The following is a 68,502-nucleotide window of genomic DNA, read 5'->3' as shown; positions in this document are numbered from 1 at the left end:
AATATATTCAAGTAGCAATTACAATATAAATACGCGGACCGGTTTCGTCTATGAAAGACTTCTTCAGCGCTTTTTCAAAAACGTATAACAAGAAAACTAGCACAGTGACAATCGTTTGAAATAAAATCGGATTCAGTTAGAAAATAATAAGCATTGCTGAGAAGGGCACCTACTACCTAAAAACACTCACAATCTATCATCATATTTCGGTGATTATGCTCCTACACCAAACATCAACGTTCGATACATCAGTAAATGCCTAAAAGTTTAACATGTTTGACGGTGTATAGAAATCTATTTCATTTCTTCTCTCTCTCTCTCTCTCCTCTCTCTCTCTCTCTCTCCTCTCTCTCTCTCTCTCTCTCTCTCTCTCTCTCTCTCTCTCTCTCTCTCTCTCTCTCTCTCTCTCTCTCTCTCTCTCTCTCTCTCTCTCTCTCTCTCTCTCTCTCTCTCTCTCTCTCTCTCTCTCTCTCTCTCTCTCTCTCTCTCTCTCTCTCTCTCTCTCTCTCTCTCTCTCTCTCTCTCTCTCTCTCTCTCTCTCTCTCTCTCTCTCTCTCTCTCTCTCTCTCTCTCTCTCTCTCTCTCTCTCTCTCTCTCTCTCTCTCTCTCTCTCTCTCTCTCTCTCTCTCTCTCTCTCTCTCTCTCTCTCTCTCTCTCTCTCTCTCTCTCTCTCTCTCTCCTCTCTCTCTCTCTCTCTCTCTCTCTCTCTCTCTCTCTCTCTCTCTCTCTCTCTCTCTCTCTCTCTCTCTCTCTCTCTCTCTCTCTCTCTCTCTCTCTCTCTCTCTCTCTCTCTCTCTCTCTCTCTCTCTCTCTCTCTCCTCTCTCTCTCTCTCTCTCTCTCTCTCTCTCTCTCTCTCTCTCTCTCTCTCTCTCTCTCTCTCTCTCTCTCTCTCTCTCTCTCTCTCTCTCTCTCTCTCTCTCTCTCTCTCTCTCTCTCTCTCTCTCTCTCTCTCTCTCTCTCTCTCTCTCATTTTTTTATGAACCCACCCTTCGTGTTAATCGTTTCGCTAGTGTCCCGTTTCGTCTGCATGGGCCACAAAGGCGCTATACTCTCGGTATTTGTAAAGATCTCTTTTGTGCTCTTTCAGTCTAGTATTTATCCCTCTCCCTGTCTCTCCTAGATATGCTTTCTCGCACATCCCGCATGGTACCCTATAAACTACGCTATTATCTGACTTGACTTCGTTTACCAGGATGTAGACCCCAGTCGGGCAGCGCTCCGGCGTCCGGCAGCCGCAGCTGGTCCAGCAGTGACAGCAGCCGGCCGGCGCTGCCCTCCGGCGCCGTCCGACAGGCGTTCACGGCCACCACCCTGACGGACAGACGTTACACGGTCAGCAAAGAGACGACACTCGGTCAGCGGACAGTGGCGTTGGGTCACCGGATGGCAGAGCATCGCCGCAGCACACAGACCAGACAGGACTGTGCCGACAATGCAACCCCGTTGGAGTAGCATGACCCTAATAAATGCACCGAAAATGCTCTGGTCTATCTCCATTATTTACAATACTAAAAAAATGAAAGAACAACTGAGATGAGGGAAAGGAGTGAGGCGTCTGTTAGGGTCCCCGTGCAATACGCCCGGTGCGGTGACTGACCTCTGCGCCGCTAGCTGGAGAGCTGGTTCACCCGGCTGACGACCTTCTGTACCTCCTCGGCGGAGAGCGGGTGGCCGTTGGTGGCCCGCCGCAGCCCGTCCCGGTAGCCGGCCGCCCCATTCGGCGACACGCCCTGGGGAGTCATAGCATAACACTCAGGCAGGTTCAGGTTTCAGTCCGACACACAGAACCGTCCGGCGACACGCCCTGGGGGCGACACATGGGCGCGCTCAAGGCTCAGGTACAGGTCTCGCGAGATTAAGCGGTAGGTTTTGCACTTTTACATTTCCGGTTATATCTCAGAAACTAATCGATCCACGATGAAGCCATTTTACACGATCATGGCCGGCTTATTACCCAACAAGTCGATCGCATCTTCAACACTTAAAAGCTTAAGACGACGAAGATATAACCTGAAGTACACTAAATTTTCTAGGTGCAAAACCTACCGCTAAAACCCGCGAGCCCTGTACCATGCACAAGGGCGCCGGGTGCAGTGTCTCAGGGCCTCGGCTAACATGTTAACTGGTGGGCCAAATGGCCCACCAGTGACCCGAAATGGCCCACCAGCCTCAAAGATTTGGCCCACCAGTAATTTTCCGAAAAATCGAAGTTTTCACATTTTTCACTTTTCAAATTTAAATAGCAGATCATTTCGTACATTTTCAGGCTGTAAAGTACCCATCGGTGAAACATATTCTTGTGAAAAAACTTCAACCTATTGTTTGCAATATCCTCTTGGGTGGACTATAGTACCCACAACTTAAAAAAAAAAATCCACCACCTACGTCTTTGCTGTATGATTTTTACTTCGATTTCCATGTGACGGCACAATACTTCCATGTCCGGTGGTGTCCGGTGTGCTCAACCGGACACCACCGGATATGGAACGGATATTAACGGATGACAAACGGACATCACCGGACGCTGACAGTTCTCGTCCGTTTCTCGTCCGTTGGTCCAATCCGGTGAAGTGTGACCGAGGCTTTAAATTTTATGCAATAATCGTGAAAGACGTCTGCCTCTGTCAATTACAGATAGTGTCGGCGGCTTCCAGCCGATCGAGGTCTGCGAAAGTTCTTGCAAGCTTTCCGATCGATCGAGTGGTTGCAGTCACATAAGCATCTGCTGCAGACAGTGGCGTAGCCAGAGATCAGCGAAAGGGGGGGCCATGGTGCTCGAGGGGGCGACTTTTTCCCTTGAGAGGGGCGCCATTGTCAGCTAGTGACAGGGGTGTCAGGCTAAAATGTAACGTCATGTTCATGCATGATTTACTATAGGTGTTGCAAAATACATAAGAACCAGCTTTCGCTGATTTTCATAAAGTCCAATTAATGCAATTTGCAGCCTGGTGTTTTTTTTTATCAAAAAACCTTGATCTAGATGAATTTTTAGCATGATATAGGAAACGAGCTCAGGCTACGGACATTTTATTCTCAAAATACGCATCCATGCGAATTCGAAACGGTAAAATAACTATACGTTGATCGATAGGCAGAATCTTTATTCTTTGCAAAAAAAAAGAAAAGAAAAATATACGGGCTCACTCACTGATCCGAAGTGACCTGTGGGCTGCAGCCTGTGGTCGACCGGGGTTGCCGTGTTTAGAATATCAGAGCGCACGTATGTAGGATACACGCTGCGACTTATTGCCTAAATTGGAATCAAGGAAAGACTTGAACAATTAAGACCACGAGATCCACCATGAGATCCCAACTCATTGTCATACCAGCAGCGACTGCAGTCAGAGGCGACCGAACGCTGACATACGTTCTGGATTTTTTCTCCACACATCCCCTTTACAATTCGATGTCTAGTGCGTGCAGCCCCTACTTCTGGACATGCATGACTGCCTCCAGTGACTGACTGCCACGCCTCCAGAGGGAAACAACTCCAAAAATAACAGTTTTTATTAAAATCGTTTTCTGCAATAGCTTTTGACTCAAGACAGTGACGACATTTATTTTGCCAGCATCGTATTCCTCTCGTCGAAACGCGTCGAATGAACTATACGTTGACCTTGAAACGTCATTTTGAAAATTTGACCTCAGGTCAAGATCATGACCTTGATGGACAGGGTCATGCTGCATATCACTCGATCCGTATCGTCGAGCTGAACACATCTGACGTGTTTTCACCGCTTTAGCAAGTCTCTATCAAAAGGTATAGCCAAAGAAATGCTGGTGACCGTTCATGACCTGAGATGACCTCAGGGGCACACAGAAGGGTCACAGGTGCATTTTATCGATTCAGTGTGTTATGTTTACCTATGTACCGATGTTTGAGAGGGTTTTGAACCACATTCGTCCAAAAGAGGCGCATTTTAATTTTCTCCAATTGACTTATACCTAATGGAGAAGTCGCAAAATTGACCTGACCTTAGGTCATGGATATCAAAAGTCCGAGATAAACATTTTATACATATTCTTAGTCTTATCAATCTCTGATAGTTTTAAAAGTGATCGTTCCGTCGGTGTGGCGTACGCTGGGGCGGCACCGCACTGCTAGGCGGGGGCGGCATCACAATAATGGGGGGGGCAATGCGCTGGGGGCAGCACTTGCATTGAGGGGTTTTTTCTCATTTGGGCTGAAGATGACACTCAAGAATAAGAATGGATAATTTTCCACTCTCACATTTTGGGTGGCTAGAATTTTCCACTCAGACACCAAAGAGAAATCTGAAGTTTGGGACACTGTTCACCAAAAGCGTACATAACTTAGTTTTTTAGAAAAATATTAGGGTTGCACAGTGCGCTTGGGCTTTTGAGTCAATTCTTTTCCATGCGACACCAATAGCCTTAATGATCATTTTCAGAGATGTTGGGGCTGCTGCTACAACCCCCTTTTGGGGTTCCCGCTGCAACCCACTTTACTAAAGCTGCAATCGTGCTGTTCACAATTCCTCCCGATCCACCCGACAACGCCCGATCCCGTCCGACCGCTTCCGAATCTCCGACTAGTCGGCGAGCGATCCACTCAGGGCTCGCTGATTTTGAACATCCGACCGACCGTAAGTTATTGTCCAAAGTTTTATCTGCGTCAATATTTTGTGCATACTTGTGCGATTTTATGTGCACCGCCGGAGTATCACCACTGAGAGGGTTGTGGGTCCCTACTCTCTAGGTACTCTCTCCTCTCTCTCTGAAGAGTCGGGGGAGGGGTCGAGGCCCGTTTTTTTACATTTTATATGCCATCCTGACGTTTTTTTTTTTGCAGAATAAAGTGGTCGAAATCTGGGGAGAAATCGAAAATTGGGGGGGGGGGGCTTTGGCTACGAAGGTCAGTCCATGTCGCTGCCCAAGTGGCCCACCAGTCAAAATTCCTTAGCCGAGGCCCTGCAGTGTCTGTGTGTCCCTGACTGACCTGCAGCGGTGACGCTGTCACAGAAAGCACCTGTTCATTGCCCAATGGATCCAGCCCAGTTCCGGCCGGCCGAGTGCCCGCACGTACGCAGCCAGTGTTACGGTCTGTGTTCGATCTATGTTACGGTCTGTGTTCAATCTATTTTACGCCCTGTGTAACGACCTGCGTTACGGCTTGTGTTACGGTCTGTGTTACATACCCTGTTCTGGGCGGTCTCCACCTTGACCCTCTTAGCGTCCCAGAGTCGGTACTGGTAGACGTGCGCGTTCTCTGCCGAGACGTCCCGCAGGTGAACGAGCAGGTTCTGTAGGCCGACCAGCGTCTCAGCTGGCACCTGAGAAGGTCAGGGGAGGGTAGGGGAGGTCAGTGGTGTACTGGTGTCTGACATAGACCAGCGGACAGGGGGAGGGGAGAGGGAGAGGAGTCTGGTGGCGCAGTAGGACCGTTCCGCGCTTGAAAGTGGACACATCTGAGGACCGTTCCGCGCGCGCTGACACTGCCTCTAGAACCGTTCTGCGAGCAGTCAGACATGCAGACCGGATTGATGTTTTGAAACTTTGACATAATAAACTTTAATTAATTCGACACAGGTAGCCTAACCGCATGTGTTTTTTATATCGCGGACAAAAAAGTGGGGATTGTTAGGGTTAAGCAGGGAGTCACCGATGTTAGATCCCTCTCTGGGTCCTTTCATAGGTCACGGTCCTGACCCGAGATAGCTGAGCTGTGTCGCAGCCCTGACCTCAGGGCTCAGACAGCTGAGCTGTGCACGCCGTCGGCTCGGCCGTCAGTCGCCACAGCCGCTGACGCCAGTGTCCAAACAGCTCCAAACAATATCCGGCCCTGTATAGCAGGATAAGCCATCAGAGGCGGGAGTGATCAATGGAGGGACGCGAAACACTAACGCCAAGGGGATGACAACTGCTGAGGAATAAAGAAACTACATGCAGGTACACTGGGAACACGTCATGCTGGAGTTGACGTGTTCCCAGCCCGTCCTGTACCATGCAGCCCGTTCCGGTGATCACTCCCGCAGGGCCGGATATTGTTGGGAGCTGTTTGGACACTGGCGTCAGCGGCTGTGGCGACTGACGGCCGAGCCGACGGCGTGCACAGCTCAGCTGTCTGAGGTCAGGGCTGCGACACAGCTCAGCTATCTCGGGTCAGGACCGTGACCCCCTATGAAAAGACCCAGAGAGGGATCTAACATCGGTGAGTCCCTGCTTAACCCTAACAATCCCTACTTTTTTCTCCGCGCTATAAAAAACACATGCGAGTTATAAAAAAACACATCCCTATCAACCAGTCCCAAACAGTGTACCAAATTTGAGCGCAATCGGCGTGGCAGTTCAGGGTTCAAGATATATGAGCAACCCAAAATCGCTACTGCAGCAGAATAACGAACACTCTTGGCCCTTCACGTCGCACGTGTCACGACGCTCACCATGATACATCAGTTGTAGTCAATAACTCACCAAGATACATCAGTTGTAGTCAATAACAAGATGGAAGGGAAAGGATTACGCAACAAAGAGTAACGCAGGTCAATCAGCCCAGCGGTTGCTGACTTACAAGCCTATTAAAAACGTTACAGGAATACGCTTCGCTAGCTCAATCGTAATAGACCTAGAAAAAGACCTAGGAGTTACTATTGACAAGAAACTATCATTCTCAAAACATGTCATGAACCAGGTTAACAAGGCCAATAGAATTCTCGAAGTCATCAAACATACCTTTGCAAACATTGACAGTGATGTCTTTCAAGCCTTGTATAAGAGCATCGTGAGACCCCATCTTGAGTATGCCGCTGTTATATGGAGCCCCAAATTTAAGAAGGATAAAGACGCACTGGAGCAGGTGCAACGGCGGGCAACGAGACTGGTGAAGGGGCTGTCTCACCTGTCATACTCCGATCGTCTCAGAAGCCTCAATTTGGCTACCCTTGAATTCCGAAGGCAAAGATCAGATATTATCGAGACATTCAAAATCCTAAAAGGCTTCGACACGGTGAACTACCAAAGAGAGTGCTCGTGTTGTCGCAACAGCATGTTCAAGAACTCTCTTAGCCGTACCACCCGAAGTCATGGTCAAAAGCAGCAGGTTCAGCATCAGTTGGGACCTAGGAAAGCCTTCTTCGCGGCACGAGTGACTCGGGCGTGGAACAAGCTGTCTAGGAATACTATTGAAGCACCAAATGTCGATGTTCAATGGAGGAGGGACGCGAAACACTAACGCCAAGGGGATGACAACTGCTGAGGAATAAAGAAACTACATGCAGGTACACTGGGAACACGTCATGCTGGAGTTGACGTGTTCCCAGCCCGTCCTGTACCATGCAGCCCGTCCCGGTGATCACTCCCGCCTCTAATGGCTTATCCTGCTATACAGGGCCAGATATTGTTTGGAGCTGTTTGGACACTGGCGTCAGCGGCTGTGGCGACTGACGGCCGAGCCGACGGCGTGCACAGCTCAGCTGTCTGAGGTCAGGGCTGCGACACAGCTCAGCTATCTCGGGTCAGGACCGTGACCTCCTATGAAAGGACCCAGAGAGGGATCTAACATCGGTGACTCCCTGCTTAACCCTAACAATCCCTATTTTTTCTCCGGGCTATAAAAAAACACATGCGCGCTATAAAAAAAAACATCCCTATCAACCAGTCCCAAACAGTGTACCTACCAAATTTGAGCGCAATCGGCATGGCAGTCCAGGGTTCAAGATATATGAGCAACCCAAAATCGCTACTGCAGCAGAATAACGAACACTCTTGGCCCTTCACGTCGCACGTGTCACGACGCTCACCATGATACATCAGTTGTAGTCAATAACTCACCAAGATACATCAGTTGTAGTCAATAACGAGATGGAAGGGATAGGATTACGCGCAACAAAGAGTAACGCAGGTCAATCAGCCCAGCGGTTGCTGACTTACAAGCCTATTAAAAACGTTACAGGAATACGCTTCGCTAGCTCAATCGTAATAGAGTAGAATCATTACATATATGCAATTGCTACTATTTCCTGGTTTTCTTTATAGGCCAAGGCTTGGTAACTGATAACTCTGCTGCCCTGTAATGGGTCCGGCCCGCTGTGGCGAGTGAAGACACTCACCCTGACTGACTGGACTGCCAGCCGAGACGCTGCTGACTCTGGTGGTGAATGGTGAGCGGAAGAGGAGAAAGCTTACGCCAAAGCTGAAGCAACTCTACATTGCTGTACAGCTACATAGGAGACATCTCTGTCCACTTTAATTTCACATATGTCCCTCTCAGTTTTCCAAACACTGCAGGTTTTGGAGAGGCAGCCATGTCCAGCCTCACCACAGTTGATGCATTTTGGAGAGCAAGTCCCTTCATGTTTCTTAGAGGCACAGTTCAGACATATACTCTCAGCCTTACACCTTTCCTGTGCATGTCCGTATTTCCCACAGTTGTGGCAAAGAAGTGGGTTTGGTATGTACTTCTTGACTGGGTACCTGACATAGTCAAATTGGAGCTGTGAGGGACATGTTGGGGTGTTGAAGGTAAGAAGAAGAGTGGGCGTGCGCTGAACTTCCTCCCCTACCTTCCTCGTGAATCATTTTACGCCAACCACACCAAACTCCTCCAACCAACCGCAGATCTCCAACTCTGACAAGTCAATCAGGTCAGGTGCATGTATGATGCCCTTGCTCTGATTCAGTCTCGCGTCCCTCTGTACGACACACTCCTCACCACCAAAAAGTTGGCCTTTAAGAGTTTGTCTGTCTGAGCCTCGTTTTTGGTCTTGACTAGCAAAGACCCGTCTGCCATGAAGTTAGCTTTGGCCACTTTTTCCTCCCTGCCAAGAATGCCTCGGACGCAGGTTTGAACCCATGGCCACCCTCTTTCCTTCACACTTTTCCCAGATGTAAGTTTGAGCTGCAGATAAACCCCCTGGGTTCCTTCATCTGCATCTCCCCAGAAACTCATTTCATCCACTCTTGTCCGTTTTAAGGCCCTTGGCCCCTCCATCACGTCCAATCCATATGCCTACTTACCGACCTCCGAATGCAACTATAAGTATTTTGTATTTATTCAGTTTATTGCCAACAGGACAGATTCCCAATGATAGGCAAGTACAAATGAAATGGCCTTGAATGAACTCAACAGCGAGAACCAGTTCAGCTGAGTTGGTGGAATATTCACCACCTTCCAGTTAATCGTCCTCCCTCAAAGACAATTAAATTAAAGAAAGGCAATAACCAAATAGCAACTTCTAGATCTTGACGCTTATGTCTCTCCTCTCCGGAAACGTCTTGACATCTCTCATCTGGGCGGTCACCAGTGAACCTCTTCGCAATTGTCTTTAGGTGTCTTGCAATTGTCGACAAACATGATTGTTTAAAGCTTCTCAAGAACCTTACTTTTACTAAATCTAGCAGAAATATTGTCGTGGTAGAAAATTGCTAGCTTGAAATACATATTTGCTCTGGGTAAAGAAAAATCATCTTTTGAAAAATATTAAAAAGGCTAGTTTTAATTTGAATAAAAAAATATCAATGTATTTGCCTGAATATATCAAGCAGAAAACAGCGCCGCCTCGTGATCCTAAGCTGTTGGTTGATAGCCTTGGGTGATTCCTCAGTTTTCAAATCTAGCTTTTGCATGTGAGTTGTGACCGATGTGCCTCCATCCAGCGGAATCCAGCTAGATTGCAAAGTGGTCGGTCGTACGGGTTGGACCGCGGCGGCATAACTCGGCTTCTATAAGTCCGATTGACAGAGGACAAGCACCGAGATCGATCGTCCACAAATTTGATGACCAATCACAATGAAGTGGTAAGTACGACATCTCACTCTTCGGCGTTTGGGTATGTAATTATGCGGTGGTGTCGTTTGTATACAAAAGTCGGTAGTGCCCCCCCCCCCTTAATTGAAGGTGTTCCGCCGCTACAGCAACAAACCCTATGTAAACGCGTCTTCAGTTGGGCAAACTAGACTTTTGGAATCAAAATATGGAGGCATCAATAATTTGATTCTGGTGGGAGGAGCCACCATGACCAAATATGGGCATGGAATCAATTTTTTGATTCATTTGGGTACACTTTTGACTTCAAATGTCTCGTTACGGCGTAAAAAAGGCCCATGACGGTGAGATTTTTCTTAAAAAAGGTAGAAAAATGTGGTAGGTTTGCAAAAAGTGTTACCTCCAAGCTAAGAAATTGTCCCTTCTTTGGCCTTGTGAATGGGAAAAAGACAGAACCACTGTCCATCACGTAAAAGCTGTTTTGAGGAAATCGCACTGTATGTTCTTTTGTATCATGAATCACATAGGTACTAAACAATCAGTATTTGTGTAAAATGGCAAAATGAAATTTTTAAACCCCTAATTATCATTGTTGTAGTGCTTTTATATTATTTATATGGTTTTTACCCGTTGCTTCAGTTTTTGTTTTCTTGACATTTAAAAATTGTTAATTGTTATCAAATGTAGTGAAGGTAAAGTACAACAGTGCTATAGGTATCCGTTGTGGTGCTGAGGATACCACTAAATGAGAATAATAGCAAGATAAATGCTGTATTCTTGCAAGTCATTGTTGCCTATTTGTTAACATTACCTGTGAATCAAAATAATGATTAGCCAGCTGATGGGGAATCAATATTATGATTATCTGTTTAAAGTGAATCAGTTCCTTGATTGCCTTTCACTACCTATTGAATTCAAATTGTTATGATAGGGGCAATATTATTTTGCTTAGGAGATAGTTCCAGCATTTCTGTTCAAGATCAGGCATGCTCCTTCTTGAAACACTCTCTTATTTTTATGTGATTGGTAGGTTAGAAATGGTCTGCATTTATGCCCAAATATGGTCATAAGGAATCAATCTTTTGATGCCTCCATATTTTGATTCCAAAGGTCTAATTTGCCCAACTGTCTTCTGTGTGCTGACCATCGCACGACCTTGGTCGTCGGCCAAGCCAATCGGCATTGAAGTTTCCATATCCCCCCTATGATGTCGGCTTATGATGACAAGGTCACTTGAGTGACCTCTCAGGTGGCCTTCGAGGAAAAATCCGAGATATACAAGTTGTGAGGCCTCTGGAGGACACGGTCCTGTCCGTTTTATTTCCCTGTGAAAGCTCTTCTGGCATTAGGTTCATTGCGGATTTGTGACATTCACAGTTTAGCACCGTGCAGAAGTTTACGTATGACGTCATAGGTCAGTGACCTGACCTGACCTGAAAACGCGGCATGGGTGGAGCTTTTCCAGGAAAGTTGGTGGGGCAAAAAGTTGTCAAACCTACAATGTCCGATTGTTAAGTTAGATAAAATTCAACAATGAATCAATTCTTTTCATTACAGAGTTAATATTTTGCATTACACAGACATTTCAAAGCTCCTCAATGCGAAAAACATAGGTTTGCTAAGCAGTAAAGTCCTGCAAATCGGCTTATGTTGGTGGGGCAAAACGCTTATTGGTGGGGCAAATTGGCAAGTTGGTGGGGCAGGCGCCCCACTAAGTGAATAGGAAGCTCCACCCCTGAAACGCGGTTGATGTCACATGATCTGGCTTGAATCAAAAGTTAATATGATAAATTTTAACTTTCTATCACAAGCGTGCTTTAAGCTATCACAAAAAAAAACTACGATGGTGGGCCCCGCCCCGCCCCTTTCCTCAGCCGGCGAGGGTTAACTTGTCAGCCTCGAATTTTCGCAAATACCTAATTGTGATTTTTGACCAATCACCATGAAAATACCGTACCTATCATTAAACACGACCAGAAGTGGCATGGTAAAATTTCTGACAAACGAAGCAAGATAAATATCGACTCAATCTCAAAACTTAAAAAAACTATGTGATCGAAAACTGTGTGAACGAAAACGAAGCATTTATATGTGTGTAGAACGGCTGCTGACTAGTTGGACAAGATTCCAAATTTCAATTTGGCTAGATGGTCATGAAATACTCGTCGGTATAAACTATAGGTATACACTTCGATTTGCCCTTGCATTACGTCTATCCCATGGCCTCGCTTTTCATTCTCGCTTTTTTTTTGTCCGGGATGATGTCGCCGCTAAACGAGTTGTTTGTTTTCTTTTGTTGAGAATTTGAGTGCAAGCAGTCTTGACGATTGCAGATTATTGTAGGACTATGACATAATAGGTAGCGGAATGGGGGAAGGAAGGGTGTGCACTGTGCAGGTGTTTGATTTAGATCATTAAGCATCATTTCCGCCATCATGCAGTGTCACATCTTCCCCTTCCCTTCACTGCGGCATCTCTGCGCCCCACACACGGGGTGAGACTAAATGCTTACTTCGAAATCTAAGCTGCTTTGCGGCATTGGCGGTTATGTGCGGCGTGTATACCGCATGATTAGTAAGCGGCGACCACTAAATTAAAAACTCAATAGCTTTGACCTGTTTTCAATGGAAAACACTGCATACCAAAAATGTCCATCGCTCTCGTCATAGGATATTTAGATTTAAATAACTAACTTATCTACATCATCGTTTTGAACCAAATTAATACTTTCAACTTGACCCTCGCCCGTATTGGTGTTTTTCCAGCCGCGAACGGCGAACGTATCACGGTCATAGAATACTAAGGTAACACGGAGCCGAAGCTTCAAGCCAGGGGACACGGGAGGCATGCCGTCAGCTGTCCTTTTATAAAAAATCAGTTTCTTTGACTTAGTTTCTAATGTTTTTCTGATGGTTTGCATCAATGAGGTACATCTAAAAATAAGTTTGATTTTTTATGAGGTGGGAAATATTTTTCTGTCCAAACCATTCCCGTTTAAAGAAAATAGACAAGGGGAGAGTTTACCCAGGACCCTATGGAGGTTGTTTACATGAGTTTACCCAGGGCCCTATGGGAGAGAATTAACACGTGCTTCTATGGGGCGAATTCGATGCAACAAATGGCGCAGTAGCGACATTACTTTTGTTCGATGTCTCTCGGACGACAAAGATTCTACGCCGTTTGGCCAATCACATTCCATAATCGCAGCCGAGCCCGTTGACCTAGAACGGGATTCGCCGGACGACGAACAATCTTCGTCGTCCAAGAGACATCGAACGAGGGGTACATCCAAGGCTATATAAACCGGTACATCGACTGAATATACCTACATTGCGATTCAATATTCAGTAGGTATTTTAAGACCGTGATTGCAATTTGCATTTGAGCTCAGCAGTCGAGTAAGTTGTGCCAAAAATACCAGAAGTGTTGCATGCCCTGGATGCAGAAAAACAAGATTGAGATGAGTGGATCAAGATGTATCTTTCGTGCAGATCAAGATGTATCAAGATGTAGGTACCTTTCACTTAAGATCCATGCAGGTGAGGTTCCAGTGAAATTTGAATTCGATAGGTAGCCATTTTTGCTTTGGCTTTGATACTTGTGGTAAGGAAACATGATTATTGTTGCATGAACCGCCCACTGCCCATTGCTGTCTTGTCTCGCGTTCGATATCCGATCACCATTCTTAAATAGCTCACCTTACCATATGGAAATCAGGTTTTAGGAGGCCACTAGGCCTGTGGGGCCTGGTCTCAATGAGCTCCCAGTGCTTAGGACAGTCAGGCTCATATGTTGGGTAAGGTCAGGTCAGGTTCAGGTAGGCCAGTATGCACTCTGCAAAGCATGGCAATTTCGACAAGATCTCGTCTGTGCTGGCTTGTCCGGCTGGTGAGGCTTTGGTGTGGCGTGGATTTAGCTTGGTGCAGTGCGGATTTTGTGTAGCGCGGTGCGGATTTGGCCTGGTGTGGTCAGGTGGTGGGGTATGTAGTGTAGTGCATTTCAAATGTGGCTTGGTGATGGACATGATGGACCCAACAAAATTGATGGCCAAAATTGAAAAAAGTATTAATGGAGCTTTAACATGCAATTTAATGTGCTCTCGGGCTGATAGGTGTGCGGTGGTCAGAACGGATTGTGCCAGTGCTGGTGCCTGGTGGTCCCACCAATCACTGGTGTCATCTCCTGTTGTGACCCAGGGGGTCTAGTCAAAACCTTACCTATTTCTGCTAACCTAAACCTATTTCTTACAAATTAGGCAAAAATGTGATGATGGTATAATGATAAAATGATTCAAAAGTCTTCATTTCACTCAAATATTAAACCTGGCCCTTTTTTCAGGCGCAAGCTCTGGATGAACTTCTGCGGTGACGTCGGCATTCTTACAGGAGAACCCAAGATTCGCTGTACCTGTATGCATTTCAAAACTGAATAATTGATAGCAGCAAGTAAATATTTGAAGTTGCAGCCAAATGCTGTGCCTTCTCTGCTGCAAGAACTACATGTCACCATTGAAGCAAGGTAAGTGTTTAAAGAAATTGTTCACCTTCTGTGAATAATTTGATGAATAAAATTTAAAAAGATGTGTTAAAAATGTGATGAATAAAATTTAAATGCATTCTGACTTGGAATTACACACTTCTTCTAAAAGGATTTCATTATTTTAATGACTAAAGTTATGAACACGAACAGTTGAACAACCTATCAGCTGCAAGGGATTCTGCTCCTGTAAGTGCTCTCATCGCTGATTGGCCACTGTGTGTTGAAGAGGTTTCTGCTAGCTGTAAATGAGCACTAGGTAGAATATGAATTTAAGCACCAATATTCACTGATAAAAGGTGAATATCTCAAACGGTTCAAATATAAGGCATACGCAAATCTGCTCTATCAGACTGCTATCTCAGTTTAAAATCCCATGTTAAAGGTGAACTATTTCCTCGACAGGACCAGCTCGACTCCTGCAGTAGGAGTCCAGCCTCGTCCAGTCGTCCCCGCTCGCCAAGACCAGCCGGACTCCTGCAATAGGGGTCCAGGCTGACCCGTTCGTCCAGTAACCGCCGCTCGTCAGCACCAGCTGGGCTCCTGTAGTAGGGGTCCAGCCTCGTCCAGTCGCCGCCGCTCGCCAAGACCAGCTGGGCTCCTGTAGTATGGGGCTAGGTTGGCCCGTTCATCAACCGGTCCCGAAGTCACATCGCTGTCAGCCAGCCGAACTCAGTACATAAGTCACCAACCCTGAATGTTGCCAGCCAAAGTCGGCAGTTTCCTTCGGACAGTCATCTCACCAGTGTTGTACAGTGTACAAGGTTAGTGACGCAGTTAAATGCGTCAATTAAATGCGAGGACGTGCGCTTGTATGCAGCGTTTTGTCATGTTGAGCTGCATGGGTGTCGATTTTCACCGAATTGAGGGTGCCCAGTGCCCACTGCCCGGGCGCAGCAAATCCGCCGCCGCCTTAGCGGTGACCTTGACCCGCACCGTCTGTTGGGGCTCCAAAGCCAAGCCAGCCGAGCCGGCGGGGAATTTAGACAGCTTGAGCACCCCCAACCCGGCGGAAATTGACACCTATGTTGAGCTGTATGGAATGGATGCGTTTTAGCCTTCCGCCGTGGTGGTAAATAGCAGCCTACATGCAGAATTAGCCAGGCTTATTGGCGGACTCATTATTGGATTCATTGTGTCACGTTTGTCGGCACGTGTAAGATGTGCTTAACTGCCATTGGCTCTCGGCCTGGCGACTTCTGGGGACCACGTAATGGGGATGACAATTGGGATCCTGTGCCTTAAGCCGGCCATTTACGTCCATGGCTATATACCCCCGTACTAGGGCCAGTTATGACGTATATAGGGATCCACGAGATCTTTTTTGATGAATGGGTTGTGCAGTGTTGAGATCCGCGTGTAACGCCACTGTTTGGCCAGTCTGCCCTCAAACGCGTCATCTTTACTCGTATTTTATTTACATGAACGCCTTGCATGGTCCAGTGGTTTATATAGACATCTTCCTTGCACTAGCTAGTTTTATGTGGCCAGGTTGATTGCCTGTCAGCGCGGTCACGCTGTCGTCTTTCGATTGTTGCGCTTAAATGCGGCGAGATGAATATAGGATTTCCTTTGATGCTATTTAGTACCTGCGCCCAGCTCAACTGGAGCCTTCGGACGGCGCACCTCTTGGCCGGCGTCGTTATCTGAAACTTATTTTCCCGGGCGTATGTTGCAACTTGTTGATTGCCAGCGTCGTTGTATTACGTTCGCGAAAGCAGTAGCGGCGGAACACCTTCAATTAAGGGGAAGGGGGGGCCGGGGGGGCACTGCCGACTTTTGGTCCCATTCTTTCCATGTAACCATAGAGCCCATGTTAAAATGCCAAAATCAAAGGGGGGCACGGTGCCCCGGTGCCCTCCCCGTTCCGCCGCCTATGCGCGAAAGTACCAACAGTTTCCAGTTGTTTGTGTCCCAATGTTTTTTATGAGTTGGACGATTGGGCTTTTCCCATCGCTCATAGGTTATGAAATTATTTTGTTAAGCGCTCTAAAATTGTTTCTCTACAAGTCATTAGAAACAACAAATCCAAATCCAACAAATAGATATTGATGGATACGATTTCAAGGGGGCCGATAAGAAGGAAGAGCGCGCGGCGCAATGATTGTGGAGCACAGCACACGATTAATGTGAGGCGCATTAAAGCGAGAAATAACTTAATTAAACAGAAATGAGCAGGGTACCAGCATTGAAACTGCACCAGTACCAGCATTGAAACTAAATATAACTTATAAGATATCTCAGAAGGTTGCGCTTTTGGAGTGAATTGTGGTGCTTTACGCCGTACATCATGCTTAATGAATGTGACCGTCGTGTTTGTGGGATCCCCGTCGGTACTAGTCAGCCCCACGAATCGTGGTAGATCATAAAATTGGCATTGATTTTAACCCGCGCCGTGCTGGGGGGGGGGCGTTTTTACGCCCCCCCCTCAGGTTTTTCGCGAATATCTCAAAAACGGCGGCGCGCAGCGCCGCCGTTTTTGGTACACGTGTTCCTACATCATTTCCGCACATGTTGTGAAAATTTCAGACCTAGGCCGTTCAAGGTCAGGTCACCAGGTCACGTCAAGTGACCTTACCTCAGAAAAAGTTCAAAGGCTCGCTATAGCTACACCGACTGAACGATCACTTTGAAACTTTCAGCGATTGATATGAGTAACAGTATGTATAAAATGTATATCTCGGATTTTTGATATCTGTGACCTAAGGTCAGGTCAATTTTGCGACCTCTCCATTATAAGTCAATGGGAGAAAATTGAAATGCGCCTCTTTTGGACGAATATCGTTCAAAACGCTCTCAAACATCGGTTCATAGGTAAATATGACACACTGAATAGGAAAAATGCACCTGTGACCCCTCTGTGTGCCCCTGAGGTCATCTCAGGTCATGAACGGTCGCCAGCAGTTTTTTGGCTATAACTTTTGATAGAGACGTGCTAGAGCGGTGAAAACACGTCAGATGTGTTCAGCTCGACGATACGGATCGACTGATATGCAACATGACCCTTTTCGGTCAGGTCATGACCTTGACCTGAGGTCAAATTTTCAAAATGACCTTTCAAGGTCAACGAATAGTTCATTCGACGCGTCTCGACGAGAGGAACACGATGCTGGCAAAAGTAATGTCATGGCGCTTATGAGTCAAAAGTTATTGACGAAAAAACGTTTTTCGTAAAAACGGCTATTTTTGGAGTTTTTGCCCTCTGGAGGCTAAACCGTTGACCTGAGGTCAAATCTGAGAACATTACTCAGAAAGGTCTGTAAAAGGGCTATCGAATGCGCTTTTCCGCGGCGCTGTAGCTCTATCGGTTCCCGAGATAGCCGTTGGCAGTTTCCAAAATGTTGAAATAGTCAACATTTTACCTTTGGTGACCTCTGGTGACCTGACCTTTGACCTGACCCAAAAAATGACCGAAGTGTTTTCGTCTTTATTTTTGACGCTCTTTCGATTGCCGCTTACCGCGTGTCGCTACGTGGCCCAGGAGCCGAGTTAGACGGGGGGGCGTGAAAACGCCCCCCCCCCAGCACTCGGCGGAAAGTTCAGGCCACCAGCACGGCGCGGGTTAAAAGCGATTTTCCACGGCCTCTCAGCAGTAGCGGCAGAACACCTTCAATTAAAGGGGGGGGGGGACACTGCCGACTTTTGGTCCCATTCTTTCCGTGCAACGCCCATAGGGCTAATGTTAAAATGCCAAAATTAAAGGGGGCACGGTGCCCCGGTGCCCGCCGCCCGGCCCGTTCCGCCGCCTATGCCTCTCAGGGTTGGTTCGAAAATGGGCACGGCCGAGGATAATCTTTGCCTCCGGTTATCATTTTGATATATCTACGAAACGGGTGCTGGGTGGTACACGAAAGCAGCTTTTTCAGGTGAGTTGAAAGGGGAAGAGGTTCTTTGAATTACCATTTCGGACCATGGTTCTAAAAAGCGCTAGGTTGAAACTACTGTGATAATTCCTATCGTAAACCATCGGACGCTCGACGCTCCATTGGCATTGGTACGATGTGCCGGTAATCGCTCGCCGAGAATGATAACTTGGCAGCTTTACTGATATGTAGGATTATCAATTAAATGTAATAGAAACGATATCAAATCCACTACCTCTTTAGAAGCTCTTGAAATAAACTATCTGGTTGTCGAATTGCCAGGCAAATTATATGCTTCGAATGACTAAATGTCCATTGTCCATGACATCATTAAATTGAATTATTTTCCTTCTTAGCACTTAAAATACATTCCAGCGACACAAAACTCCCAAAAGTCTGATATCTTGCCCGTGGTATCGTGGTACGATCGGCGAATACCTTCATACGCAATGTCCATGCCTATGCGAAGTCTAAGGTTGGCCTACATAGCCTTGGGTTGGCCTATGGTATTGCCTGTTTATCCTATTTCATATCGTATCTATGAAAATAAAGTGTTCACGATCGCATAGCCAAACTGAGAGCAAATATTTATTTGCAAAACTCCAGCAATAACCCTCGCTTGATACTATAAAAAAATATTGCACACGATCATGCAAAGCCGTGAATCGTACCGCCTTTATTTAGCGCCGGCGTTCCCGCGTTAATAATTTCTCCTGAATCGGAGGACCAATAATCAGCTGACGCACCGTTGTTTTGATGTCGGCGGACCGTGCCAGCCTGGAACGTATAAGGTATAACCCCTTGCCGTTTCGCTCCTGATCAAGCGAGAGCTTCGCGAAAAAAAAACGAGCGTGTTGCCCGTGACGAGAGGAAGCCGATGATACCCAATTTTAAGGTCCTAGGTCATCGGTTGACCTTCCAGGTCAGGCCAATGACCCAAAAGGCGGAAAATTTGGACCTGTTAGAACGTCGTAGTGTGGCTGCTATGGGGTTTTCCGGGGTGCTGATCACGAATATCATGCTAGTTTTGATGATGATGTCTTCATTCATTTAGGCCAGGTCGGGTCAGGTCAGGTCAGGTCAACCAGTAGAGGTCCTGCCGGGTATTTGTAGTAGGTGTCAACCGCCTCTGACAGCCTCGTAACATGTTACGAAGGCACCAAAACTACTTTGTAAACGTTCATGTGGTTGCTAAATTCGAATTCAGCTCGAAAAACTGGCCTAGAAACATGTCAAACTCGAAAAAGTGAACCGAGTTCACCAAAGGTCAATGACCTGACCTGACCTTCAGGTGACTTTGACACCCACCCTAATGCATGGGGGCAACATCATATCACATGTTTGAACGCTTGAAACGGCCTTGCTTGAAACCACGAAAAGACTGCAAACGCGCTGCTAATGCGAGCCGACATACGCTGAATCGCGGTTCCGGCCAAACATGGTCTCGAAAAGTAGGTCACAGGTCAAAGGTTATTTGCGTCAGGGTCATGAAATTTTCAGGGTAGGTGTAAAATTGATCAACGCGAGGATACTAAACGTTACGTCGTGATCGGCCGCTTTTTACGCGAGTTATTCGCGAAAAACCGAGGGGAGTCCGTTCGACCCCCCCCCCCCCTAAAGGGCGAGGGTTAACTCACAGTCCGAGCTCCGAACAAGTTCGGTCTTGTTTGTGAATTTGTCGGAGCATCACCTATTGTTAACGCCAGACCCCTTGAGACCCTAATTTTTCGCGATTACTTTTAAATGCGTGAAGGAATTTCAACCAAGCTCAGGACATGGCCGTTTCAAGACAGGCCGAAACTTTTACAATTTAGATATTTTATCGCCATTTCAATATTTCAGGCACTTGTCATTGACTCGTAATGTTAACTGTTTTTCCATCCTGGATAGAGGCTTTCTACGTCATATGACATTAGGCTCCGCCCACGACTGCGGCATTGACCCGTGCCCATCAGCGACCTCTGTACAAACGACACCCCTGCCATCTGTGAAGGACTATGAATTTCGCTGACGCTTCACGTGCTATGAGTCAATTGCAGCAGACGGTCAAGTAAATGTTAGGCTCTTGTTGACTCTTGTATATAGGACCAAGAGGACCATCACTCCTCAACCTACTACTCAGTCGTGCTTCGAACAAACGTTAACGATTCCTAACAAATACGATTTTCGATGTAGGGTATCTGTTTGAAATACGAGCGAGCCGTATGATGTGAAGCTCAGGCAATTAACTATTATTGCGTTGTTCGATGGTTGCATAGCGATGTACAAATCGGTAGCTACTTGGTGACATCCGACATCCCATTATCGCATTATCTGCAACGCCATAGGCTTTAAATACAGGTGAATATTTCCTAACCTTATGTCAGTTATATGCCATCTGCCCGTCATATGCAGCTTATATAAATAAGAAAAAAATATCAGCGAACATATCAGCATTGTAGAAGCAATGCGCATTGAGCATTTATGACTCCTTAGTCATCATGTCGCTCTCAGGGCACTGTCAGCCAAGACGCTACGCACAACTCCGCCGGCTTTCGGCACCGCTCGACCGTCGCCCGTCCCCGCTCCCCGCCACAGCGAGAGTGACCGCGCGCCGGCCCGAAACCGCCGCAGGCCAAGACCACAGAGGCGGGGCTTAGCTGTGACGTCATAACGTATCACAGACTGACTGGTGATAGCCTCTACACACCGGATGAAAATCTTGCTCGAAATTTAACATTACGAGTCAATGACAAGTGCCTGAAATATTGAAATGGCGATAAAATATCTAAATTGTAAAAGTTTCGGCCTGTCTTGAAACGGCCATGTCCTGAGCTTGATTGAAATTCCTTCACGCATTTAAAAGTAATCGCGAAAAATTAGGGTCTCAAGGGGTCTGGCGTTAACAGTAAATCTAGTAGAGATGATGGTGGGAAACTAGGCTTTTAAGGAGGGAAGGGAGTCGGTGACGGTCAGGGGCACTACAAGTAGAGCAGTCATAAGCTGGTGACAGGGCTGACATACCATGTTTTGATAGCATGACTGAAACAGACTTTTTGGGTAGCCAGGAAATCGCATGCGAGAGCCTATTGAAATTCTTACATCGGCCTTTATATGCACCAGTCGTATACAGGTGCGGGATTTGGCATACGATTTCCAGACAATCGAAAGACTGTTTGGAGCCAACGAAGGAAGGAATGAGTGAGTACCTACTAAGTTGAAGGCATTAATTTGGTTCAAAATGATGATTCAGGGGCGGATCCAGGGGGGGGCATCTGGGGGCCGATGCCCCTAGCCTATCGAAAAATGCCACCCCTCCGCCGCCGAAGGCGGCGGAGGGCGGCTTTTTTCCATACGTGATGAAGTGCATTTTACGGAAATGACCCGCATTTCTTTGAAGCTCATTTCATAATAATCTCTGGTAGTAACTATCTGAATTTATATTTAACCCTCAGAGTATGTCGCTTCTCTCCCTGAAGTCAGAGTGCCGCCCCTTAATTCGAAGTACCGCTACTTAAAGTCATATTGCTACCCTTTGAAGTAGTAGTGCCGCTCTCGGAAGTCGAAATGCCGCCCTCGGAAGTCGTTGTGCCGCCCTCTGTACTCGTAGTGCCGCCCTCTGAAGTCATAGTGCCGCCCTCCGCAGTCCTCGTGAAGCTCCTTGAAGTCATTGCGCCGCCCTCTGAAGTCATAGCGCCGCTCTCTGAAGTCATAGTGTTACCCTCTGAAGTCATAGCGCCGCCCTCTGAAGTCATTTTTTTTTAGCTTTATCGGTGTTTATTTTCCGGATACACGGTGTGCCGAGCGACACGAACACATCCCACGTGACACGATGACACGACGCGGCGTGGCGCGTACATCACAACAGCCTGGCCGCCGCTCGGCACTAGCTACCGACCTGGGAATGTACGAGTATACGAGGTCGCCCGCCGGCCGAATAACACAGACTCCCGGAGTCGCCGGGACGCGGCGACAGCACGCAAATCATGGCAACTGGCAAGTATGGACCCTGAACCAAGACGAGAGCACTGCTACGAGCTCTAAAAACAATGTATAAATGCATTAAATAATCCATAGCAGAGCAAACAAAACAATAACAAAATAACTGCGCCATGATTCCAGTCATATCTTTTTTTTTAATTTTTTTTTACACGTGACCGCAACAAAACGAAATACGCGGAACGCAAAAACAAGAGCAGCTCGCAATGAAAACGAAATAGCAGTGAATGGAACATAATGACAAAAAAGAGCGTTTGAAAGTAGAGGTAAAGCGGAAGGACCGAACAGGCGGGTCCCCGGCGGCAGCGGCGGCAGCTGCAGCAGCCGATCACCCGCCAGCGCCAGCGGCAGCGGCAGCGACAGCCGGGCGGGCGCCGCGCTCACCCCTCAATATCGGACTAGTTAATGGCCGTCTCCAGACCGGCGCGTGGGCCAGCCGGCGCACGCCCCCGCAGCCAGCCCGCCGCCAGCATCATCTTGGGGAACGCTGAAAGATGAAAGAGGACTGGATTCTGGGGATGATAGGATAGGAAGCTACGGATCACACGCAGTAAACTCAGAAGCATACCATGTACAGCAATGCGCTGCTTTTGTGAATGTTGTGACGATGTGTGGATTGATACATGAATGAGTTTTGGATTGATGATTTTAAGTTTTTGAATGACTGTAAGTAAGTTCTCTAAGTCGTTCTCTGGTTTAATGTAGTTTCCGGCTGAATGTCGCACACTTGTTTGACTTTGTCCCATTTCTTTTCGAATGTGTGTAAGAGATTCGACTGCTTAGTCTGCCTAGCCATGCATAACTCGGCTTCGGCTTCCCTTTTAAGTTTATTTTTGAGAGATACTATGTTAGGAACTATTTCATTGTATCTAGCTTCATAAATAACTATGTTCGCTAATGCTACTATAACTATTTCTATGTCGTCTAAATGTTCAAAGAAAAACCACGATTTCGGGCTTTCTAGATTGACCGCTAATGATCTCCCAAATGCTATTTTTATAGATGTTATATATGATTGTACTATTGGACATGCCCAGTACATATGTAATATTGTTTCACATTCCTGCTTGCAGAATGTGCAAGAATCGTCATCTTTAATGGATATTATCTTTAAGTATCTATTTGTTGTGATAATACGGTTGATGAGCTTGTAATGGAACATTTTTAATCGAGTCGATTGTGTTACTTTTGAAAGCTTAATGAAACTCTGTTGAGCAAAGTATCCTACATCACGCATCCACTTATCCCTGGCACGATTATGGGTTATTTCGCGTTTTCTGCTTTTTACGTAGGTGTGATATGCTAAGCGAGGGAAATTCGGATGATTTAATATCAGATTCATTTTGGAGGGTATTATGGGACGTTCGATACTGACAGGTAATTCGTAGCTTGGTATGTTTGGTAAGCTTCTTATTAAACTTGAATAGCAAAGAAATGTCATTTTTATGTTGTATCTGTTCTCTAGCATATCCTTTGTGTACCACTTTCTATTCTTCTCGTCAAAAAGGTCTACGATAAATCGAATTCCTTTACGATCCCAGTCCTTGATGATGGAGCCTTTAAATTTTGCGTAGTCTGAGTACCAAAGACTTTCGGTTAGTAATGAAGGCGTGTCTGGCTTGGAAAGAGAGTTATAAGTGATAAATGTCTGAAGTACGTCCTTCCAGAATGGATTTTGTATTCTATTCGCTACTTTTGTTAGTTTTTTAGCACCGTATAGTGGAATATCTCTGGCGTTTGGTAAGCTACATTCTAACATTTGTGTCCACGGAGCATTTGAAGTGTTTAATCTTTTTAGCCACGTCAGTTTCATACTGTTTGCAAAGGCATTGATATCTAGCATCCGTAGTCCTCCACTTTCGTAGTCTTGTATTGTTTTAGCTCTTTTGATGGGATCCCGTTGGCCACCCCAAAGAAACGAGAAAAATAGACGTTCAATCTTTTTTAGTTCTTGTTGGGTGGGATTTGGTAAAGCTATTAATAAATGCACTATCTTAGATATCAATAGTGATTTAATAACAAATATTTTTCCTATTGGGGTTAGATATCTCCTTTTCCATTGAGCTATTTCCCTTTCAATGTTTGCTACTTTTGGTTCTAGATTTATTTAAGTAATGTTTTTGTTATTGTTTATGAATGTTACACCTAGCACCTTCATACGGTCTACCCAGTTGACGCCGTGATCCTCCATATTCTGCCGTTTAGGTTCGCCAATGGAAAGACATGACGTTTTTTCTACATTTAGCTTTAGGCCGGATATATTCGAGAAATCTTTCAATTCCCGCAATGCACCCTGCAAGCAATCAACGGAGTTTTTTAGGAAAAGTAAAGTATCGTCGGCATATTGAGATATACGAACTTCGATGCTGTTTGTAAGTTTGATACCTGTAAATTTGTTGGAAGATTTTATTTGATTTGCAAGCGGGTTAACAGCAAGATTAAAGAGGTATCCGGAAACCGGGTCACCTTGTCGTATCCCGCATTTTAGATGTATTTTATCTCCAAGATGACCATTTAATATTACTCTAGAAAAGTTTTCCGGGTTAAGATACAACGTTTTAATGATCTTCTGCAAGTAAGGTCCGAAATTGTATTGCCCTAAAACCTTTGACAAATATTCCCATGATAGGGAATCGAAGGCTGCCTCGAAATCTGCTGACATTATTAAACCGGAATCTTTGTTATTGACCACGCTATCAATCACGTCATAAACAAGTCTTGTATTCTCTCCGATGTATCTCCCTTTGATATATGCAGTTTGAGCTGGATCTATTAATTTTTCGATTACACGCTGTAGTCTGGAGGAAACGGCAGAAGATATAATTTTGAAGTCGACGTTTAGAAGAGTTATAGGACGCCAGGCTTTTACATTGTTTGTTGCTTTTCCAGGTTTCGGGATTAATGTAATTATGCCTTCCTTATGTGACTGCAGCATTTTCCCTTGAGCGGCGCAGAAAGTGAACGCTCTAAAGAGAAAGGGTCCTACTCTATTCCAGAAGTGTCTGAAAAAGCATGCGGTAAATCCATTTGACCCAGGAGATTTACCTTTTTTCATGTTCTTTACTGCGTCCGTTAATTCTTGGAATGATATAGGTTGTTCCAAAATGTTTTGCTCGTTACTTGTTAAGGTGGTCGTGACATTTGTGTTAATATAATCGTCAACCTCTGGTGTCAAGGTGTGTGTATTGTTGTATTTATTTTGCATATCATTTGTGAATATTTGCAACATTGACTTTGTACTTGTGGAAAGCATAAAATGAGAGCATCAAACTGAAAACACACGATAATACTGTAACACGCACACGAAGCACAAACACGGTGACCTAAATCATTCATTCTTTCACGCTAAACTTAAGCTCGCGCAGCTTATCTACTGAATCGACTCTCGTACTCGTGCCGAACTTTTCAGCCTTATAGTGCACGTGCCCCCACCTGGTGTAGACTGTGTAAATCTGGCCGGCTTTCTTCGCTTCAAGCAGAGAGCGGTAGATGACGTTCTTCTGCGCTGTCAGACTCTCGTTGATGAACAGATCGTTGTGTCCTCTAAGTTCAAGCCGTCTGGTCATCAGCCGGTCGCGCACACTTCCCGGTCCCGAGCGCACGAACCGGACGATAACCTTGTGGTTGGGTCCCGGGAGACGGTGCGCCCGGTCGATGTCGTCCTCCGCGATGTCCAGACCGGGAAGACGGGCGCGCACAGCATCAATCACCAGACCGTTGACGTCCTCCACCTCGCCCGCGCTCCGCCCGCCGCCCTGGCGCTCACCACGCGCCCCGCCCGCGGCGCCGCGGCCGGGCCCGGCCGGCGCGCCAGCTGACGCACGGTCAGCGGGGCCGGCCGCCGCACCGCCCGGAGGCACGGCGTGACCGGCCGGCGGCAGGGGCGCACCCAGGCCCGGCGAACGGCGGGGCGCCATGGCCCGGCCCGATAGGATGAGGCAGGGGATCCTGGAGTTCATCTCCGCGTTCTCGGTCCTGTTCTGGAGCTCCTTCAACTCCTTCCTCGTTGAGGCCAGGGTGGTGGTGAGCTCTGCGACCTCGCAGTCCCGCTCCTCCACGTGTTGCTCTAGGTCGCGAACGCGATCGTTCAGGGCACTGATTTCCGTGGTGATGAATTCCCGGAAGTCGTGCAGGTCTTTAGAGATCGATGACATGATCCTGGTCTCCAGCTGCTCAAGGGCGGTCTCCAGGTACTCCTTGACGTTGACGTTACCGCCTCGAGGAGTAGGACTTCGCCCAGGCTCGCGAGCGCCGCGCTTGCCAGCGGGCGCTGGATCGCCCGACTCCGACCTGTCACGCTTACCGCCGCCATGGCAATCACTGGGCGGGTCGCTGTAGTTGCGAACAAGTTCGCTCACGGACTGACGCTCCTCGGTGGGAACTGCAGTGTCTGGCTCCATCACTGCACCACAAAAAAGTCACCGGCTTCGCTGGGCGCAGGGGAAAAAACACCCCACGGGTCACTCCACGGCGCAGAAACACTGGGCACACTAGGAACGAGCCCGGCAGCGGAGCGCTCGATCCGCGCGTCCGACCTCGCCCGCGGTCACCGGCCGACTCCCCTCTGAAGTCATAGTGCCGCCCTCTGAAGTCATAGTGCCGCCCTCTGAAGCATAGTGCTGCCCTCTGAAGTCATAGTGCCGCCCTCCGCAGTCTTCGTAAAGCTCCTTGAAGTCATTGCGACGCCCTCTGAAGTCATAGCGCCGCCCTCTGAAGTCATAGTGCCGCCCTCTGAAGTCATAGCGCCGCCCTCCAGTCTTCGTGAAGGTCCTTGAAGTCATTGCGCCGCCCTCTGAAGTCATAACGCCGCCCTCTGAAGTCAAGTGCCGCCTCTGAAGTCATAGTGCCGCCCTCCGGTTGTCCCGAAGTGACGAGATATTTTCCACCCAGTCGGAGTAAATAAGGCGCTTCAAATATTATCCAGCATAAAATTAGTTGTTGAACCCGGTGCCTGACAAATTTGCTGTTTCACTTTCTCATTTTGGCGCCAGTGTTTACACGGCCAATAGCCATTCGTCTAATACCTAGTAGGGCAGGTCATCAAGTGGCGTATTAATATGTTGGAAAGGGGAGGAGGCCAAACATGGGAATTAAGAAGGGGTCCTATCTTAACTTTAGGGGCCCCAGTGGTAACCTACTTTACCCGAGACCGGGTGCGGTTCCTAGCCAACTTTGCCAATTTTTCCCCTCGCATCCGGGCGCATAGCTCGTGAACCGTAAGTGTTACAGCGTCACGGAACAATGCATTTGATAGATCCTTGGAAGCTTCCACTGCGTTGTCCTTAGATTCGAGCTCAGTTCGACAATTTGGCCCACACTGAGAGCAAAAACTGCCAAAATAGACGGATCTTGCAGAAGCATTTGTTCCATTTCTTTACGTACTATGCATATATCTACCTACTCACTCCACGTATGGTAGGCACAGTTTTTACCGTAATTGTGGCTCTCGTATCGAGAGGCGTTAAATTATCTATAGTATGACCTATAGTCAGTTGCATGCTCTAACCGAAAAAGGTCATGCTGTACATAAACTGATCTGTGTTGTTGGGCTGAAGGCATTACATAATATACTCTTTCATCACTCTACTATGTCTTCTTTTAAAGTTATTGTTGAATTTTTTGGTGCCTTTGGTGATCTTTCTTGTGACTTCTACAGGCTCCTGCACAGACCGGTAGAGGCCACGCTGGTCACTGAGAGGTCACGCTGGTCATAGGTCGGTCTCTAAGAGCTCCATGTCGTCGACCTCTGAGGACCCTGCACAGGCTTTGGAGGCTCCACATCGGACCCTGTAGAACCTATCTCCGGTCTTAGATCCTTGAGGGCTCAAGATGGTCCTCGAGAGCCCCACGTCAGCCTCAAAGAGCAGATATCGATCTGCACAGAGTCTTGCGCTGGTTGAGGGCTGATACCCTAAGCTTTAGGAGGGTCCAACTCGGGCTATGAATTCCTCTGATGGCTCCATGTCGCCCTCCAGGGCCTCAGTCCGACCTCTAAGGCCCAATCATGCATAAGTGCTGAATTCTGCCTGTCGAGGCCTTCAATGTGGCCTCTGATGGCCCAGCACCAGTCTATGAAGACCCCGCGCTGGCTTCTGAGGACTCAGCAGTCAGCACCAATCTCAGTTTTCAGAAGGCAGAGGGCCCCACGCTGGCCTCAGAGTGTCCAACGCTGTCCACAGAGGGCCCCACACCGACCAAAGAAGGCACCAGGCCCATGGCCTAAGAGGGCCCAAATTGTCATCATAGGGCCCTATATGGCCTCAGAAGGCCCTACCCCGTTGGTCTTACAAGGCCTACGTGCGGGCTTTTTAACGCCACACGCCCCCCTCACATTTGGCCTTTTAGGGTCCCCAAAGCGGCCTCTGAGTGTCCCATGCTAGCCTCCGAGGGCTCGTCCTGGGCCTTCGAGCGCCTTACGCTGGCCTCTTAAGTCTTAACCCCTCGGTAGAAGTAGGTGTACGAATACTTATGTTTGGGCAGAAATTTTGTATCCTATAGCCTGTGCATGTTACATGCGGCGTATACGGTATATGTATGTTACGTGGTGTCATTCTGGCTTCTGAGGTCTGGTTTGCCCCTTAGTCGAAATTCATTAGCCAAGACCCTGAGATACAGTGCCGCCCTCTGAAATGAAAGTAGCTCCCTCTGAACTCGTAGCGACGCCCCTGAAGCCAGTTTACCCCCTTCGTAAAGGTAGTGTGCCAGCTTTCCTGGACCGTATGGAGTTAATGGCCCAGATAAGGAGAACCGGATTTTTAGAACTTATCCATACCTTCAAAACTCATGGAAACGTCTTAAATTTTTCAAATTTTGAGTACCCCAGTGCGAAATTCGCCCCGACGGGTTGTCGGTCGTACCCCAACCACATTTCACACCACTATGAACAATAAATGCACACACTGAAATCGCTATTACCGATAGGCTCATCCAATCAAGATTCGATAAACCCGTTCATCATCATCTCCTGCGGTTTCGAACACGCCTGTTAGGTGGTGCGGTAGACCGCGCCCAAAGCCAGGGCCCCGGTAACGTGAGGTAGCCGAGTCGGGGCAGCGTGCGCTGACCCAAGCCGGGGCCGCGCGTCCTTCCGGTGTCATGTGATAGCCCGGGGCTGCCCGGGGATGCGGTAGACCGCGCCCAAAGCCGCGGCCCCGGCTTGGGTCAGCGCACGCTGCCTCGACTCGGCTACCTCACGTTACCGGGGCCCCGACTTTGGGCGCGGTCTAACGCAGATGGCTTCTGCTCATACTTTGTGGTGCGGTGGTGGTGGCCGCGCGCTCTGACTTCGGCCAAGAAAAATGCGTCAGCTGATCATTGTCATTTCTGCCACTTTCATGTGGTGAGATAGGGTCATAACTTAAGAGACGGCTGTTTCATATCAATTATTTTACTATTTCAAACCATAAATTAATGTTCGACAGCCGAATTAAAGAAACAATACCAATACCTACAGGCTTACAGTTTAAATTCGACATTGTGTTGTCTACGATTAGACAGCTGATAACTCATTCCCGTACGTCGTAACTCTATAATGACCTTTGCTTATTGTCACATGTGCGCCGCATTCGCGATTGTTGCCGACGCCTGTTTGCAGGTCAGCCCACTACAGTTGTTATACATATCGAAAAACCGATAAACTTTTCGGCGAAAAAAGCACTATTCCAGGCCCATTTTTTAATTTTTGTGATATTAGGTAAAAACAGAAGCTTCTTATCCTAGGAAAAATAAAATGGGAAATCTTTGAAAGGTGGCACACTACCTTTAACCCTCGCGGGCCGAGGGAGGAGGGGGGGGGGCACCCCTTACGATTTTTTTCGTGACTGCTCCGGAGCCGTTTTCGATAGAGAGCTGAAACTTGGCTTTCGTGAGCCCCCATCCAAACCAGACCTTATGACACCTGATTCATTTCCAGGTTAGTTCAGGTCCATAGGTGGATAATTGTGCCGAACGGTGGGTGCTCGGGCGCAGCAAATCCGCCGCCGCCCTAGCGGCGACCTTGACCTCCACAGTCTGTTGCGGCTCCAAAGCCAAGCCGGCGTGGAATTGGGAGAGCTCGTGCACCCCCAGCACAGTTCAGTACAATTCTCCAACTATGGTCAGGTCACTGACCGATGCATAAACCTCTAAAGGTTATAAGTAAACCTCTGCACTTTGCAGTCTGCACTGTCAAAAAAATGTTGCAACTTCGCAACGCCGCCAACGCCAGGCAAAGTGTCGGCGAGGATGATGACACTTTCAGAAAGTAACAAGCTCCCGGGTACTCATACTTAGTATATCTTGGATTGTTCGTACAATTCATCTTGGGTCAGGTCAGTCACCTGACCTCCCCCATTATAAACCTATGGGGGAAGTACTGAACTTGCTCTTTTTGGAACATATAGTTGTTACATAATCCGCCCGAAGACGCAAATAAATGTGTTTTCATACGCTCGTCAAAGGATTCCGTGCCTTGTTTTGGCATTTTGTACCTACTTGTATGACGCCACAGAGAACGTCACAGGGGACGTTCCTTTGGGTCATAATCGTTTTTCGTTAATAGGGTAGACCGGGGCAAGTCGCCCCGCCGAGGTAAAACGCCTCACCGATGTTTCTCGGAACTGGCAAGGTTCTGGGGAAACATCCTCTCTTCTATAAAACGTGCACTATATGATCATTATATGAGCAAACTGGAAAGAAATTGTGATGACTCTTTAGGGAGATATAGCCAAAAATTTGTTTTTGGAGTGATTTTTATGTTTTGCAGTCAGATTATGCATCATGGCGTTCTTTTATTGTCGACACCAGGTTAACGACTTTAATGTATTTTGAACAACTAGTGTCTAACGCTTATAATAATGGGTTGGTCCGTTTTAAATTATCTCTTGCTGGAGTGCAAGGCGTTGTTCTCTGACCGAACTACGTGATGGGGTAAAACGCCCCAGTAGGTCGCGGGGCAAAAAGCCCCATGGGGCGTTTTACCTCATGTGTTGTTCCGAATACCCACTTCCTAATGTTCGGTAACTGGCGAACAGTAAGTTTCTATGCAATTTTATGTGCTTTTCTCAGCAAATTAATGGCAAAGGAAGTATTTTGTTAACATTTGCATTGCAATAATTTATTATTTGGCCTTATGAGCCAGGTGAAAAACCTGTACATACAATAGTGTCATAGCTGAACACCTGACAGGATGGAAGGTGCTAACTTCAGAGCCGTGCCTCCAGAGGTCTAACGGGCCTCCCATATAAGATTTAGTCAACTAGCATGTTTAATCTTTAATCTAGAGTATGGGGCTTCTTGCCCCAGGCCGTGGGGCGTTTTGCCCTGGGGTTGGGGCAAAATGTCCCATTTGCAGTTGCTTCACAAATCACTTCCTAGCTGGGAGTTCGATCATAAGTGAATGAATTTGACGGGTGGAATTTAAAGTAAAATGTCCAAAGAACGCATTGAGCACAAATTTGGCCTTCCAGGTGATGTGGGACAAAAGTTATGTAGCAAAATAAATTATCTGGGGCGTCTTGCCCCAGGCTACCCTAACTTTCGACCAAATTAAGCTAGAGTCGGGAAAGGCACCATTGTGATTGCAATGAGCTTCCAAATCGATTGATATGCAACCTGGCCTAGTCCGAACAGTGTCTTGAGGGGGCTTGACCTGACGACCTTTGTGTCAATCTTGATTGTGACCTTTACCGAACAAAAAGTACCCACAACATTCGACGCAGCTTGAGAGGAATACGATTATGCCTAAATTTTTGCTCTATGGCCATTTGTTTGCAAAATTATTTGCCAAAAACAAAAACCCGACTTTAGGGTAATTTACCTGACCAGAGGTCACCAGTTGACCTGAGACCCTAAATTTGAATATCAATCGCTGCGTCTCGTGACGGCCGTCAAGCTCGTTTTTTTTTTTCTACTGGACTGGAACAGACCCTATAAATGCCGCCCCCTTAGGCGGAAAATGTGCCGCCCCTGTGCTTGACTGCCCCCACCCTATCGAAATCCTAGATCCGCCCCTGCAGATAACTTAGTTATTTAAATCTAAATATCTTATGACGAGAGTGATTGGCATTTTTGGTATGCAGTGTTATTCATTGAAAACAGGTTGGAGCGTTTAAGTCTTTAATTTAGTGGTCGCCGCTTACTAATCATGCGGCATACACGCCGCACATAACCGCCAATGCCGCAACACAGCTTAGATTTCGAAGTAAGCATTTAGTCTCACCCCACACACGGCGCCCTCACCCTAACGCCGGCCCCCGCCGACTGACCCACTCGCCGCGCCGGGTGCCGCGACCTGACCCAATGTCACTGCCGTAGCCTGCGCATTAGAATCGGGGCTGGAATCCGGGGGCTCGGCCTGCCGGCCGCCTCTGGAACAGGAGACTTTTTTGTAGACCTTGTGACAAGGTAGTGTGCATGCAGAGCACACCAATCACCTTCGGACTGGACGAAAGCCGCGGAGTACTGCACAAAAGGTCTCACCAAAGATTGCAGGCGTGCCATATAAGCGGCCTACATCACTGCACAAGGAGACGCCCTGAATACTTCAGCTGGTTCTGTCCGACTTGCAAGCCCACTAGCCGTTTCATCGCCAACTAACGCTCGATCATGACCCTGACCTTGTCCAATGCAGCAACATTTGCGGCTACTAGCACTCCGTTTTCATGGTTGCTGATTAGCAGGTTCGGGAGTGTCGGCTTGCGAACTGCACTAGCAGACGCCCACACCTACCATCCAGTAGGATTTTGTTTGTTTGTTTGTTTGTTTTGTTGGGTTAGGCCCTTTCGGTCGACAAGACCATTGCAGAGCCGGAAGGATAATAGGAATTAGGGGGAGACATTGGTCTGGGCAGGCACCCTAGTGAGTCGCCGGGGCTGAGCCCGTCCAGGGGACAGGCCACTCAGCCCCAAGGCACTCACTGCACCCGGCTACGGGGTGCGCTCCCTCAGGAGCAGCGGTGCCGCTCCAAGGGAGCAGCCCGCATGAGATAAAGTTGCCTGTCCAGCCCGGAGGGGGGTTGCGGCTTGGAGGAGAAGGATTTCAGTATCCTGAGGATAGAAGCACGGATAGGTGATCCAGTAGGATCCAGAATATCGTTAAGTAGGAAAAATGATTGGACGGTAATCGTGGCGCTTTTGATCAGTGGCTGAATGACAGCGACATCTATAACTCAGACTGCAGAGCCTGAGTCTGAGTTAAGCTTACAAAAATCGCCCTTCGCCCGCCCGCCGCGATGCGGGCGGTTCTTTTTTTTTGCGTCGTTTTTGGTATTAAGTTTATTTTCGGTTGGCGGCGGCCGGGCGCTTTTTTGCGTTTTTTGCGTTTAGCGGCGTGCGGCAAGGCCTCGTCTAACATGTTAACGGGGGGGGGGGGCCAACCCCCGCAGTCATCGGCCTGCCCTCCCCCCCCCAGTCAGGGCAAAAAGCCACTACTGGGGGAGCCGGCAATAGCCAAAAGGCAAACGAATTTTTAGTTCGAGGCGTCAGTGCACATAAAAGCAAATGTGTAAACGGAACATGGATGCAATGTGAACACTTTGATACCTACCCGATTACTTAGGCCTGTTATCAAGTGTTTATTTTGTTTACCTGACCTGAACCTTTTTTTTTCGCTCAGCAATACGTTACATTTCGTCTTTTCAGGCGCCCAACTCCGTGTCTCGGACATTCTTTTTTATAAATTTAGTCCGGACCTTTTGAATGGAAGGATTCACAAGGACAAAGCTCCCGCTAAGCAGAGCTTGTTGCGTTGGCCCTGCCCTCTACCCTCCGATCGCGCAATTCCTGATCTATGGCAGAAGTTAGAGCCCAAAGTTTAACGTATATGCACATAGCCGCGCACGGCCGGTCCCCTCACTGACTTCGACTGACTACGACCTGCCACCAACCGCAACCATACTCGCCAGGAGGAAACATCGAGCGACTCTGTCGCGCTTCGAACCCGGACTGTTATAACCGGGACGCGTGCCCTCACCACGCGGAGTCCAACGCTCTACCGACAAAAATTTCTCCTTTACGTATCAATCTGTTGTTTCTGTCCTCGGGGCGTCAATCTGTTGTTTTTGCCTATCGTCGTCCTCACTATTCGGCGTCCAATCCAACTTCTGGCTGGACGGTCACCGGTGTGCGGCTAGAGTAGCTCCTAATCGTAATGAAGCAGGCTCCCGTGGTGGTCGTACGTAGGCGCAGATTGGTGGTCTGTGTCTGTCTATGGGAAAGGGTACTGACAGCTGGATTATGTATCTAAAGAAGTCGGCGTGGAGTCCCGGTGGGCAAATGCCAGCCACTTAGGGTCCCAACGGGCCTCAAATTGCACTTCTACACGAGAAATCTTCATTTTTTGTTTAGTTTATAGCCTCTGACGACCTTAAGGTTGTGTCGGAGATCCACGGTGATTACGGAGAATCCACCTGAGAAGCCATCATCTCCAAGTTGATACATAGGCATTACACTAGTCTGAGGGGGCCCTAGTGGGAAAATACTGTCTCCACTCAGATTGACCCTTAAAGCCTGGTATGGATCATATAAAACCAGTGTGGGCTACCATAGAGGCCGGCGTGGGTCCAGAAGCTGGCATGAGCTCAGAGTCAAGCGCTCAGTCCAGTATTAGTAAGTCTATTAGTCAGTCTATTAGTAAAGTAATCTTGGCTCAGTCTATGCGTGTGGGCCCCCGACATAAGGCTCGGCATGCAAATTCCTTGGACAAGCCACAAGGCGACAGGCCACTCAAACAAACGCTCAACACCGATAAGTGTGATTATTACTGTCTGATGGGCAATGTGAGGAGGCTACAAGTACAATCTAATGTAAAAGCATGGGTCGGATGGCCTATTTTTTTCCCAAGGGCGGATCCAAGGGGGGGCCAACGGGCCCCCCCCCAAGACGATCAAAGGGGGGGCATACTATCTTTTGCCCCCCCCCCAAGACATAAGTCAAGAAAACTCAAAAAAATAAACATTCTCAAAGTTCCTATGCTGAAAACTGAAATATTGCTTTGATGATTGAGTGACCTTGGGGCAAACGTGAAAAACTCTGCCAACCAGAGTCAAAATGGCCTGTGCCGGCGAAGGTTAACATGTAGGAGAAAGTGACGTGATATCACATTGTTATTCGCATTCATAGGCACGTGTTCTGTATTGTGTACTGGTTGGTTTTAATTGCAAATTTGTTGGAAAGTAAGATTGTCATTAGGCACTTTTTTTAAAGAAAAAGGTAGTTTCAACGTTTGCCATGGCCAAATGTGTGATTCTTGTCAGAAAACTGAGGAATGATCATAACAACACTGAGTATAATCAACTTCAGCTTGAGAGATTTCAGAAGCTTCTTAACCCGGCAGTTGCTGGGGTATTTCGCCACCCACCGTTTGCTGGGGGGGGGGGGGCGTTAAACGCCCCCAGCCGATAACTCGAGAACCAATAGGCGTAGCGAAACGCGCGAGGCGGCAAACGAAAGAACGCGACGAGACGCTTCAGATGAGTACTTTAAAGTTGAATTTTGAGGTCACAGGTGGGGTCAAGGTCAGGTCAAACACCTGAAATCGGGCTTTCAGTAGCATGGACTTCAGGACTTCGCAATTGGCGCCTCTCGTCATAAACTCTGTCAAAATGGTGCACAATCCATCATATAAGGCCTACAAGAGTGTCAGCTCCATGTAAAGGTCAGTCAAGCATAGGTCAGGGTCAAGGTCAGGTCAACCGGGTAGGCAAATATCCCCGAAAATCAAAACTGGTATTCGCAGCCTGTGACACACGTTTTATGGGTAATTTGAGGCGTAGAACACGATGGTGACATTCATTTTATCATATGTGTACGTGTTTGGCTCAAAAAGTTAAATTTAGAAAATGCATGTATCATGGTGGTGAAGTAGTCACGAGAAATTGCCGAGATTCAGTTCAAGATTTTGGAAAATGCGGAACGATAATCAATAATCGAAGATAGCCATTTGATTGTTCATGGTATTGGCAGTCTAATGGCGTTTACGGCATGTCTGTATGTCTATTCTGTGATTTATATGATTTTTTGAACATATGCCGTTTTTGGTCGAAAACTCAGAAATCATGACGTCACTAAAACCTCGATATCTCTAAAATTTTCCGATCGATTTTTTTTGAAACTTTGTCACAATAAACTTCAATCAATTCTCTACAGGTACCCAAAATTTGGCGCGCCTACGGCGCGACGTTTTTATGCTATGGCCCGGCGAAAAAAGTGGGGGCGTTAAACGCCCCCCCCCCCAGCAACTCGGGGTTAATAGCTGAAGCTTCTTCATAGTTCATTAACACTATTAAAACAGGAGCTTTCTTGTCTCATGCCTGAATGTATATGGATTTAAACCTCGCCCGTATTGGCGTTTTGTCAGCCGCGAACGTATAGGGTGGGGGGGGGGGGGCGTTGCCCCATTGCCGTTTGGCCGCTGATCGAGCTAGAGCTTCGCGAAAAAAAAAAAACGAGCGTGCTGCCCGTGACGAGAGGAAGACGATGATGCCCAATTTAAGGTCCTAGGTCATTGGTTCATGGTTGACCTTCCAGGTCAGGTCAATGACCCAAAAGTCGGGAAAATTGGGACCTGTTAGAGCGTCGTAAGTGTGGCTGAGCTTTTCCGGGGTGCTGATCACGAATATCGTGTTAGTGTTGATCCCAGAAGATGTCTTCATGCATTTAGGCCAGGTCGGGTCAGGTCAACCAGTAGTGGTCCTGCCGGGTATCCGTATTACGTGTCAACTGCCTCTGACAGCTTCGTAACATGTTACGAAGGCACTTAAGTACTTCGTAAATGTTCAAATGGTTGCTGATTCGAGTTCAGCTCCAAAAACTAGCCTAGAAACATGTAAAACTCGAAAAAGTGAACTGAGGTCATCAAAGGTCAATGACCTGACCTGACCTTCAGGTGACCTTCACACCCATCCAAATGCATGGGACAAACATCATATCACATGTTTGAACGCTTGAAACCACGAAAAGACTGCAAACGCGCGGCTAATGCGAGCCAACATACGCCGAATCCCGATCCGGCCAAACATGGTCTCGAGAAATAGGTCACAGGTCAAAGGTCACTTGGGTAAGGGTAATTAAAATTTCAGGGTAGATGCAAAATTGATTAACTCGAGATTACTGAAAGTTCGTCGCCATTAGCCGTTTTTACGCGAGCTATTCGCGAAAAATCGAGGGGGGTGGGGTCTGTTCGATCCCTCCCCCTATACGGGTAGGGTTAACAGAGGAAGACACAATTTCCCCTTACCTGTACTTGTTTTTGAAGTGTTTCAAGCGTCATTTTGAGAAGGTACTTTATTCAGTTAGGGGGTGCATGTGCACCCCCAGAACCCTTAACCCTCGCCGGACCTATTGGTTTTCTACATACGCGCCGGCCGAGGGGGAGGGCGGGTACGACCCCCCCCCTCGCCGTTTCCCCTGGTGGAGCTAGCGCGGCGGAAAAAACGAGCGTGTGCGCCGTTACGAGACGCAGAGATTGGTACCCGATTTTAAGGTCCCAGGTCAACCGGTGACCTCTGAGGTCAGGTCAAGTGCCCCAAGGTACGGTTCAGTTTTTGGTGAATAAGTTCGCAACAAACGGTCGCAGAGCCGCGATTTTGGCAGCATCGTGTTCACCTCGCTCAGGCACGTCGAATAATATACTTTTTGTCCGGGTCAGGTCAACTTGGGGTGTTGACCTCAGGTCAAGGTCAGATCAGCACCCCCAGGTCACGAAGCTGGTCGAAAGAGGTTATGTCGCATATCATTCGATTCGGCAGGTCTTTCTGAGTCCATTGGTGGCTTTCCCGACTCGCTAGCTCAATTTGATCGGGAGTTATTGACGAAAAACTAATATGACCTTTATGACGTCATAAATGACGTCACGCAGGGTCAACATTGCAAAAGTGACGCATCTAACCTTGCAAGGAGTGCATCAAATCACGATTCTGTGTGCTTGAGATAGTTGGAGATCGTTCCCGGCGCCAGAATAGCAGTTTTCATTTTTCCCCATTGACTTATAATGGTGAGGTCACGAAAATGACCTGACCTCATATGACCTTTAGGAAAAATCCGAGATATACAAGTTGTGAGACTCATAATGGATACTAGATCCTGCAAGTTTCATTTCCCTGTGACATCTCCTCTGGCAGTGAGGGTGTTGCGAAGTTGCGACATCTGAAGACCGTGCAGAGGTTCACTTATGACGTCATAGGTCAGTGACCTGACCTGACCCAAAATGCGGTTGGTGTCAAAAGATGTGGCTTGAATCAAAGGTCAGGTATGCCAAGTTTCAGCTCTCTATCGCCAGCGTGTTTGGAGCTATCGCGAAAAAACCCTATGGGGGCGGCACCCGCCCCCCCCCCCCTCGGCCGGCGAAGGTTAATTAATGCTCCACCATATGTCACTAACTAAACCCACTATTTGAAGTTATACTTAATGACACATGGGTAGTTTTCACTCAACATAGTAGGATAATTAAGCATTAAATGCAAAATTAGAGCTTGAGATTGTCCGGCATTTAGCCCAACAGGATACCTCTTCAATCGTCCTAGCTGAACCCAGCATAAGCTCAGCTTGTCTGAACTCGGACACACCATCAACATTGCCGAGTCTGAATTTGAGCTCGACGCCGGCCATGGGCCTGAACTTTGTGGTCATGGGCGCGGGAGCTGGGGTCTGGGGGGCAGCCTGCCCCCACAACTCTGGGGCCGTGGGGCGCTGCCCCACAACTTTTCATAGGGCTAGGAACCGTCGGGGCAGCTTGCCCTCCCTGATTAGCGGTTGTGGGTCACAAAGGAAAACTAAAGGGAAGAAAACATTTAAGAAAAAATCCCCCTCTTTACCTTACTTGACAGCTCATGTGGAAGATTTAAGCCTTTATTCTACGTTACCAAAAAGGTAGTTCCTTGACTCAGCTGAGACAAAATATCTCACTTTTTGCAACTGTTTTCGTTTCGTTTTTTTTTCGATGAAAAGGCGAAGGGTTAAAAATAAGTGGCCTAAAACCGGTGAGAAAACTAGATTTGGGGGTCATAAGCGTAGGAACCATGGGTGCAAGGGTGCAGCTGCACCCACAATATTTATCCAGTGGGTGCAGACAATGTATTCTGCACCCACAATAATCTGAACCAAAAACCCCTTTTTCATCAACACTACTTCCCATGCAGCACGGCAAATTCAGGATATGTTGCCTACTATCCATCTTTCGAAGCATTTGCTACTGTGATCAGTGATGGTCTTCAAAACTTACATTTGTGCTGAAAAAGGAAAATGGAGCATGTGATTGAACACATACCGAACCGATGACCCACTGTCAAAAATTTTAGCCCGATATCTTCGAAAATGGCTAAGTTGGCCGCTTTTACTTTTTGCGGTAGTCAATATTGACAATATTAGCCCTCGAATCTCTGCAGCGTTTTCCAGCTTCTAATGTGTAGGGGGAGGGGGAGGGGTCGGTCGGACCCCCTGGCGTTCGGCCCCTGATCGAGCTAGAGCTTCGCGGAAAAACGAGGGTGTTGCCCGTGACGAGAGGAAGCCGATGATACCCAATTTGAGGTCCTACTTCTTGGTTGACCTTCCAGGTCAGGTCAATATTCCAAAAGTCGGGAAAATCGGGACCTGCTAGAACTGCGTAAAGTGAAGCTGTTATCGGGTTTTTCGGGGTGCTGATCACAAATATCTGATGTTAGTTTTGATCACAGATGATTTCTTCATGCATTTAGGCCAAATCGGGTCAGGTCAGGTCAGGTCAACCTAGGCGTCCTACCGGCTATCCATAGTAGGTGTCAACTACCACTGACGGCGTCGTAGCATGTCACGAAGCACTAAAACTACTTCGTAAACGTTCAAATGGATGCTAAATTCGAAATCAGCCCTATAAACTACCCTAGAAACATGAAACTCGAAAAAGTGAACCGAGGTCATCAAAGGTCAATGACCTGACCTGACCTTCAGGTTATCTTCACACCCACCGTGATGCATGGGAAGAACTCATTTCACATTTTGGACGGGTACAATCACAAAAGACTGGAAACGCGCGGAAATGTGAGCTGACATACGCCAAATCGCGATTCCGGCCGAACATGGTCTCGAGAATCAGGTCACAGGTCAAAGGTCTTTTGGGTCGGTCATGAAATTTTTAGAGTAGGCGTAAAACGGATCAACTCGAGGGTACTAAAAGTTTCGTCGCGATCGGCCGCTTTTTGCGCCAGTTATTTGCGAGCAACCATGGGGGGGTTCATCCGACCCCCCTACACATGAGGGTCAATGCTTCCAAATGCACTTATCGGTTGGTACCTTTTCGACATGGTACACCCTCAAAGCTCGTAACGAGCCTTCGCTCGGATGTCGCCCCCCCCCCCCGCTTCACCGGCCATGGCTGGATTTCTGCACCCATGCACCCACAATGTTCCAGCCGTTCCTACGCCCATGGGGGTACCCTAGGTTTGGCTAGTCCCAACCGGTTGCCCCCCCCCCCCCAAGACGGCCGGCTGGATCCGCCCTTGTTTTTCCTTTAGTTTTCAAAAAAAAAAATCATGGTGTCAGGGCTGTGATGAAAAATAAGTGGTTTAATCCGGTGAGAAAACAGGATTTGGGGGTACCTACCCTAGGTTTGGCTCCTTCAGGCTCTGCTCCCCCCCAGTGAAAGTTCCTTAGACAAGGCCCTGGCGTGCGGCCGTTTTTTGCGCGCTTGCGGCGGGCGGGCGTGCAATGCAATTTTTTGCGTCGGTGTTTGCGTTTTTTGCGGTGTTTTGTTTGGCGGCGGGCGGGCGTATGCGGTGGTGTCGTTTGTATAGGCCAGGGGCGACGAATTCAATTTTGGCGTGGGGGGGGCAAGATTAGTGATGTCAATCACGGAAAATCGGAATACCAATAGTATCGGTATTCCGATTGGTCCGATACCAACCAAATACCAACTAAACCACGGGAGAATACCGAAACCAAACCAACTTGAGAAAACTGAGGGAAATACCAACTTTTTACCGATATCTTAGCCTCTGATACATTAGTGAGGGCCTATGATACCAACAAAATACCAAACACATTACGATTGAAGTACCAAATACCAAGTTGGTATCGTTTGGTATCGGTATACCAAAAAGTTGGTATCCGATTGACTCTCTAGGCAAGATACTATACGAGATAATGCCATAGGCGGATCCAAAAATGTTTTTTCCACGCTACGGGAACATACCCCCAAAAGTATCTCCAAAATCCAAAAACTCGGATTTTGATGCATTACATACCTACCTACTCCTGAGCAGCTTCAGCATGGGTGGAGAATTGTCGAAATGCCAGGGGATGGTTTCACTGGCGGATCCAGGGCTTGAGAGCGGGCGTCGGGCACACCAGGGAAGGAGCCAAACCTAAGGTACCCACAAATCCTGTTTCCTCATCGGATTTAGGCCACTTTTTCGTCACAGCCCTGGCACGATGATTTTTTTTAAGACTTAAAAAAATTGTAGGCCACCTAACAGGGGCTTTTTCTTTCGGCACCTGAAGCCTCTCTGGGCTGTGAGCCTCTCTGGGCCCTATTAGGGCCATTGGAAGTCAGGTTAAGGGTTGACCCACAGAGGTGCACGTGACCCACAGGGGAGCACTGCCGCTTCAACCTATGGCCGTAGTGTCAACGGTGGCGGCCATATGCGCAGACCAGGAACCGCCGCCGCCTGTGTGAGGAATAGGGAATTCGGGACCTCGATTTACGTTTGCGGCCGCCGATCCGTTACGTTCAAGTTGTACGTAGATACGGAACCGGCATCTTACGCAGAATTGAGTGGGAACACGATCAAATCTCAGAATTCCTTAAATTCACTCGCCGGACCATCGTCTTTCTAAATTTGCCCCGGCTGAGAGGCTTGATTGAACCCACCCCGCTAATGCGCCGCTAATTCAACTAGAATTTAGCGGTAAAGTGGTCGTATGAGGCAGAGTACAATGCAGAGTGACTGGTTGGTAGAAATCCGCTTTAAAGGTCTCAGGTCAACCGGTGACCTCTTGAGGTCAGGTCAAGTGACCTAAGGCACGGGCTCGGTTTTTGGTAAATAACTTCGCCAAAAATGGCCGTAGAGCCGAGATTTTGGCATCATCGTGTTCACCTAGCTCAGGCGCATCGAGTGATGTACTTTTTGTTCGGGTGAGGTCAATTTACGGCATTGACCTCGTGACAATGTCAGGTCAGAGCTCTCAGCTCACTAAGCTTGTCGAGTAAGGTCATGTTGCATATCATTCGATTCGGCAGGTCTTTCTGAGTCCATCTGTGGCTTTCCCGATTCGCTAGCTCAATTTGATCGGGAATTATTGAAGAAAAGTTTATGACCCTTGTGACGTCACAAATGACGTCACGCAAGGGCAACAATGCAAATGTGAAGCATTGGACCTTGCAAGGAGTGCATGGAATCACGATTCTATATGCTTGAGATAGTTTCAGATCATTCCCGGCGCCAATAGTGAATATTTCCTCATTCACTTATAAAGGTTTAACGTATAAGTTCCCTGTAGTTGAGGATTTTTTTCAGATGTCATCTTGTTCTCAACTCAATTCTGCGTAGGATGCCGGGTTTCGTGTCTACATAGCTTGAACGTAACGGATGCAGCGGCCGCAAACGTAAATCGAGGTCCCGAATTCCCTATTTCCCAACACAGGCGGCGGCCGCTTCCTGGTCTGCGCAACATGGCGGCACCGTTGGACACCATCTGGCGGCCGATGCGCGTAATTCTTTTTTCCACCCAAAGGAAGGCGCTATACGGAGAATATCCCATTGCGTCATTGAAAAGTGACTTACACCTCTCACCGGCCAGTGGCTGCGTGGTGTAGTGGTGAGCACACTCGCCACGTGATCTAATAACTAGGGTTCGATCCCCGCCGCCGGCCGAACTTTTTGGCGCGTTGTAGGTTAGGTTGTAGGTTTGTAGGTTGTAGGTCTGTAGGTTAGGTTGTAGGTTAGGTTGTAGGTTGTAGGTTTGTAGGTTGTAGGTTAGGTCAGGTGAGGTTAGGTTATGTTTGTTTTTGTTTGGTTTGTTTACCAAGAAGCATCTTCGGGTATAGCGCCTTCCTTTGGTTGGAAAAAAGAAACACGCGGCCGATGCGCCTTCCACATTATAGAGTTCAGTGACGTGACCACACGGTGCCGACTGCCGACACTCCGCAGGAGATCGTTTAGGGCCTCAGAAACTCGTCTTTTCTGTCAGAGGCCAGCAAAACCGCTCAGAGATTTTAGCGGGCCCTACACGTAAAAGATCTGTGCGGACCTTCGGGTATAGTATACCTGGGCAATATTTGCCCTCAAAGGTTCTCGTGGGGCCCCTAGAGTCCGACGTAGGGCCCCTTGACATGGGTGTGGCACTCAAAGACGGCTGAAGAGACCCTTAAAGATATGTGGGTCCTTAGATACATGCGTCTGGTGATTGACTTGGGTTCTGAATGTTATCGGGGAGCTATTTCTCAGACACCAGCTAGGGCTCTCGGGGACCGCTTTTGAGCCTCAAAAAGCATGTGCGGGCCCTTGGGCGCATCCGGTGTCCTCAGGAGTTGGGTGCCTGTGTGCGGCTTCAAGAGCCTGACGGATCTCTCAGGAGCCGGAGTGGGTAATTGGAGACCCCGGCCCCGGGAGAAGACTCGGCACTTAAAACTTCAACGGGCCAAAGGGCCCGTCAGGACCCCAAAAAAATGTTTTACAGTTATTTAATATGTCTTTGTTTCCGGTTATAATCTTACCCTCCGTGTCCTCCAACACGTTAATGTCCTTGTCAGCACTTTTTTTTTGGTTTGCAATGCATGTTTAAAAAGTATCTATAGTCCGTTTTTCTTATCTTTAGACTTCACTCCAAGATGTTTCGCAAGATATGCACGAGACAAAGCATGGCTTAGAAAAAATCAAGCCCTTCGGAAACAGAAAATATTGCCTTGAAGCCTGGAGAGTGGCGCTCTTGGGTGCGGCAAGTGCAGATTTGTAGTCTCACAAATGTGTATTACATAAATAGGTAGGTACTTATACCTACCTGCTACAAAAATTAAGTTGGATAAAGTTTGGTATGCTAACCGAACTATCGATCCGATGAATTAAAGGGTACCTATAAAAGCGAATATCACTTGGAAATGAACTATTCTGCAAATGGACACAAGTCATCATCAGTGACTTTAGTTCAAGACCTATAGGGCTTGGTTCCAGCCGAAGTTTTTTGAAACCGCAGGTGCGTGCGACTGCGAGTGCGGACCCAATGCAAGGAAATTCTTAAAGGAGCTCGGCGTGTGGCTCGTAACAAGTTCTGGCGACTGTCGTGAAGCACTTGGTTTGTGGTTCGCTATCGCAGACATTCGAGTGAACGCGTTTTCGATAGTATTGACTGTGACGTTGTAATCCTCACGAAGTATCATGTGGACGGGTTAGACTGCGTGACGAGAGGCGGAGATGAATTATGCCTGTGGAGGTAGGCAACCCGCAGGACATGCGTGTTCAGCGGCGCAGGCTACCAACACGAGTTGGCTATATGAGCGTGTGTTTAGCGATGAATGCAGCATTGATCGAAATTAACAAATATACATACTATTTCAATGTGATGACATGTTTTGCTCGTATTACCCGCTAGTGTCTACAAATCTACCACCAGTAACTCGTAATACAAATTACAAAAGACAGGAAACACAGGAGTCGTACTCGTATATTGGGTATGTTTGGTTCACCGAAGCCATCGTAGGTCCCATGCGCCCTCAATCACTTTCACTGTCACTGTCGTCACTGCTCGAATCCTGAAGTGACACGATCACTGGCTCGATGTCCTCCATCATACCATCTGCTCGCCAGTACACCTCTTCCAGTTCTCGCACGTGGCGGCAGCAGTTTCGCCACAAGTCCGGTGGCGCGGCGTCTCGGCTATCCAGCAGCAGCCTTTCCACGTCATTCAGATGCCCAGTGTTGTTGAACTGGCGGACGTGCGTCTTCATGTTTGCCCAAACCATTTCAATCGGATTGAGGTCGCAATGATATGGGGGCAACCTCAGTACTTCATGACCGGCCTCCTGTGCCACCTTGTCCAACACATACTCGCGTGTCTGTTTCAGAGGGCGAACCAGCTCAAGAAGCTCGACCTTCCGCAAGTCCGGATCAGGATTGACATCATGTACCCGCAGCCATTCTTGGATCGCTTCCTTCCTCCAGCTAGCTGTAGGTGCCTTGTTAGCACATCTTGAATGATACGAGGCGTTATCCATAATGATCACGCTATTCGCTGGCAGGTTCGGCAGAAGTTGGAGTCGAAACCAGTCCTCGAAACAGCTCGCGTTCATAGACGTGTGATAGTCGGCAGACTTGCCGTCCGTCCTCATACACATGAATGCTCCTGGGGTGAAGCCGCTGTCCGAGCCAGCATCGACTATGATTAGGCGCTTGCCCTTCCCTGTCACTGGCTTATGGCCGGCCACGTCGTCACTGTCCAACCACGCGACCGTTCGCATATCAAACTGGTTATACCAGGTCTCGTCCAAGTACACTATAGTGCGCTCTGGGTCGGAGCTTCTAATCTTCCGAATGCGTCTCAGGAACGCGTTCCGGGCTGCCACCACCTGAGGTTTTTCAACCAGCAGCTTTCGGTTGTTCACTTGTCGGAACTTGAATCCTATTTGGAACAGCTGCTTTCGTATGGTTGAGCGCGAGATAGTCTGCTCGAACTTGTCCTGAACTGCCGCTCTAATGGTGTCCAAAGTGACCTTTTTCCCTTCCAGGTACATGGCATGCACCATTCTTCTGAACGCGCACTGGTCAAACTCGTCGAAGTACTCGCGTGGCCCCCTGTTAGGGCGCTGGCGGGCTGGAGACTGGCATCCATGTGTCTCTATTCCACTCTTGAATGCATTAACAGAGGCAATCGACACTCCAGTAGCAGAGCTGGTCTCCTTCGCTACGTTAATGCTAGCCGCTGCACTCTCATCACCTTGCTTGAGGTATTCATCTTTCTTTCAAATAAAATATTGGTAAACATTATAAACCACTTGTCTCGCTTGTGCACCGATCGGTTTTCCTTGCCGAAGTTTTGAGAGCATTGCATATTATTGTATACGAATGGATATAAATTTCAAAAGATATATAAAAGTCTCAGATTTCCTTGATACACAGCAGACATATGGTGTGTTCGCTTTTAGAGCCAGTGGCAATGAGCGTGACGCTTGATTTTTATTATCAAATTGTGTGACGTCACGTGCTAAGTTATCTGCACATCTTGGAGTGAAGTCTAAAGATAAGAAAAACGGACTATAGTTAGTTTTTCACCGTGTTCTAGCCAGTTCGCTCGAGACCAGAGCATCGCTTTTTCGGCGACACGTAGCTTGAATGTATCCAGCTCATCCTTCTTTCGTTTATATTCGTCCTGCAGATCTATGGATGGTGGCAACCAAGATTCTTACAGATAAGGCTGGGACGCCAGTCACGTGATCCTTTTTCTGCTTTTCCCAACCCTACTCACGATTTCCATAAGCCTTGATTAATTCATTGCACAGAGGCGTTTGCAGTTATTTTATATACGAAAACTAATTCAATGATATTTGAAATTAACAAACAGATTTTACTCGCCATCTCAAACGAAAGTTGAATTTATTCGCGTTTCATTAATTTAATCAGCTGGCAACCATCACCCGTAGTCCTCGATGAAGTCGAACTTGGCGCACTCAGATAGTGTTCGAAATTTGTGACACTTACTTGTTGCTATGGCGACCGAGCAGTACCTACAATATTCATTTGTCAATAAGTGCTTGCGGAGCTGCCGCTCACACTTTTGAACACAGTCTTTATGCGTCAGTTTATTTTACGCGTCATATCTGAAACTCGTTTTGTGAGGCTCCAAAACCATTCAATTCATGTCCTTCAAAAGAAGTGTTTTGTAACATTTTCGATATGTTTTTTGGGCTTAATTGGTAGCTACATTCCTCCTATCTTGCGAGAGGATAGTCATCACTCGGGGACCAGTCGTTGAAAGCAAGAAACATCGACGAGGAGAAGGTCTTGTAAAAAGTCGCAGCGATTGCATTGAGCATTGAATGACGAAAATATGTTTACCCCCACCGCCTCAGGCGATCACGTGCCGTCACCCACCTGGTGGCAACAATGCTATAGTTCGTTTTTTTTTTTCTCAGAAGGACGCTGGTTCCAAGTATGTTTTTCGAACAAGCACGTGTTTTAGCGAGCAAAACGAGAAAAAACTGAACCTGAGAAAATCGAACGTCGACTAATTTAACATGTGATTTCTTCCGGCCCCCGGTCAACAGACATGGTAGCCCAAATCTAGTCGGATATGAAAATTATTCTAAATCCATAGACTTTAATGCTAAATTGACTATATTTGAGAGGGTTTTATGAAGATACATGGCCAGATACAGAAAAAAGCGAGATGCTATCTTGTAGATTAAATCCTCTACTATCTGCGACTTTTGAAGTGTTTTTCAATCTGAGGTACGGAAATCGTGTTCCCAAGAGACTGAAAGTAGCCATGCTTTACATTAGACCCAATGGCAAAAATTCGGAATCTGACGAAATTGGCCATTTTTACGTCTGATTTATGAAAATTCTAGACAGGATATATAAAAACCCGAGATGCTATCAAGTGGGAAATTTCATTGTCTATTACCGGTTTTTGAAGTGTTTTTCGATCTGAGACCGGCAAATCGTGTTCCCAAGAGACTGAAAGTAACCCTGTTCTACAGCAAGACAATGGCAGAATTCTAGTATTTGATGGAAGATATCTTAGGTGATAATAACCTTACTGCTAATTGCAATGTTTCATTGGAAAGCTCAACACTGGCACTATCATCGGTCTCTGCATTGCTATTTCACAGAACAACAAGAAATAACGATTTGAAGCCTTTGAATATTGACTTACTTTTCATCGACGGGCTCGATCCCCATCACCACCAAACATTTTCCGGGAAGTCAGGATTTTGCAGATATTTAAGCAGAATTGCAGAGCTGTGTTAATACTACGGCACTTAAATACACATTTTAAGAAAACTGCTTTTTTCTTAGCATGAGTTAGGTCTCAGAAACAGCAACATGTCGATATATTGAGGAAAAATAAGTGCAAATGATCGCGCAAGAGAGTATCCTTAGCTCCCTAGCAACCACCTAGCAACGTAAGGCAAAATAGTAAACAACTTCTATTGATATCAGGTACCCAGCCTTGGAAGCACACTAGACGGTCACCATACTGGGCTTCATACTGAATTTTGCATACCAGAATGGATGTTTCCAACTAAACTTATTTTTTCGCGAAATCTATCTTAGTTGCCCTACTATTTTTCATAAAACCGAGATATACAAACTTCATGATATCAAAAATAATATTGTGATAATGAAAACCGCCATATAAAACAAGATAATTGCTGAGATCATGCCTACTAAACTTGGTCCTACCCCCTAATTCAATATACCCTGATTTCTTCCCGATAATTTACATATGTGCGTTTTGGAACCATACAGGGTGTCCCGAAATTGATGCGCGGTTGTTCTATCCTCAATAACTTATGAAGTGCTCGAATTTATTTCACGGCTTATATGTTATCATAGTCCCCATTCAGTTGCATACACGGCCTATTGCACTCTAGCGTGTCACGTTTCAGGTTGTCAAGAGTCTCTCCTTTGAAACAGCGCCATGCCGTTTATATCTTCTGAAACAGCCTCTTCTCTGAGCTAGCCCGTGGAAGCTTGCTGAGCTCTTTTCTGACGATCGTCCAGATAATTTGGATCGGGGACAGGTCCAGACTGTTGCCAGACCATGTCCCCTTCTCCCAGAGGCCTGGGAGCCTCGCTCGGCACCAGTCCTGGGTCTTCCTGGCGTGATAAGCTGGAGCCCTTTCTTGCTGGAAAATGGCCCTGGGCATGTCGGACAAAAGTTTGAGTCTGGTTTTTGAACCATTTACCTTTTCCCTCACCATCTTTGTGGCATCAGTCTTCTCCAGCACCTCGTTGACATAATAATAAGCAGTCACGGTCTGTCCCCGAGGCACCTCGTAAAGCTCAGAGGCCAGAGCGCCTCTGTAGCTCATCATGCTCCAAATGAGATTCTTCAGCAGACGTTTCACGGTCTCGACAGCGGACTCCTCAGAGCTGCCGTTGGCCCACATTTCGATCGTTCTGGCAGTAAGGGGCTTAGAGACCACAAAGGGCACCTTGTCACTGAAAAGGACGCATCTCCAGTCCTGAATGGTCCAGTTTTTGTGGGTCTTGGCGAAATCCAGCTGCCTGCACTTCTAGACCACGGTAGGCCAAGTCTGCATCCTGAAGCTGAGCAGCTTCAGCTTCAAGATAGTCTTCAAATACTGGTGGAGGGTCGATTTGGATGCTGGGACATGCATCTCATTCAGTTTTCTTGTCAGCGATGTTGAATGGTGCTTTTTAAAGGTCGACTTTGCAATCACGATTTTCACCACTCTGCTCAAGGCAGTCTTCCGCCCTCGAACTGTGCTGTTCTTGAGTGTCTCTCCTGATCGTTCCTGACCTGAGTGATCTCTCCCGATGTCCCCTCCGTGGCCGAGTGGATTAAAGCGCCGGAATTCGACGCTTAGCCGGTAGTGAGAGCCCGGTTCAAGCCCCGGTGCGGGCGGCCACATTTAGCTCCTACGTGTAATGGCGTGCGTGTCTGTGGCAGGGGCCGCACAGTAGCCAGGTAACGTGAGTGAGCGGAGAGGGCCGTGTCCAGTCGTGAGGGCACGTTAAACGTTCGGACAAAATTCTGCCATACAGCTGGAATTGCGCGATCGGGTGGTGGGGTCAGGGTCAGCACAACAAGCTACGCTTAGTGCGGGCTCTGATTCCTCAAATCCACCCATTCAACCATTCGGACTAAATTTATTAAAAAATAAAAAAATCGTTTGCAGTCCATCCAAAGTTTAATTGTCGCAGAGTTGACGTCCAATTCTCTTGCATCCGGAACCTGGGTCACACCGTCCTTGATCATCCCCACCGCGCGGTAGCGGATCGGTAGTTTGTGCCTTTTCACTTTTGGTAATATGCGGTTTCTCCACGTTGCCTGTCTGGACAAGAGTGGCCTCCCGCGCCCACCACCGGCCGCGGTCGGGTTAGCCGCTTGGTTCACGTGATCGTGTGACCAGCAAGATGTCCGTGGTGCCATAGCCGGTAAAATTGCAGTTGTTCAGCACTCGGGAGGGACAACATAACATGCGGCACCAACCGCGCATCAATTTCGGGGCACCCTGTATATGAAAACAGTGGTGACGTCATACTGTCGAACATGTATTGCAATGTAACTTATAACTATCATGTACGGAACTGCTTACTCGATTATAAGCTCGGCAACAGTGAAAAACTAAGTGTCACCCAAATTCGTTGACACTTGTCCCAATGTCCCATTGCACGGACATTTGGATGCCTGCTGCCACCAGTGACGTCATCATAATGTGTTCATTTTTAAGAAGTTTCACCCAAATTCGTTCACACTTGTCCCAATGCACGGACATTTGGGTGTCTGCTGCCACCAGTGACGTCATCATAATATGTTCATTTTTCAGAAATAATTTCCAGCTACTTACCGTGCACAATTTGAAATCGGTTATTTTTTTCGGTAAGAAACTCTTCAGTCTTCGCCAGACACTGAAGCTGCCAAAACTCACGTGAGAGCTTCGATATTGAACTTTGGGCCAGCGTCCTTTAAAAAAAAAAAAACGAACTATAGTGAGTTTTCCAGTTCTTTTACATTGGCTTCTAACTCTTTTTCGCGTTTTCGCCTTTCTCGCGCCTTCCGCTTACTCGCCTTAATACATATTACTCTTGCATTTGACAGCAGCATTTCTATCAACAGGCCTAGTTCGCTAGCCCCATGGTATTGGCTCTGCCTTTGTTTTGCCCTAGGTATGTATTTCCTCTTTAATTTCATTAACCACATCAGCGCACTCGAGTAAGCTGAGGTTCAATCTCCATACACCTGGTCCCCGCTTGTCCCCAAATACGTTTACTGAGAACGTTATGATACTGTGATCGCTTCTTGGGCCGGGTTCAATGTCAATTTTTTCCACATGATGAGCATCTATAAACACGCTGCTTACAAGGAAGTAATATATTCTGGATTGTTGCAATGGATGACACTTCCTCCACGTATATCGACACAAATTTGGGTTCGCTTCGCGCCAGACATCTTTCAGATCAAATTCTCGCATTAGTTCACTCACAGCCTGAGCGGTGGTAGATGCCTGAGTGAATTTTTTTTTGACTGGAATCAGGCATTGATAAATGTATGATTAAATCTCCGCAAACAATAAGCGGGTGCGTTATCTGTAGGGATCGTATGTGCTTGCCTAGTTCTTTATAAAAAGTTTACTTGGCAATGTCCTTACGTCGGCGCGTATACTCCGACAACTGCCATTGTTGCGTTATTAATGTTTAACCCGCGCCCCGTTGGGCTCTGCCAGGGGGGTCTGCTCCCGTGCTTTTCCGCTATCAAAAACTGGCAATAGGCTGGCTCAAGGCCGTTGGACAGCGGCCGGCGCGCTGATTGGCTGACGGCTGTAAATAGGGCGGAGCTAATATGGTGACGTCACAGATCACTCTGCCCGAAGGCCGATAGTGTTATAGTCAATGGAGGGGAATATTGTGCACCTGTTTTTTCCTACTTTGAGTGTCACGTAAGGTCTTTTTCTTTATTTTGGTACAATTGAGGTCGTTCTCGTGGCTGCTACACATCAACTTTCCATTCGTTAACGCATTTGTCCGATTTAGAGCGTATTGAACGTCGAGCTAACACCAGTGCCGAACGAATAAGGTACCGAATCGCAGTTACCACGAATAGAAAACAAGTCTCATACATCAATGATCAAACTGATGTTCGTCCGGAAGACACAAGCAACTTCTTGCCTATGTGTTGGATTTTTATGTTATTGCCTTAATTTATGTGTTTTCAATGTCGTCCATCTAACCCTCACCGGCCGAAGGGGGAGACGGGTGCCGCCCCCACTCCCATGGGTTTTTCGCGATAGTTCGGAACACGCCGGCGATAGAGAGGCAAAACTTGGCCTACCTGGTCTTTCCTTCAAGCCGGATCTTTTGACACCAACTGCATTTTCGGGTCAAGTCAGTTTCGGGTCTATGACGTCATAAGTGAACCTCTGCACGGCCCCACAATGTCGTGACTTCGCAGCGCTCTCACAGTGCACAAGAGCCGAGGAGCTTTCACAGGGAGATGAACTTACAGGACCTAGTATCCATGAGAGGTCTTACAGCTTGTATGTCTTGGATTTTTCCTAAGGGTCACCTGAGGTCAAGTCCTCACCATGACGTGACCTCGCCATTATAAGTCGATGGGAAAATATGGATACGATATGTAAATATGGAGCATCGCCGGATGGCGCCGGCAATGATCCAGAACTATGTCAAGCACACAGAACCGTGACTTCATGCACACGATCCGATGCTTCACTTTTGTATTGCTGACCTTGTGTGACGTCATTTATGACGTCGATAAGGTCATAAGTTTTTCGTCAATAGCTCTTGATCAAATTGAGCTAGCGTAGCGGAGTACGGAAACCCACCAATGGACTCGGGAACACCTGTCGAATCGAATGATAGGGTAGGGTGGGGTAATTTGACCATGTGGGGCAATTTGAACATAGTGTGAATAACAGAAAATTACGGAAAATCCATAAGTGGCATGACAATAAGACCAATGGGAGAAATTAGCGTAACTAAAAGGGCTATCATATGAACGGGGTTTAAAGTTTCAGGGAATGAAGATGTTGACGCACAGTTTAAAAAATCAATTTCGCAAGGAAAAACGCCTAACAACACGTCATTGCAACTTCATTGCAGCGCAAAATCTTGCATTGCTAGCGCCTAATACGCAACGGCTTTTGTTGTATAATGACCTAATCAGTGCCTTCAATCCAAGAAATTTGCTTTTGAACCCTGTTTTTTATAATGGCAAAATAACTTTTAGCGTGGGGTAATTTGAACATAGTGTGAGAATTTGAATGAAGACAGGGATCGCTCCGAAAAAAACAACGCCCCCAGTTTTTTTTTTGCCAATATTTTCGACCCAAGGCAGTAGCAGATAAGTGATGCCAGTTTTAGAAAAGTTACGTCTAATATCCGTCTAATGTCCGGCATTTTTGTTGATTTTCCGTCCAAAAATGTTAAAGTCAACTATTTGTCCAAATATGTCCGAAAATTATGCAGCTATCAACACTCAAAGCCGTCATTTATATTGCTTATCATGTAATTTTACCAGCCGAAAAGTGTTCATTATATTGAGAGCTTAACAAGCTTTCCATTCGCCAATCAATGCTATGCACGATTACTTTATAAAAAGCGCTGAAGTGTAGCAAGCCATCGTCCAATGTTGTCCAGTCTGCTACCTTTGTCCAACCAATTCCGAATTGGACATTGGACAAAATCAGAACTCCAAATGTCCAGGTTTCGATTGGCACCACTTTAACAGATGTAGTACGGCTGGGAGAGTTTTTATCGAACAAAAATGATAGACGTTCTGTTAATTGAAGAGGGGCGAATTCTGTCAACTGACCGGTGTGCAGCGTGCAGATATTGCTACTCTGCAACTGTTATTTTTGCTGTTGTGTTGATTTTTCAAGTGAAGTTATGTTTAGAATTGTTCTGCCTATTTGTTTATGGGTCAAACAACATCGGTGCTGGCGAGACTATCGTTTTTATGACAGGTAAAGGCATTATGTTTAAATTACCCCACGGTGGGGCAATTTGAACACACCGTGACTTGGTGGAGAAGTGAGGCTATGCTATTCAAGGTATGCTAGGCTCGTCCAAAAATGAGGCTTGCATGGTGAAAGCAAGTGCCACTTGCGCTACTGAAGCAGTTTTTCTTCATCCAGGGTTGAACTGGAATTTGGTACAACGGAGAAGACGTAAAAATATGTTCAAATTACCCCACACTACCCTATGCGATATGACCTCCTTCGACCAACTTGGTGACCTGAAGGGCTCTGACCTGACCTTCACCCGAAGTCAACATTTTAGGTTGAGCTCGACCGAACAAAATGTATACCATTCGACGTGCCTGAGCCAGGCAAACAAGATGCTGTCAAAATCGCGGCTCTGTGAACATTTCTGACGAAGTTGTTTGCCAAAAACTGACACTTAGCTTGGGCCACTTGACCGGACCTCAGATGTGACCGGTTAACCTGAGGCCTTGAAATCAGCTACTAATCGCTGCGTAGTGCGTCTCGTAACGGCGCATACGTTTGTCTTTTCCGCGAAAATCTAGCTCAACCAGGGGCGAAACGGCGAGTCTTATCAACTTACAACTAACCCCTCCCCTCTCGGCCGGGGCGTATGAAGAAAACCAATAGGTCCGGCGAGGTTTGGTTTAACCCTATTAGTGGCAGGGGGGGGGTTGTTTTTATCCACCCCTCAGGTTTTTCGGGAATATCTCCGAAACCGCTGAAGCTACGATGCTGAAATTTTCTGACTTTTCCTAAAACTAAATTGGGCACATTCCCTGAAAATTTCAAGTTCATAACTTTACCAGGGGCGGCTCCAGAGCACTGGGAATTGGGGGGTCCTATTCGTGAAGCGAGTCATTTGGGCGAAGATCACGATGCTGCACCAGTTTTACGAACAGTGAATGAAAGGTATCATGTGATAACATATACAGTTATTGTGCATCCTCTTTTGACACGTTTTTGCTATAATAGGCGGATCCAGGCGTCCAAAAAGGGGGGTTATGTTTTACCTCCCAACATAGGTGCCCTGACACCGCCTATGCATGACCAATACAATTTTAGTCGTTCTCTCATAAGAAAATTGTAACATAACAAGACCATTGCCACCCTTTTTAGAAACAGTACCAACAAAAACCTTATTTACTATACTTTTTGTGTACCCCCAATCTCAATGATCTGTATCCGCCTATGATTTTTGAAAATGCATATTTTTAGGATCCACTAGGGTTACCCGCGTGCTCCGCAACGCGAAGGGGGGATTTTTTTACCCGTGGGTATTGGGTTGGTCTGTGTCGATTTGGTTGGTAGATATCCATTTCGTTCGATTGCTTTTTGACGGCCAAGCATTTTGTAAGAAAACAAAACGATACATCGCATCGAGGTGCCCGTGTCGTATTATCATGCGTTCTACTTTAGAATGATTCGAAAACTGGCGTGAAGTCTTTTGAGGGCCATCGATGAATTTCGCTAAAAATGACAGTGTAATGGTTTGGAACATTTACATTTTTAAGGATACTGTTGCTAATCATGCAAAAATGAAGAGTGAATATTGGACAGAATTGAATGCTCTTTCCAACGGTGCCATTTTTAATTGCCAGAGATATCAGAGCATGGAGCAAAACCCGTGTAATGAATAAAGTGGCACAAAATTGACAAACACCATTTTCTCCCGTGATTTGTACCACCTTGATTTGGATCAATCAGCTTTTCACAATTTTTCCATGAGAGGCGGTACATTTCTCTTGCCTATAGGCGTTGGTTCAACTCGCTCCGTCTGACGGTCACCTAAAAATAAATGTAATCCCAAAATCCGTCAAAAACCGCAATTTTTCCAATAAAAGTGCCCTCCCCGGTGCACGTGGCGCGTGCTATCCTCTGCAACGCACAGCATTCGATAGCCCGTTCGACTCTCTACACGATGCTGTTTTCCCCGTGCCGATCAGACCCCTGGTCGCCAAGATATGGCACCGGGATCGGACCCGTGTCGGGCAAATTTAGCCGTTTTCGACCGATTTCGCACGCCGATTTATACCTGTAAAGTCTATGACGCGAATTTGCACTTTTTGAGCACGCGCCACGCACTCCCTATCAATCCGATCGAGCTGAGACCCCTCAAAGGCACGTCGCGCATCCTTGATCTATAAGTTGTGCAAATTTCACCGCGTTAGGTGCAACGGTCTGGCCTGTAGTCCACGCAAAGCACGACCAAGTCGGGACCTCGGTAACGGACAGACGCACCCTCCTCAAATAGTAATATAGATGTGAATTCCTGGTTCATTCTCTATCGATCGGCAAAAGTTGCGTTAAGATTGGTTCAGAAACCTGGCCGTGATAAACAGTCTAAAATGTATCTGCAATTTGCCCGTTTTTACCCCCCTCTACCCCCTATTGACATTTTTTAATATTATTTTTTTAGAAATGTAGATCTCGTTGAGCCAAATCGAATGCCGTTTGAATTTTGAAAATCGGCCGGTTAGATCTCGAGATATCAAGGGGGGTCGTAAACAGCCCCCCCCCCCTGCCACTAATATGGGGTAACCAGGAGCCTGCCACTAATAGGGTTAACCCTCGCATGTGTAGGGGGGGGGGGGTCGGATGGACCCCCCCCCCATGGTTTTTCGCGAATAACTCGCGTAAAAAGCGGTTGATCGCGACGAAACTTTCAGTACCCTCGCATTGATCAATTTTACACCTACCCTGAAAATTTCATGACCCTGACCCAAATGACCTTTGACCTGTGACCTCTTTTCCGAGACCATGTTTGGCCGGAATCGCGATTTAGCGTATGTCGGCTCGCACTAGCCGCGTGTTTGCAAGCTTTTCGTGGTTTCAAACGTTCAAACATGTGATTTGATGTTACTCCCGTGTGTGTCAAGGTCACCTGAAGGTCAGGTCAGGTCATTGACCTTTGGTGACCTCGGGTGACCTCGGGTCACTTTTTCGAGTTTTACATGTTTCTAGGCTAGTTTTTGGAGCTGAATTCGAATTTAGCAACCATTTGAACATTTACGAAGTAGTTTTGGTGACTTCGTAACATGTTACGAAGCTGTCAGAGGCGGTTGACACGTACTACGAATACCCGTCACGACGCCTACTGGTTGACCTGACCTGACCTGACCCGACCTGGTCTAAATGCTTCAAGACATCATCTGTGATCAAAACTAACACGATATTCGTGATCAGCACCCCGAAAAACCCCTTAGCAGCCACACTTTACGACTTTCTAACAGGTCCCGATTTTCCCGACTTTGGGTCATTGACCTGACCTGGAAGGTCAACCAATGACCTAGGACCTTAAAATTGGGTATCATCGGCTTCCTCTCGTCACGGGCAACACGCTCGTTTTTTTCCGCGAAGCTCTAGCTCAATCAGGGGCCAAACGGCAAGGGGGGGGGGGGTCCAACCGACCCCCCCCCCTACACATTAGAAGCTGGAAAACGCCGCACACATGCGAGGGTTAAGAAATATGGCTAGTTAACGATAGGTATTTTAAGTAGCACTGTTTCTTAAGGTGTTTGTATACAAGCGCTGCGCACATAAAAACAAAAAACAAAACAAAAATGTTGGCTGGCACGGCCAGGCAACGGCCCTGCATCTGTACTGTACCGCTGTTTCAGGCGCTTTATATATTACAAGTGCTTTATATAGGTATTAGGTATACATTACACAATATGAAATTTATCATTTCACGATTCAGTACGCATTAGTGAATTACGATGCTATCACTGGCGGATCCAGACTTGCGTTTTGGGGGGGGGGGGGGCCAACTCGTGCAAGGAGCCAAACCTAGGGTACCCCCAAATCCTGTTTTCTCATCGGATTTAGGCCACTTATTTTTCGTCACAGCCCTGAAACGATAATTTTTTTAAACTAAAAAAAAAAAAATAGAGAGAGAAATGGTAGCCCACTCAACCCGTGCCTTAATATTACTTTGAAAACACTTCAAATTGCTTTTGTCGACCACCGCTCCGGGTCGGTGCTTGGCGCAGCCTTCGCGGGCTGGGAGGTGTCGGTTGAACCTCTCTGCCGTTCGGCCCCTGATCAAGCTAGAGCTCGCGGAAAAAACGAGTGTGTTGCCTGTGAGTGACGAGAGGAAGCCGATGATACCCGATTTTAAGGTCCTTGGTCATTGGTTGACCTTCCAGGGCGGTGTTTCACGGTCGCGCTGCCAGCCGCTGCCAGCGCATTCCGCGAGCTAAGGTCAACCTTCGGTAGTGTTGTAGGTATAGGCTAGTTGATGTCTCCATGGAAACCAAAAGTGCCAACAGCGCTGGCAGCGTGCCGTGAAACACCGCCCAGGTCAGGTCACAGACCCAAAAGACGGGAAAATCAGGGCTTGTCAGAACCTCCTAAAGTAAGGCTGTAATAGATTTTTTTGTGCTGATCACGAATTTCATGTTAGTTTGGATCATAGATGATGTCTTCATGCCTTTAGGCCATGTCGGGGCAGGCCAGGTCAGGTCAACCAGGTCAACCAGTACTTATGGGCGTCCGTGTAGCAGGTGTCCGACTACCACTGGCAGCTACGTAACATGATACGAAGGCATCAAAACTACTTCGTAAATGTTCAAATGGTTGCTAAATGCTAAATTCAAAATCAGCTAAACGAAACTATCCCAGAAACATGTTAAACTCGGAAAAGTGCACCGAGGTCATCAAAGGTCAATGACCTGACTTGACCCTAAGGTGACATTGACACCTACCACAATGGTTGGGACCAACATCATTTCACATGTTTGAGCGTTTTAAACCACGAAAAGACTGTAAACGAGCGGATAATGTGAGCCGACATGCGCGGAATCGCGATTCCGGCCAAACATGGCCTCAAACATGGCCAAACATATGGTGCGTTCGGAGAGGCACATTCCACGTGGAATCCGTGGAATACTCCATGCGCGCGGAACATTCCCGGAGATTGGCCGTTCAGAGAGATACGCCTCCGAACGCGGCACGGGGAATATTCCAGGGGACGGTGAATATTCCATGCTCTCCGAACGCACGGATAGTCTCGAGAAATAGGCCACAGGTCAAAGGTCACTTGGGTCAGGGTCATGAAATTTTCAGACTTTGTCAACATGAGGGTGCTAAAGTTTCGTCGCGATCGGATTCATGATAACTTACACGATAACTTCACGCGTCGATCGAGAGGTAAAGTATGCAATAAGAACTTCTTGGGTGAAGACGAGACCAACACTCAAGCTCACATATTTTTAATGATACGGTAGTTTCTACCTACTACGCTACTTTCTCACATTCATATTTCTTAAGTGTTTTTGGGGGCCAAAATACATGTTGCCCCCTTTCAGGCTTGGGGGCATGACCCCGTGGCCCCCCTGGATCCGCTAGGCCGAAACTATGTAACTAGGCCGTTTTCAAACGGTCTGATATTTCAGGTCATGGTTTGCAAACGGCCGGTGTTTTCAGGCTGTTTCATATGCCCTGACTGGGCCAGGCCGTTTGCAAACGGACAATTTTCATACGGCCTGTAACATATATTCATATTTCACCATCTGTCGCAGCATCAAATGCTGATGTGGTGCACTCAAAAGCCGGAATTGGTCCTTGGATGCCGTAAGGACCCTTTTAAGAAATAAGTGACCCGACTGACCCCTTAGAGATTGGCCTGAGCTTTGACCGAAATAAGTCTTTTACCGTTTCACGGGAAGGGACAAAAAGATCCCTGATATGCTTCTTGTACAATTACCAAACAAAACAAGCTTTTCAACGCCAACTCAGTGAGTGTTCCTAAAAAAATTATTGCGCATATTCCGTGAATGAAAAATTGCCGGGTCATGTCAGGTCAGGCTGCCAGAGCAAGTTTGTTAACTTGACAGTTCAATCGATAGGTATGCAATAAGATCTCGGGTGACGACGAGACATGACGACACTTTATGAAGGAAGATAGTAAGCCCGGTAGTTTCTCCATAGGCGCGGGAACCGGGGCAGTGGGGACAGCTTGCCCACCCCCCAACTATGGGGCCGTGGGGGCGGTGCCCCCACAACTTTCAGACGGAATACCCCATTTTTTGCAAATGTTTTCTTTTTTTGTTGAAAAAAGCCAAGGGATGAAAAATAAGTGGCCCAAAACCGGTGAGAAAACTAGATTCGGGGGGACCCTAGGTTGATCTCTGTTATGGTGTGCCCCCCCCCCCCCCCCAGTCTGAAAGTAGTTCCCGCACCCCTGAGTTTCTCTACGCTATTGAATCACGCCGGTGATTCTAACTTTTAGGTATCTACTACGCAACCTTCTCACATTAATTTTTCTTCAAGCGTTTTGGGAGGGGGGCCAAAAGATATGTTGGCCCCCCTTTCAGGCTTTTGGGGGGCCATGGCCCCGGTGGCCCCCTCCCTGAATCCACCAGTGGGGGGGCGGTGCCACCACAACTTTCAGACGGAATACCGCCCTTTTTGCAAATGTTTTCTTTTTTTGTTGAAAAAGCCAAGAGATGAAAAATAAGTGGCCTAAAACCGGTGAGAAACTAGATTTGGGGGGACCCTAGGTTGATCTTTATTATGGTGTGCCCCCCCCCCCAGTCTGAAAGTAGTTCCCGCACCCCACTGAGAAAAAAATTGACTCCATACGGGTCAAAACTCTTGAAAATGCTCCCCTGAAAACTCCTGAAAACCATTGATAGCACCCTTTCCAGCAGAGTTATTGAGTGTGTTCTAGGGTAACTTCGAGCCTTCCTCATTTTGCGAAAGAGTTTTCAAGAGTTCTTAATGGATGGCGAAATGACTCCATGTGTGACACCCCATAACTCTGTGACTCAACTCTCCATTACTCCCGAAAAACTCTTCCCGAACGTTCCGACAGGAGTAAAAGGGGAGTTACGAAGGGGTTTTAGCATACGTCGCGAGGCTGCCGGTGGCCGCCATCTTTTGCGCGTAGTATACAGCACGTTGTGCGGGGCGGCGGGCGAGGTGTTAAAGAAGAGCGTGTTGACTTAGACGGACCTGACCTATACAGTGACGGATAATTGGACCTTACTTTGGATTTAAAGGTAAGCTTAGCTGTATTTCTCATCATGCTTTTATAGTGCAAAGTGTTATAATGCTGTGATGAGAGCATATGGTAACCCCATGTTCTTGATGGGCTGGAATGGTCTCTGTAAGGGTAATTGATTTGTTTCGTTCCTGAGTGAGATAAAGATCGGAAACAGCATGCTCTGAGTTTCTAGGTATTGGCGAATATCATGCAATATTTCCCTCGAATAAATTGGAAAGTTAGGATTACACAAGCTTTACACGTCATGGATCCTATTGTTATTGGCCAATTATTTTAATATCCATATCAATGAAGAATATCAAATTTGAAGGGCTTTCAAAGCAGAGCCAGAAAATTAAACTATCGTGGCATAAAAGCCTTGATTTTCCTAGCCCCTATATGTAAAAAAAATCAATAGGTACCTACCACTGCCACTGCCCATGAATGATGAAAACCACCGACAAACCAGCATGTTTAAATAAATTTTGTCTAAATTGTTGTATGTTTTTTAGAAAGTGTCCATAATTGAATTTCGTTCTTTAATGTTAGCATGGGTACCTATGCAGCGTATAACGTCCTTAGCTTATTTTTTGCGACTCAACTTTTTGAGCGCTCAAGTACGTTTTATAGCATTTCCCTACTGTGTCTGCAACTAAGATGGAGGCTTAACTTGCCCTTTAGACTTTCACTGAAACTTAACTTTATCAAAATTGTAGTGCATAAGAAGTATGCTAACTTTGCAATCTCTTGCTTTCATTATTTTGACATAATGTGCCGAAATCCAGTATCAGTGCCAACACGTCAGGTCGCGTATGTCTCGTCTCGTCCATCTTGTCTCATCTGCCTACCTCTCAGTCTCCTCCCTCATTTCTTCCTTCCATCTTTCCTCGCTTCCTTTCTCACTCCCTCTTTCCCTCCCCTCTCTCTCCCTTTCTTTCTCCCTCTCTCCCTCCCTTCTTTCCTTCCTTCCTTCCTTCCTTCATCCCTCCCCTCCTTCCCTCCCTCCCTCCTTCATTATTTCCCTCCTTCTCTTTTTTTCTCCTCCATTTCCTCCCACGCAATGTTAAGTGTACCTATAATTTCATGGTTATTAACATTTTGCAGGGGATGAGCTGGAGAGCCTGCAGTGCATCCTGCAAGACACGTCGGAAGCCAACGGAGGCCAGCAAAATATCTATCCCACCATCATGAAAGGAGAGCCGGACGAAGAAGACGCAGTATTCGTCGAGGCCCAGGAGGTGGTAGCGGCACCACCAGACCAAGCATTCCTGCTGTGGTAGGCCGCCTTTTGGATTTTTAACATCAAAACTCGCGACCGTGAAGCATATGGAGTGAGATCCCCGGAGAGCGTGCCGCGGCGGGATGTCGAAAGCGTTTGTCAATTTTTAAGCCTCCCACCGCCCCGGACTATGAATACACATTTCTTGAAATATATATTTTTAGCTGTGCTTCGGTACATGAGCTTTGGGTGGTTACGCTATTCTGGGGTGGAGTGATGGGAAGTTTGGGTGAGTTTGATTGGGAGTAACTAGAGGTATACCATGAAGCTGTAAACGGGGTTTTGGGGAATAATGGAATGGAGTAATCGGGAGTAATTATGAGGCAATAGGAGAGTCATTGAGAGTAATGGAAGGGAGTTTCAGGGAGTGTGTTGTTTGTTTTGATAGGTAAAGGAGTGTAATGAAGAGTTTTCTAAAACGGTAGGGAGAGTTACAGAGAGTTTCTCGAGGGAGGTTTTCGGGTGTAATGGAGAGTTTTGGAGGGGGTGTAATAAGGAGTACCACCTGGGAGTTTTGGGGTGTCGTTTTGGTGAACTCCCCCTGTGGGTGTCATGCGGAGTCAGGATTTTTCTCAGTGCCCTGACTTTCTCTACGCTATTGAATCACGCTGCTGATTCTAGTAGGTATCTACTACGCAACCATCTCACATTAATTTTTCTTCAAGCGTTTTGGGGGGGGCCAAAAGATATGTTGGCCCCCCCTTTCAGGCTTTTGGGGGGGCCATGGCCCCGGTGGCCCCCCCCCCCTAGATCCGCCAGTGGATGCTATCTAGAATCAGAAACGGTCCAGTTGCGATAAACTTTTGAAATAGCGAAAGAGAAACAGCCACGGATGGGCTATGGCGAATGCATTACCTACTCCAAGAGCAAGATAGAGGAGGTTGGAGCAGGGCCCTCCTTGACTTTGTAGGGGCTAGAGCTGCCACTTGAACAGGGAAGCAATCTTGGAGGAGTTTAGATGCGTTAGGAAGTGAGACTGGAACAGACCCATTGTGTCCGGTAGATGGGTGGAAACTTACCTATATCTAAGAGGTAGGTAAGGCGGAACGTTTACGTGTACCGATTGTTATGTTAATTCTAACGGTTCATTTTTCCTCACTGATCTGTCTGGTGAAAATGTGAGCTGCTAGCTGAGCTGAATGACCGGGAGTAAACGCATTTTAGCGTTAGTTGCATTGCAGCCGACGGGCGCAGAGTGATCTGTGACGTCACGAATCAGTAGTTCTCCCGCTGCCCATAGATGACGCTAGTGTGGTCTACGCATCCCGCCCATAGATGGCGCTGATACATGTTGCCACTTCTCGCGGCCGGAGCAGCCTACCTTTCTATAGAGCCTTGGGCTCTGCCGAGCAACGCGCCCCGTTGGGGGGGGGGGGCATTTTGCCCCCCCCCCTAAGATCTCGAGAACCACGCAACCTAGCGACAAGCGGCAAACATTGTTGGATAGCCCTATCAGGGAACTACCTTGTGACCCAATTTTACTGACCTAGGTCAAACCGATGACGTCACAGGTCAGGTCAAAGGTCCAATTTTCACCGTTTACAGGCATTTCAAGAAATGCGTTGTAAAATCGAGTAAAATGCATTTCATTGAAAAGCATTGATGGGGAAATGTTCTTCAAACACATATTTTGCTATTTGAGGTCACTGATACCAGGTCAGGTCACAGAGGTCAGGTCACGGGGGGTCAAAATATGAAAGTGTCGTGTGATACATGTTTTATGGTCCATTTTACATGACGAATGCGATTATGTGGGTCAGGCAGCCTTTGGGGCCAGCTTAGGTCACGTTTTGGTCAAGGTCAGGTCAAGGTCAGGTCAAATTAGGTCAAATTTCAAAGTTAATATTTTTGCATAAAATGGGTATCGAATCAATGCAGCTCGTCACGGGGAGTTCAATGGTGGTCTTTGTTTTGCCGTACGTGGTCTAGAATCGCTAAAAAATTGAGTTCAAAAATTTGACGTCATCATTTTTGAACAGTTTTTTTCGCTATAACTTGGCCAAAAAACGAAATATCGATCTAAAATTTGGTATGTATATAGAAGAGCACAGGGACTATCACATATTTTCCGGTTTTTTCGAAATTCGGAAAAAAAAAATTTGGATTTTTTTAGTTTTTCTGAAAAAAAATCAATTTCTTGATTTTTTTATGGTCAAAAACCCAAAATTTTGAAAATCCGAGATAGCAGTTTTGTAGCCGTTTTTTGTCTACTAGACCATATAAAGAACTTTGAAATTGCTTGATAACTGTAGGTTTGGTGAGCGTTTCAAGATTGCATGTTTTTTGCTCATTTTTGCTCGAACATGACCTCAGTTTGACCTCAATAACTCCTGACCTAAGGTGACCTAAGACTTGAAATTTGGTGTGAAGGTGCCAAATTGATGCCCGGGAAGGAACTGAAAATTTGGCGGCGCTGCGCGCCGCCGTTTTCTTGCTATTTAGGAAAAACCACAGGGGGGGCCAAAATGCCCCCCCCCCCCAACGGGGCGAGGGTTAACTGAACCGAAACTGTTCTGCGCTCCTGGGCCTCGTTTCATAAAGCTCTGCCGTAACTTACACCTTTCCGTAATTCACACCCTTTCAAACTACGGAGCGCAAATGAAGCCGTTTCACAAAGCCACAACTGGAATTGTTTACACCTCCGTAACTAAGCACATTTGCGTAGTTACCGTAATTGTATTGACATTGTATTGACAATTGCTGACAACTCCACATCACTCATTGTGGCTATTCTGTGTCACAAGTCAAAAGATAAAACGATCAACGGGAAATATGGTTGAGGGGTAAAAACAGGCACACAGTCAAACAACACTCATACGTCAGAAAATGCTAACCCCGTCCACCCTCCCCACCCCTATTGCACACCACCGACTTGACTGCTCGCTTAAAGCGTGCCGGGTTCAGCTCCAATGTGCTCGCAGGCAGTTCGTTCAGGAGTGATGCGGCACGGTAGGTAAAAGACCGCTGGCCGGCGGCTGTACGCATGAGTGGAGGCCGCAGCCGCCGGTCCTGCCGGGTACCACGATCACAGCGCTGACGTGAGTCCACAAATGTCACAAACTGGGATGAGATGTCCGTGGGCTCCCCGCACACAATCGCCTTCTGAGCCACAGTCATGGTGGACACGTCACACATCAGTCGAGGGGAGATAAAACCAAGCTCCTCCCGCGCGCGAGACACATGGTCATACTTCCGCAGGCCAGTGACGACTCTGGTGGCGAAGTTAACCACGCTCATCAGTCTAGCGTCATTCTTGGAAGTGCCACAGCCATAAATCGCAATACAGTACCTCACGCGCGAGAGGACCAGGCCGTCAACCACCGTGCGCATCACATGCCGCGGGAGGAGATGCCTCAGGTGGCGGAGACCGATCAGGAGGCCAACACACTGACGGACAACAGCACTGACGTGGTCGTCCCAAGTCAGGTGACGGTCGAAAAGCACGCCAAGGTTTTTAACGGACGGGCTCTCCTGAACGGTCTCCCCACCGACCCGTACGCTGACAGGGGATAGGCCGCGGGTGTTCTGACGAGTGCCAAGGAGTAGGATTTCGGTTTTGGATGCATTTAGCTTGAGTCCATGGGCATGGAACCATGATGACAGGGCTTGGAGAGTGGTTTCCATGCGATGGATAAGGGAAGGAAGGTTGCGTTTGGAGTCGGATATCAGGATTTGGGTATCGTCAGCGTACTGGGTCACATGAGCGTCCGGCGCGTGAAGGCTGAGGTCGTTGGAGAGGATGGTGAACATGAGAGGACCTAAGGATGAGCCTTGGAAGACTCCCATGGTGTTAGGAAGGGGAGATGAGACCACCCTGTCACCGGAGGAGGTAGCGATGGAGACGGATTGAGTATGGCCGGAGAGATAGGCGGAAAACCAGGTAGGATCAATGTTGTACTGCTGAAGTTTGGTAAGGAGCAGAGGATGGGGTATAACGTCAAAACACTTACTGAGGTCCAAAAGGCATAGGAGTGACAGCTGACTGCGGTCCATGTTGTGAAGGATGCGGTTAGTGACAGTGAGAAGGGCGGTCTCGGTGGAATGATTGGGACGGAAGCCGTGTTGGGAAGTGGAGAGGAGGTGATTGTCGGACATGTAGGCAAACAGCTGCCGCTGCACCACACGCTCGACAATCTTGGCCATGACAGGAACGATGGAAATAGGACGGTAAATTTATCAAGCGTCCTACAAATTACAATTTCATGTCAACACTGATTTTTTACGAGAAATTATAAAGCAATTATGTTGAATTTAAATCTAAAAAAAAAAAATTATTTATGAAAAAAATATTGATATTGATGACCATCCTTTATCAAATCAATATATTGAAAACAGCAGAAAGCCAGCTAAGCAGAAGTGCTTAACTACGTAAGTGGCGCGGCGCGGCGAATAAACAAAATTCCGATAGTGGCCAGCAAAAAGCGACTGGTACAGAAGATCTACAGTTTCTTTGTCTCATTTTGGTTGTTCTTTCTTCCTCACCGGGCTCAACATTATAAAATATATCAAAAATTAGCTTCGAATCTTCACATTAATTCAAATTCACGTAACATTTTCGTGCGTAGTTTACACCACTGATATCAAGAACTTGATAAAATATTTGGTGTTAATTACGCCGTTTTATGAAACCCAAATGGCATCAATTGGATACATTCTTGGACGATACCGCGAAAACGAAATATTTCTATCGAGAGTTTTCAAAGGATTTCATGCACGAGGCCTTGGCCGAGTGCATGAAATTCTTTGAAAACTCGAGATAGAAATATTTCGTCGCGGTAGAGTCCTAGATATTATTTCCTGTATGTTTCTTAATATCGCTCGTTATCTGCTTAAAAAAGGCCGAAATATGCATAAATAAAATACAGTAACATTAACTACACGTTAGGTACTGAAATACTGGCAGTTCTAATTACTGAACAGTGCAGCAAAGCTTACAAATTTTCTTTAAAACAGAAGCCCTCGATGAAATCAAGCTATCCAAGAAAACCATCCAAGAAAACGTCTCGCGCAAAGTTTCTTGGATGGCTGGATTGCATTGCAAGACTGCATCAAACATACAGGAATCCGGAATCGAGCATTTGCCGTAAATGAAGCTCCGTAATTTCGATGGCGTGAACTACTCCGGTCTCCGGCTTTGTGAAACGGAATTGGCATCAAATACGCCAAATCTGGCATAATTGACGGAACGCTGTAAGTAATTCCTTTTATGAAACGAGGCCCTGGTCTCGTCGATATCCTAATAGTTCCCCTTTATATTGCCTTGGAGTCATTATACAGGTACCGCGGGCGTTACCTGAACCATGAGAAAAGAATACATCCCCGCCTATCCCCGCCCCATTCTGCTGTCCATCTTTTTTCTACGCCTTCTGTTGAGTGAGTTTCTTGCAAAACAATTATATAATCTGGGTACTTTACGTGCATGTGTCGGAATACAGCCCGCCTCTTTTTGTTATCCCGCAGTCCTCTCCAGACTCCAGACTCCAGATGTATTCGAATGAGGTCCACACAAAGCGGTGGCTTTTCGCTCAGTCACGTCATACGGTAAAACAAAATGGAAAGTATGACACACGCACACAATCACATCAATCACATATCCATGACCACAATTATACAAACACATCGAAACTGACCATCAGCGACTCGGACACATCTGTGCTACATTCAGCAGCCTATAGCGACATAGTAGCCCGCCTCAACATAGCCTTAAATGCCGGCATGCCGGGCTCTATGCGCATGTCATTCATCAGCGACACACCTCGGTAACAAATACGTCGTCTCCCAGACTCTGTGCGAATAGCGGGGAGGGTGAACGAATCGGCTCGTCTCGTTTGGTGCTGGTGCCGCTGGCAGGCTCTGGGTCCGATGGTCTGTCTTAAATACTCGGGCTGACCGGACACAATCACACGCTCGACGGCATATACTGCGTGGTACGATGCCAGCTGTTTAGCTGTGAACCACCCCAGCTGCCGTATAGCTCCGGACACATGGTCGTTCTTCCTTTTACCGGTCACGACCCGTGTGCAAAAGTTCACAATCTTCTGCACACGGTGGAGCTGCGTATCCGTACAGGAGCCGTACACTGACATACAGTAGCGCACAATCGATAGAACAAGTGCTTGAACGATACATTTTAGTGCAGTCCTAGGTATCACATGGCGTGCGTGGTTCAGGGCGATTAGAATTCCGGTGCATTTGCGTGACATGTCATCAATATGCGACTCGAACGTAAGATGGCGATCGATTGACACTCCGAGGTTCTTGACTACCTTGGCATCAGGCACTACCGTCCCACAGAAACTGAGCGTGACCGGCGGCAGCCCACGAAGCATCGCCTGTGTTCCCATCACGAGCATCTGTGTCTTTTTAGCATTCAGACTCATCCCATTTTGACAAAACCAACTATACACATCAGCCAGTGCACCCTCCATTTGCGAGACAAGCTGCTGCATCTGACCCTTCTTCCCCGTTACCTCTTACGTTAAAGCTCACTATAGAAACCTGTCC

General features: G+C 47.2%; 1 protein-coding gene and 1 long non-coding RNA gene across 2 annotated transcripts; one reads left to right on the top strand and one right to left on the bottom strand.

Annotated features, from left to right (window-relative positions):
- Nucleotides 1-13,032: 13,032 nt before the first annotated feature.
- On the top strand, nucleotides 13,033-15,842 carry LOC122370856. Its single transcript, XR_006254616.1, has 3 exons — nucleotides 13,033-13,264; nucleotides 14,064-14,243; nucleotides 14,667-15,842. It is a non-coding gene; the product is annotated as an uncharacterized LOC122370856 (long non-coding RNA).
- Nucleotides 15,843-44,758: 28,916 nt separating this feature from the next.
- LOC122370857 lies at nucleotides 44,759-45,787 on the bottom strand. The gene has a single exon (XM_043346813.1). The coding sequence runs from the start codon at nucleotides 45,785-45,787 to the stop codon at nucleotides 44,759-44,761; it is 1,029 nt and encodes a 342-aa protein (XP_043202748.1).
- Nucleotides 45,788-68,502: the final 22,715 nt, after the last annotated feature.

Source organism: Amphibalanus amphitrite, unplaced genomic scaffold (assembly GCF_019059575.1).
Source record: "Amphibalanus amphitrite isolate SeventyFive unplaced genomic scaffold, NRLGWU_Aamphi_draft 001174F_arrow, whole genome shotgun sequence".
NCBI lineage: Eukaryota > Metazoa > Arthropoda > Thecostraca > Balanomorpha > Balanidae > Amphibalanus > Amphibalanus amphitrite.
This window is presented reverse-complemented; position numbering and strand designations above follow the sequence as displayed.

Coding starts and splice junctions, on each gene's coding strand:
- LOC122370857 (XM_043346813.1), bottom strand. CDS start 45,787: ATGGTGCATGCCATGTACCTGGAAGGGAAAAAGGTCACTTTGGACACC.